Source organism: Phocoena sinus, chromosome 1 (genome assembly GCF_008692025.1).
Source record: "Phocoena sinus isolate mPhoSin1 chromosome 1, mPhoSin1.pri, whole genome shotgun sequence".
NCBI classification, from domain to species: Eukaryota; Metazoa; Chordata; class Mammalia; order Artiodactyla; family Phocoenidae; genus Phocoena; species Phocoena sinus.
In genome coordinates, this window is record NC_045763.1 from 24436082 (window position 1) to 24488680 (window position 52599).

Sequence of the window (52599 nt, forward strand, 5' to 3'; positions counted from 1 at the left end):
GTCCTTTCACCTCCTTATTTAAAACCCTTCCACAGCTTCACATCACACGGCAGATGAAGCCCCTGCCCAATCTGGTCTTGGACCTCCTTGCTGCTCCTGGCTGCTCCCTGCCACATAGAGCTGCATGCAGACCCTCGGAGGACCGCATGCATTCCTGCCTCAGGGCCCTTGCACGTGCTGCTCCCTCCACGTGACATGCTCTTCTCCACCACCCCCTCCCTTCACCTTCCTCTTAAACCAGCTTCAGATCCACGCTTAGGTCCACCTTCCAGGATGCCTCCCTACCTCTGCATGGCTTGATTACTGTCTGTTACAAGCCCCTGCGGCACACCCTTGATCAAACAAACTTTCACATATTGGGGTTTGGGGAAGTCATTCTGGCTTATCAAATATTGTACACCTGCTTTAATTATTAAAGAAAAGGGCGTGTTGACCAGAAGTAAAGGATGTCCATGTGAAAAGATCAAATGCCTCTCTTCCTGGGACCCCAGTGCCGGTCCTCCTTCGATGTTAAGACTCCTTTCCCGGATGCCAAGGCCACGCTGACTCGCTGAGGACATGCAGGTCTGTTTTTTTGAAACCTTGAAGGAATGTATCCCCAACTTGTTTAATGTTCTTTGTTCTAATAAGACATAAAACTGTGCTGAAAATCACGCTTCTCCAGAGCAGTTCCACAGAGTAATCTGAGAGGCTGTCTTCTGGGCTATAGTCCTCAGTTTGGCTCAAATAAAACTCTTTTCTATTCTTATTATGGATTGTTTACTGATTTTTTTTTGTCGACACCCAAATTCCTCCATCCTGTTATCACAGCCGAGCTCTCACTGCAGCTTTCTGTCCACTGTCTGTCTGCCCCACTAGACTGTAAGCATTTTGTCCCTAGTGCCTGGTGTATGTTCTGGCCTTTGGTGATGCTTAATAGACGTGGAAGGAAGGAAAGAAGATAGGGAAGGAGGGAGGAATCAGACCAGAACTGTCCCTGGAGCCTCACAGCCTGACTCACAGCTCCCTTCCCCGCCCCCAGCCACGTGCCCCTTTGCAGCTCCCTCCCCACACACCTCACTTTCCAGATTTCCCCTGCAGATCCAGCCCTCCAGCTCCCTGCAAATCCCTCTCCGCTGTCTCCTCCAGGGAGCCCTGTGGGGCTGGCCGCACTCATGCCACGCCCTCTGTCTGTCTAGGTGATCACCACTTCGAGGAGGGTGCTGTTGTCCCTTTACTGCTGAGGAAGCTGAGGTCAGAGGGCGAAGGAGTTTGTTCAAGGCAAGGGGGCCGTAGGGGACTCATACCAGGGCTGTGTGGCTCCAGAGACAAGGCTGCTCACCCCTCTGCTCTCAACTCCCCGTGGGAAATTTCCTGGAAACTCGAGGCCGATGCTTGGTCTCTGCTAGGCCAGACAGGCGCCCCCGGGCACTTGGCTACCTTTGTTTCTTTGAGTTCATCAAAGAAGTGTCGACAGCTTTTGATCTTTGAGGGCACACCACACACTTTTTTGGAGGTTTCTCCTCAGTTACTCCTTGTTTCTGGATCATCTCTCCATCTAACAGATGAAGAACTAAGGCCAGCAGGGAGGTGGGATGACTTTCCCAGGCTCACAGAGAAAGAAATACGTGAGGCTGGAATGTGAGCCCATGAACACAGGGAGCTCGGTCTATTTTGTTCTCTCCTCCATCTCTAGTGCCCAGAAGAGGGCCTGGCATTGGTGCGGTACAAACGTTTGCCATGTGACCACGTGGTGGAGCTGGCTACTGTCCCCAGAGGTCTGCAGGCTTGTATACCCTTCCTGCCGTGCCTCCTGAGCCCTGGCACTCGGGCTGGCGCTGCTCGAAGCAGAGGGAAGGCTGTCCTCATCTTGGTCTCCTGGAGGGGCCAGGGGATGGGCACCTGTTATCATGACACAGGGCAGCTGAGCTCCCTGCTGAGGAGCAGAAGGCTTACAGGGGGCTGTGGTACACCCTCTGGGGTGGCCTCCCAGCAGGTAACAGGTGTCCCAGGTGGTACAGCCACTGGATGCCAGGTGGCTGCAGTATCTCGAGGGACACCAGTACCAGATGGGAGCAAAGGAGGTGTTGAGGAACTGACAGGTGTGGGTGTCTCCCTGAGGCCAGGAAACCATCCCCCAGATGGCACCAGTGATGCCAGCTCCACTCTGGACACAAAGTGTGGGTGAGCGCTGTGCTGAGTGCTTCCCATTCGCTCCTCAGTCACCCCCTGCAACCCCCCTTGGGGCGGGGCCAGTAGTTTTTTTCCAGGCATGCAGCCTGCGGGACTCAGGTGAAAGGCCCTGCCAAGTCACCAGGCAGCTGAGGAGTTAGAAGCCAGGATGTTCCAGCCACTTCCCAGAATTGAAAGCTGAGAACCAGGACACCAAGCCCACACATGGGTGGGGAAAAATACAGGTAAGGGGACAGCCAAGTAAGTGCTTTTTTTTTTTTTTTTTTTTTGCGGTATGCGGGCCTCTCACCACTGCGGCCTCTCCCGCTGCGGAGCACAGGCTCCAGACGCGCAGGCCCAGCGGCCATGGCTCACGGGCCCAGCCGCTCTACGGCATGTGGGATCCTCCCGGACTGGGGCACGAACCCGTGTCCCCTGCATGGGCAGGCAGACTCTCAACCACTGCACCACCAGGGAAGCCCCAAGTCAGTGCTTTTGAATTGCCTGAAACAGAAACTGACTTGACCGTGTTTAACGTTGCTGAGGTTTCCTGGGTGTCTCATGCATGGCCAGGCAGGGAATGTAGCCAGGCCCAGGGGGACCAGAGAGTGACCCCAGGTGGTACATTAAAGATGGCCACAAATTCCTTGTTACTCTCCCCTCATGGAGGAGAGGTGAAGTTTATCTCCCATCCCTTGAATCTGAGCTGGGCTATAACTGCTTTGACCAACAAAATATGGTGAAAGACATGCAGCGCCAGTTTGGGGCCTCAGAAGCTTCTGGAAGCCCTGAGCTGCCATGTAAGAAGTCCAGTTCCCCTGCTGGAGACCCGCACATGGAGAAAGTAAGGCCCTGAGACTACACGGAGAGAGAGACAGAGATGGAGACAAAGTCAGGGACCCAGTCTGGCTAGTGTCTTCACCAAGGCAGCAGTCATGTGAGCAGGACACACTCTAGCCTGGTTGGGACCCAGACCACTGCAGCCCCAGCCAACACCAGTCAGAGCAGAAGAACCACCTGACTGAGCCTGGTCAACCATAGAATCGCACAATAACAGGTGGTTGTTTCAAGCCACTAAGTTTGGGGCTGGTTGGTTACACAGCAATGTCACTGAAACAGCCTTGGACTAGAAAGCCATCAGCACATCTGGAAGATGAGAGAGACCTCCCAGCTCCAGCACCAGCAGCCAGGTACCTAGGGTCCTCAGGTCCAAATTCCCAGAAGAGAGACACTGATTGGCCCAACTTGGGTCATGTGACCTCCTTTAACCAATCAGCTGAGTCCAAGAGGCAGGGTTACCCTGCACCCACATGGCCCTGATACCCCTCCCCCATGGAGGGGTAGGGTCGGGTAGGGGGCCAGTAGTGGGGATAATCTCAGAAGACAGGAAGTGTGGGCTGAGCAATTGTCACAGGGGCTGTGACAAGGTGCCTCTCTGGACAGCAGAAAAACCCCTCATCCAGGGCCTGGCACAGAGAAAGGGCTGGATGAAAGCTGTGCGTGGTTCTGTAACTTTTACGTTGCTCTTATGAGGTTGTGCTGTTTTACCAACTCCCAGGTTGGCTCCTGGGTGTTGCTGGTGGTGTTATTCTACCTCCTTGAACTGCCTCTAAGGAAGATCTTTCAGGACGGTCTGAGCTTCTTATAAAAGCCTTTTACGTGCTGTCAAGTGGGAATCTAGTTCTTACGCTAAAAATGCTCCATTAAACCAGAATGGGTTCCAAAAGTCAGCCAAGATCCCCCTCTGGGAGGCGCGGAATTGAGACTCCAGAGGGGCCTGGGACGGGGTCAGGGGAACATGGGGGTCAAAGACTTTCTTTGCACTGTCCCTGAGGCAGGGGCTGCAGCTGTCTGTGTTGGGGGTGGGACCGAGGCTGCTGACGCACCAGGAAGAAACAGAGGAGACTCCAAGGGGGTGAGGGGCCAGGCAGGGGGCGGTGGGCCAGCCGAGGCTCCTCACCAACCCCACCGTGAACGCACACACGCACTCACCCCAGGGCTCCTGGTACAATCCAAACCGCCTCTCTTTTCCTCCAGCTGGGTTGAGGGTGACAGGGCGCCCTGCTCAACTGAAGTCCCTTAGGAAACGGGAGAGTAGGGCTTCCCTGGTGCCACAGGGAAGCGTCAGTGGACTCTCAAGTGGTTGAGAGTCTGCCTGCCAATGCAGGGGACACAGGTTCGTACCCGGTCCAGGAAGATCCCACATGCGACGGAGCGGCTGGGCCCGTGAGCCACGGCCTCTGAGCCCGCGCATCCGGAGCCTGTACTCCGCAACGGGAGAGGCCACAACAGTGAGAGGCCCGCATACCGCAAAAAAAAAAAAAAAAACAAGAAAGGAGAGTATCTGTCCCATAGGCCACCATCTCCCCACCGCCTGACACAGGGCACGCGCTCTGTGTTTGCTGTCTGCATGAATGAATGAATGAATGAATGGTGGATGCCCCTATCTGGTGCCTTTTTCTTTTGATGTCACACAGTCCTGGATTCAAGCCCTGTCTTTCCAACTGACCCACTGCCGAGCAAGTCATCTTATCACTCAGGAACTCAGCTTTCCCATCTGTAAAATGGGGACAACTCAAGTCTGTTCTGGGTAAGGTTGCTGGGAGAATGAAATGAGACCTCACCAAGGAATTTGTAACTGAAAAGGCAGAACAAACGTGAGCCAGGTTGGGAGCAGTGGCCCTCATCCCCGTTACCACCACTATTGCCATCCTGCGACCATCCCCATCACCCACCACCCTCACGGTCCTTCTCCCTGTTCCCCAAATAACCACACTGCCACTGGCCCCATTCAGTGCTTAAGTTAAGTCACATTTAATGGTTTTTTGAAGGGGAATAGAGAAATCAGAAAAGAGATTACAGCACTCGCAGTCAAGAAAGGGTGAACTAAAAAATATGGGAATATATTAAGCTTTTGATTAAAAAAATGCAAGCGCAGTTCCTCCCACACTCACCCCTGTGTTCTCACTCACGCTCTCAGACACACACCCAGCCTCAGGCGCGCGCACACACGCACACTCACACGCACACTCCCAAACATGCACACGCTCCCTGCACACACACTCAAACACGCACTCCCCCCAGGCTCGCAGGGTGGGAGAGGGAGAGACCTGGTGCCGCCCCAGGGCCCCACCCTTCCCAAGCCTGCCTCGCTGAAATGGCAAAGCTAGACTAAACTCAGGCTCTAGGGGACACACACTGGGCTCTGTGAGCTGCACTGGGGGCAGGGAGATGGAGAGGTCGTGGGGGACAGGTAGCCTTAGACGATTCTGTTCTCCAGGATGGCCAGCCGCTTACTCACAGCTTCCAGTGGACTGGGAGTTAAGGAGATGTGCAGGTTGGCCAGAGCAGGGCAGTGACGGGGTGGCACCTGCACTCAGGGTCCCCCTTCCAGGACTTTCTCTCACTTCCCCCTCATAGCGTGTGTTCCCCCCAATGTCAAAACTTATCCATCCACAGCCCTCAGAATGGTGCTTTCCAAAAACAAGCAAGCAGTTACAGTGAGCCCGGAAAGCCCAGCCCTGTCCAGTTGCAGTTTTAGGCCTGCTGGGTCCCCACCTAGTCCTGCCTGAGCCAGGGGAGCTGTGAGGGGTCCAGCCCCATCTGAGTGGAGACTGGTGGGTAGTCACGTCACCGAGAGCTTGAGCAATGGAAGTCCTTGGGCACCATGTTTTCCTGAGTGTGTCCAGGACTCTGTGTGTGTCCAATCTAGAGCTTGGTTCCTGCCTTTGCTTTGGCAGGGTCAGTATCAAAGCAGGGGCCAGACTACCTGGCCAGGATCCAGCCTGTCTTCAGCAGGAGGCAGGCAAGGAGGAGCTTGCTCCGATCACACCACACAAGGGGCACGGCTTTCTCCTCTCCCGACAGGGACCTCCCCTCCCCTCCCCTCCCCTCCCCCTCCCTCTCTCTGCAGCAGCCTCTGGAAAAGGATATGCTTCCTGGTCAGGGCCTGCAGCAGCCCCTCTACTTTGGTCCGGAATTTCACGATGGACTCGCAGGCACACAGGTCTTCCTCTGGGGTGGACAGAAAGTAGGGAAAGAGAAAGAGGATGGTGAGCGGTTGCCTGCCAGAAAGGCGGGTGGTCACTGCCCAGGGCCAGGACTAGGGTGTCTTGGGGGAGTGTGGGGCCTAGGAGATGCGAGAAGGCAGAGAGACATGTGAAATTCTTAAGACAGAGCTCCTAGGAATGATGGAGGGGGGACGACCCCTGAATGTCTTCCTGCTCCCTCAAAGCCCTGATAAAGAACTCCAATATTAGCTTCCCCATGCTGGTCACCTACTATGCAAAGGACACTGTCATCAGGGGCCTCTAGGTCATCATGGTGACTCCTCACCCCGATTCTTTGGGGTTGAAGTCATTAACCCCACTTTACAAATGAAGAACTTGAGAAGGAAAACAACTTGCCCTATGGCCAACAGCTAGTTAGTGTCAACAAACATGCAAACCCAGGCGTGTCTGGCTCTGGAATCCATACTCTTTACTACTGGGAACCAGCTGGCAAGGTCACCGGGGAGGATCAGGGGAGGAAGCACGGTTCAAATCCTGGCTCCTCCAGTTATTAAGTGGTTCCACCCCTCTGACCTTGGTTTTCCTGTCTGTAAAATGGAGATAACAATATTCCTACCAAATAGGATTAAATGATTCATATGTGGAGTGCACTGAGAAGAGTGCCACATGTGTAAGAGCATTCGATATACAGCTGCTGGTTGTTAAAGTCTGACTGATCAGCCTTCCTCCTGATTCTGCCAACTCATGATGCCACCCCAGCTCCCGTCTTCCCCACCCACATCCAGTCCAGGATGGTTACACACACACACACACACACACACACACCCCTCCCAGAGCCCCACCTGCTCCTCCCATCAACACAACTTCTGGCCTCACTCACCCACGCAGATCTTCTTCTGCAACTTCTTGCCAATCTGGTTGATGGTCTTGAAGTCAGCCGTGTAGAAATAGTGCTCTGCCACAGGCTCCGAGGCAATTTCCCTCAGCTCATCCTCCACAGCGTTGCCCACACCCACAGCAAACATCTTAAAGCCTGCCAAGAGGAACAAGATGAGTAGCATGGGGACAGGCAGCCATAGCTGAGCCTCCCGGGGAATCCCCAGGCAATCAATAGCAGACACCTCCTGGTGGCAGATGCTGGAATTGCAGGTACAATGGTTGAGGAAATCAACATCTGCTGAGCTTCTACCATATATCAGACTTGTACTGACTGTACTGGGAACTTTGCAATCTCATGTAACCCTCATAACCATCCATCTGGTGGTTATTATTATTCTCATTTAATAGGTGATAAAACTCAGGCTTGTCCCAAAGTGGGGTTGCCTGCCAACAGTTGGTATGTTCTTGGGAACATTCAACTATAAAAGTACCAAGCCTCACCTACCAAAGGACCATCAAGCCAGCCACTTACTTTTCTGGGACCTCAGTTTTCTCATTAGTATGAAAAAGAGCTGGACAAACCAATCCCTCCTCATTCACACTGAATCTGGGTTTAGGGCACTCATCAGAACAGACATAAGATAAACTATAGTTGAGCTGTTCCATGTGTACCCCTGGCCACTGGTGGTGTTCAGGGTTCAGACAGCACCTACCAAGGTCCTTGGCTTTCTTGGCAGCATCATTAATGTAGTCCTGGCTCCGACCGTCAGTGAAGACAATGCCCACCTTCTGGGCACCAGGCCTGGCCCCGCTGGACACACTGAAGGAATTGTCGATGAGGTACTTGAGGGCAGCCCCGGTCATGGTGCCCTTCTCCATGTAGGACATGTTCCGCACAGCTGCCTTGATGTCCTTCTTGGTGTGGAAGCGGCCCAGAGGGAACTCCTGGCGCACAGAGCTTGAGTACTGTACCAGCCCCACTTGGGCCAGCTTGTCCGACACATCCAGCGTGTCCACAATCTGGTTGATGAACTTCTTCACCAGCTCAAAGTTCTCTGGCCGCACACTCTTGGATCCATCAATTAGGAAAACCAGGTCAGTAGCTGAACTGCCACCTCCACCGCTGCAGCCTGCGGGGTGGGGGGGGGGCAGGATAGGAAGGCAGGGGAGTGATGCTCAAGTTCATAGTCATTCATCACAGCCACTGGCTGGGTACGCACCACACCCAAGATCTGTACGGAGGATCATCCCATTTGGTCCTCAAAACTTCCTCTGTGAAGCCTAAGTTCCTGGCCCCCATGTTACAGCATTGAAACCCGAAGCTCTAAAAGCTGTTAAATCACACAGCTCAGAAGTAGTGGCACCAAGATGTGAACTCAAGACTATGTAACTCCTTCCACCTATTAAACCTACCACCCACTGTGACAGAAGGAGGGACAGTAGTGAGAAGAGAACTTCTGCTGACACCAAACTCTAGAAGGCATCTATTACAGATTGGTCCAGAGGCCAAGTACAGAGAGGCTCAGGTGGGCTTCCTGGGGAGGGGCCAAGGCCCTGTCCCCTGCCCGCCACCTTCCCCAGGCTTGCCTGTGTCTGGCCCACTGACCATTGCAGGTCTTGCCATCACTGTTCAGGGTGAAGCCCTCGCGGCAGGCGCAGGTGTAGGAGCCCGGGGAGCTGAGGCACACCTGCTCGCAGTCATGGTCGCCTGTGGCGCACAGGTCTGACACCACTGTGGGGACAAGAGGAGACTCATAATCTCACGGTCACGGGGCCTCGGACATCTTGGCAAGGATGGCCCCTCAACACGCTCGGGGAAGCTGAGGCCCCCGACTGGATGGGGTCCCAGACCCTGAGCCCAGGGCCAGAATCACTGCAGCCGTGCTGACATCCCCGGAGAATGTGATATTGTGGATAATAAGCTAAAACTTCCCGCTAAAAATGTAGAGGCCAAAGAGGCGGGGCCTTTAATCCCCTTTGTTCACTTTTGTATTCCAAGTGTCTAGAACAACACATGCAGCAGTGAACACAGCACAAAGAAGATGCTCAACGAATACTTATTAGATACCACGTATTGAGCATTGTACTGTGCATGGAATTCTCACAGTCAGATTCATGCTCTTCCTAGGCCCGCCCCGTGCCAAAGACCCACCTCTCCTCTGCAAAAGACTCTGAACTTTCTCCTGCCCGATGCCCAGGCCCCTCAGACCCTTCCACATCACAGAAGACTCTGGCACCCCAAAACCCCACACCCCCCACACACCCCCACCCCCTCTACCCCCCGCTCCCCCACACACACACACACTCCCCCCCACCCCCACCCCCGTCCAAATAGCACAGGTTTTTTCAGGCCCTCCCCTTACTGGCTTCTGGCCCCTCCTTGGTCCCTGCCAGTACTCTACCACGAAAAGGACTTCTTTTTGGTATCGCATTTCCCCAACTCCCTTAACCCCAGGCAGGGGACAGCCCCCAGATCAGGCGGCTCTGAGTCCTGGCCCCGACCCCGAGGTTGGCTCTGTCTCAGTCCCTGCCCCCGTATAGGGCACCCCCAGCCCAGGCCCCACCCCCACGCTGTCGCTCTAAGCCACGCCCCTTTTCTGGCCCCGCCCAGACACCGGTACACACACACACACACACACACACCTCACTCCCCCAGCACCCCTCCCAGCCTGGTCCATCCCCCGCCCCACGCACAGCAGAAGGCCTCCTGGAACTTCTTGGACAGCTTCTCGATGACGCTGTAGCTCTCCACGTAGTCCACGTGCTCGTCCTGAGGCTCGCTGGCGATCTGCTGCAGCGTGGCCTTGTCCACACGGCCTACGCCGATGGCGAACAGCTCGATGCCACTGGCCCGGGCCCGCGCAGACACGTCCCGCACGCTGTCCTGGGGCCTCCCGTCCGTCACCACGATGACCACCTGCGATACACACGCGGGGCGTGTGTGAGGACCCGGCCTCCCTCCCCGCGCTGGGTGGGCCGCTTGGCCCTCCAGTAAACCCTTAGGATGGTTGACATAAGAGGAGGTTGACCCAGAAGGGCGGAGTGGCTAGCCCAGGTCACACAGCTAGTCGGCAGCAGGTAGATCTGGCCCCCCACCAACACCAGGATTTGGGCCTAGGGAAAAGAACCTGGAGAGCGGAGGAGGCAACAGGTTTTCTCTGACTGAGAGACGTGGCTGAGCTGTTCTCTCATCTGACTGTGGGCTCTGGTGTCTCCTCCCTCGGGCATGACCGCCTGAGGGCAGAGCCTCGTCTCCCCTGTCAAACGAGGGCCTCTGACAGCCAGGCCCAACCTGCGCTCAACACCGTACAGTTCTACCCTTTGGCCACCAGAGGGAGGCAGAGGCTACGGAATGGCAGTTTTTCCTCCGATCTGGACATTTTCTCCCGTAAGCCCTGGGAAGGAGGCTGTTCCCACATTGATGCCCAAGGAATGAAGGAAGATGCTGCCTTTTCTCCCTCCATTCCCCAAGATACTACCTGCCCTTTCCTAAGAGGAAAACACTTCCCCTCCCACAAGGCACCTGTGTGCCGCACCCCAGAAAGGGCAACAGGAGGGGACCCTGGTGCTGAGCCTGGCCCTCATCACCCCCTGCCAGAGCCTGCCCTGAAGTTGGGTCCTCACAGCTCTGCTGGAGTCTGAGACTCGGCATCCAGCCCCCTTAGCTGTTTTTCTCCTTCTGACCTGGGTCTGCTTCTGATTCCTGAGTCCCCACCCCTGGCCCAGATGCCCAACCCCTTGGATTGGGTCTTGGTGATCTGACAGGCCTGGGTTAGAAATGCAGCTCCATGAGGCACAGCTCACCTTCCTGAAACCCTGTTCTTTCATCTGGATAAGGGGGGTGTAGTGAGGCCCACATGAGACGATTCATGGTAAGAAGCCCGGAAGGGGCAGCATTATTTTTAATATCATTACTCTGGGGCCCCTGGGGAGCAGCCTTGCACAATCTCTTCCCCTCCAGAGGCCTAGGCTCCTGGCACTGAAAACCTAGCTCTTCACTGTCACCTGCTGCCATGTTCCCGTGAGTCCCCACCTTGCTGATGTCCGGTGAGCTGGGGCGACCGCCCTCAGCATCGCTTAAGGCCTTGGTGATGGCGAACTGGATGGCCAGGCCTGTCATGGTGCCTGTGGACAGCGGCTGGATGCGGCGCACGGCCTGAAGCAGCATGGCCTTGGAACCGTGGGCCCGCAGCGGGAACTCCTGCTTCACGGAGCTGGCGTAGTTGACCACGCCCACGCGGGTGGCATTGGGCCCCACGTCCAGTGACTCGATGACCTGGGACAGGAACACCTTCACCTTCTCAAACTCCACTGGCCGCACGCTGCGTGAGCTGTCGATGACGAACACCAGGTCTATGGGCCGGGTCCGGCAGAGGTGCCCTGGGAGGCGGCAAAGGTCAGGAGGATGGACCAGAGACACTCAAGACAAAGGAGCGGCACACCAGCAGCTACTTAGGTCTGGACGTGAGGCCTCAGGCAGAGTAGACCAGACATGAACCAGGCTGGCTGGGTCCTATCAGCGTGGGGACACTGGAGCAAACAACTTGCCAGAGGTTGCTCAGCCCGTGGGAAAGACAGAGGCTCAAATGGCGCCCTCACCTCTCTGAGCCTCAGTTTCCTTTCTGTACAATGAGCAGGTGGTCCCTTCCTTACAGGATCCTTTGAGGACAAGCAAAAAGGCACGTAGGGTGCCAGCACAGGGCTGGCATGCAGGGTGTTCAGGGGGCAGCAAAGGAGAAGACAGCCTTCATGTCTCAGGTTTCAGCCCAGAGTGGCTACCGCCAACAAGGGGCAGCTCTTTCCCCTGGCTGGGCAGGAGGGCCCTGAGGGTGGGCCCTCGGGCGGGCGTGGCCTTGAAGACCAACGCAGCACCTGTCAACATGGCCTCTTTCATCTGAGCATTAAAGCAAATCAGCAAAGCGGACCCAGTTTGCATCGATCTGCCAGCTGGTGTCCAAGAGCGGGAAAAAAGGCAGGAGCTCCCACTGGCCACCTTGGCAGCCTGACCAAGTGGGCCCCCAAGACACACCCCCAAGGAGCGATGTCTTCCCAGACAGCCTGGGAGGCAGCGCCATGTTCTGGGTGGTACACAGAGCCCGAGTGAGGTAGACAGGGGTCCGAAGCCCAGCTCAGCCATTCTGTGGCCCTGGGCAGATCATTGCATCTTTGAAGCTTCACTTTTCTCATCTGTCTGGAGGGAAGAATAGGCCTAATGCCTGATGTTATCACCGGCCTGGACCTGCAGCCTGGTGGGACTTAGTACAAAGGCCAGCCCCCTCCGTCCCACACTGAGTCTGAGCTGCTCCCAAACAGGGATGCAGGAAGAAGAATCAGGAAAGGCAAGGTGTGCGGGACTGTCCCAGCCCCCAGCCACAGTGCCCTAGGCCCGGGCATCAGAGGTCCTCCAGGGACCTCAGAAATCACCTTGCAGCTGGCTCCCCAGTCTCCACTAGCTGAGGCTACAAATGGGTAAACTGAGACCCAGAGAGGGTGAAGGAACTGGCAGTGGATCAGGAGCCCAGGGGCTGAGGCTTTCTCGCTCTGTGGTCTTAGATGGGTCCTCTCCTCTCTGGCCTCTTTTTCCCCATCTGTACAGGAGGAGTTAGGCATTCTAGGATTCTGTGTCCAAGGCTGAAACTCAGAGGGGTACAGCGCATGGGGAGGCCAATCGGGAATCTGCTGGAAGGGCTGGTGGAAGGGGGAACCCCTTCTTGGCCACCCCCACGTCTGCACTTATTGGAGAGCCGTGAACTCAGCCCTGGGCCTGGTGCAGCCCCAGATGTCAGCAGGCTCTCTGGGTAGCGTCTGCCCTTGGTGACGCAGAAGACCGAGGGCCCTGTAGTTTGCGTGGTCCCTGAGGACAGCCTGGGAGCTGCAAAGCCCAGAGGGAGGCTCAGAGAACCCCACTCATGTCCCTGGAAAGAACAGACAGGGTCACCCTGCCCTAGCCCTTGTGACTGTCACCATCTCTGTCTGCTCCTGGGTCAGCCTGCAGGCCACCCCTGCCTCCCTGCCCCTCTCCCTGTCCTGGATCCCACTTAGCCTCTGTCTGTCTCGGTGCCCGGTGTCCCCCACCTCACATGGGCCCGCTCACCTCTGGACAGGAGCGCAAGGCCAGGTACGCGTGGGACCTGCAGCAGCAGCAGGCCGCAGAGTACGAGACAGGGGCCACAGAGTACCCTCATGGTTCTGGCAGTGCAGGCAGTATCGGCACAGTGGTGGGGACCAGTGGGGGCCAGGTCTTATCAAGCTCGCTGCCTGCCCAGACGGCCCCCCACTGACGTGGGGCGGCCCCCTTCAGGGGGCGGGGCCGGGCTGAATGGAGGTGTGTGTGCCAGGGAGGGAGGGAGCCGCCCGGCCTGGGCTCCGGAGGCCCCTCTGACCACAAGGGCTCCTTTGCCTGCAGGAGCTGCAGCTGGAATCCAGGAAATCTCAGGTGGGTGGAGGGTGGCTCCTCCAGGGCCCAGAGCCTGCGCTGGCCCGAAGTTGCCACTCCAAGCCCAGGGAAACCTGAGTCCAGTGGCCTCGCTCCCCAGCCCTGCCCGCACCCTCATCCCGCAGCCGCGCTTTTCTCGCCCCCATACCGTTCCAACCCCAGTCTCCCCTTCGGCCTCCACTGCCTCTCCACACACGCCCTGCTCTCCAGCCGCGCCTGGATTCTGAGCTCTCCTCAAGCCTTTGTATACGCAGGACCATCTACCCATAATGCCCTTTCCTCCCGAACACTCTCTGCGTAACCATCTTCAAGGTCATATCGGGGCGAACATGTACCCGAGCCCCTAGTATGTGGGGGGCGGTAGGGAAGGTGGTTGAAAGCTCAGACTTAGGAGCCAAGTGACCTGGGTTGGCTTTGTACTGCCTGTGTGACTGTAGGCAGGTTACTTCACCTCTCTGTGCCTCAGATTCCTCATCTGGAAACGCCGGGAGGGGTTGAGTGGAAGAGCAGACTCATGTGAACCATCTCACTGAATTCTCTTGACAGCCCTGTGAGGCAACCGATATTATTACTCCCACTTCCCAGGTGAGGAACTGAAAAACAGTTTTGAAGTAACTTGTCTAAAGTGCCGCTCAGTGTCAGTGCCAGGAAAGGGCCCCAAACCAGTATTCTCAGCCACCCTGCTTGCACGGGTAAAGCTTAATGGAGGGGCCTTCTCCATGCCCACCTCTCCCCTGGCTCCCCTGGGGTTAGGACCCCCTCCCTGTGCTTCCGTGCCTTGACCATTTCATCCACGAGTGGGTAAGTGTCTGATTGATTCACCTCTGCATCTGCGACCAGCCCAGGGTCTGCACAGAGGAGGCAAAAATAAGGCTTGTAAGTAAAGGAGTATAATCAGGAAAGTTCCCCACCATTGCATCTGGGTCCAGTAGTTGATGGGATAGAGCAGAGAGAGCATGGGCTTGGCCATCTGAGAGAACCACGTTCAAATTCACTTCTGCTGCTCACCAGCTGGGTGACCTGAAGCTGGTGACTTAGCCTCTCTGAGCCTCAGCTTGTTGCCATACAAGATGATAAGGGAATGGTAGCTCTTGGCTTGCCTGCCTCACTGGAACCATGTGAGGAGTCGATGAGAGGACGGAAGTGGAGATTGGGGACTGAAAGATTATCATCTTTTGGGGGTTATAATCGCTAATACTTAAGGCCTGTGACTTCACTCTGTATAAATTATACCTCAATAAAAGGAAGTGTACAGATGCTTTTTTAAAAAGTGATTGCCGGGCACAGCTGATCCAACAAATATTGTCACAGTCTTCAGTGGTGATGATGATAACAACCCCTTCCACGTGTGACACGGCACAGTCACTCGCTCTATCACCCTGTCTCCTTTGTTCCCCCAAAAACCGGTGAGGTCAGCAGATCCAAATATATTGGCCCATTTGTCAGATGAGGAAACTGAGGCCCAGAGGGGTTCGTGACTTGCCTGAAGCCACCCAGCCTGTTTAGGGGCAGAGCCAAGCTTAGAAATCAGGTCTCATTCCCCTTTGCCCCTATTTAGAGAGCAAGGAAGTTAAAAGCATTTCCCTCTGAGTTTTCCCATTTTTGTTTCATTTTTTCACAATTCACAGTCCTCCCCAGTTCCAAAAACCAGTTGAAATGGATTTCTTTTCTTCTCTGCAACTTGAAAGTCTAATTCTCTTCTCCAGAGATGCCACAGGGTGTGGTCATTGTGGCCTTTATCACTTCCCCAAATTGTGTTATGAATGTGGTATCTGCCCCCCCGCTCAAACCCTTGCCCCAGAGGATGTCAGCTCCCTCCCAGCAGGGGGCTTGTCTGTCTCATCACCAGTAAACCCCCCAGACCCAGCTTGGTGACTATCACAGGGTATCTGGTGAGCAAATGAAGAAATGAATTAAAAGAAGGAAGTAATGATGAACTGGGTCCATTTCCATGTTAACCATCAAAGGTCAGGCTGGGCTTGGTGATGGTGACCAATGGCGAGAGAGGCACAGTGCCCGCCCCCCACTCCCCTGCTGAAGGTAGACGAGCAGAACGTGAGCTGGAGTCTCCTAGCCCACCACCCCTCTCCCCAGTGGACAGAGCTGTGTCCAGAGCTCAGGGTACAAAGCCCTCTTGGCCGGGGCAGCAGCTGGGCCCATGAAACAGCTCTTTCAGCTCTGTCTCTGAATGGCAGGTCTATGGGCTCCTCAGAGGAACAGAAGCGCCTTTTCTGTGTCACTTTGCTCATTAACAGAGCCACAGAAACATGCTACAGGTAAGTTTTCAGGAACAGAGATGGGTCCCCCCCAAAGGGGCAGCTTTAACATTCCATAGTGGGAGTGGGGGCTTGGTGGGGAGGAGACCTGGAAGTTGAGTATATACATTGAGGAAAGAAAATAAATATTTGTGTTTTTAAAATGTGAAACATTTTACCCCAGGAATCAAAATCGGGAACAGTGTGCCCAGTATTAGCCAAGGAGAAAAACCACGTTGAGGGGCCTCCATCGAGGCTGCTCCCGAGACAGACAGGCAGCCGTGAAGGGCTCCCCCTGTTCCCTCTCCTTGTTTTCACACACCTCGGGTTTCCAGAAACTTAAAGACTTTAGTGTTTTATCCAAGAGAGAGCTTTTGTGATCCATTGAGAGGCCCCTGGGCACAGTGTGGGTCAGGAGAAAGCACACAGGACTCCCCCTCCTGTGCCCCAAGCTCAGTTCTTTTCCTGAAGAGCAAACCTGGGTATCTCTCGATGCAGCGCAGTCCAGGGCTGCCTGTCCCCTAGACCTTCCAAACCATCTTCACCGTTTGCTGGATCCACATATACCTTTACTATTTTTTGAATTAATCTTTCTAACGTTAAACCAATTCACTTTTGGACAAAAATTTCTCCTCTTTCTTATTTCAAACAACAGCCGTGAAATCACTGGTTTGATGTACCGATTACATACTTATTCCAAAATGCCTTCAAATAAATTCAAAACTAATTAAACTTAACTTTTTCTTCCACGTATCACCGAAATTATCTTGCTTTCTGTCAGTGGTGCTCATGCCAGACATTGAGGAATCCTATGAAGTGAAAAAGTTTTGGAATCAGACAGAGCTGGGTTTGAGCCCCCGTTCTGTCACCTGCCAGCTGTGTTGACATCAGATGAATCCCCTCACTTTTCTGCTCTTCAGTTCTATGTCTATAAAGTGGGGATCTCAATGTAGATGTCAGAGGATGGTGGAGAACGAAAGGTATTGAGTGCCGCATCCGTGCTTACTGCTTTCCCAATGCCTTCTTGTATTAATCAGCATAGAATAGGCCAAGTTACTGCAACAAGCAAGCCCTCAGATCACAATGGCTCAACACAAGGGTCTGTTTCTCTCCTGTGACACAGCCCAGCGCTAGACAGGACCTCCCCAAAGCTGCCTTTCTCTTGGTAACCCATCATTTCCACATCCTTTGTCTCCAGACACATGGACAAGAGAGAGAAAAGGAGCACACATCACCTGGCTCCACCTGGGGATGGAATGACCCCAAGGGGTGGGATGTGGGTGTTTAGTGAGAAGGACGTGCTCTATCACGCTTCCCAAGGAAAAACAGCTTCTGTTGCCCTTATATCACCTCTAGATGAAAATTCAAATTTAGCTGGGCATTTAAGGTCCTTCAAAATCTGTTTCTTGACACCTTTTCCAGGCCGTTGCCAGTCTCTCTCCCTCCCCCCACCATCCCCCTCTCTTCTCTGCCACAGAATGAGTCACTCCCTCCTCCGTCTTCTCTCACTGCACATTTTTATTGGCTTTTATCCCTTCTCTGCCTCACTTCCCCGCTCACTCCACTTCCTGGGACCACCTCCCAAATAAACAACCTGTACCCAAGTTCATGTCTCAGGATCTGCTTTGGGGGGAACTTAAGCTAAGCGAAGGTAAAGCTTTGGGGTCCAAGATGAGGATGCCTTTGGGGCCGTCCTGGGGGTTGGGAATAACAGGACCCCAACAGGTGGGGAAGGGGAGGGTCAGGAATGGAGGTGCCCCTACAGGACCCCAAGGGCAGCTAGGATCTGCAGGGCACTAAGCAGAATCCTCATTCAGATACATCTGCAAGTCACTCTCTGTTTTATACTTCCTTCAGTTACCCACAAACTGTCGATAGTTTGGTTAAGGTGGTTCAAAAGAAAATGCAGATTCCCAGGACCCTTCCCAGACCCAGTGAATCTGTATTTCTAAGGTGCTTCTGATGTAACTAAACCACCAATCTCACCCAACCTCCCATATGAAACATAAAGTCTCTCTCTGGAAACCTGTTGTCCAGCCTATGGTTTTCAGCCTCTTGGACAGGGAGCTTGGTGCTTCTCAAAGTATTTTCCATCCAGCTCTGAGAGCGAGCCAGTCTCCCGGTATACCATGTTCAACAACCTGAAGATCATGGCCACACCCCCACTAAGCTGATTCTTCCCGAATGAAAACGTCCTCACATCCTACAACCATCCTTTACAACACATGGATTTCAGCCCATTACCAGTGGCATTTCAATTTGTCTCTCCCCCTCCTAAAACTGTGAGCTCTGAATTTAATATAATGCTCTGGCTCGCAGAACAGAATATATTTTCTCTCCCAATTTCTAAGGTACCTAACTTCCCTTTGTGTTGCCTGAAATCCCTGCTGTTGTCCCCTCAGCCTCAAAACAGAGCCGCTGGAGACCTGAGAAGACCACTTGAGGTTGTGAAAACAATGGCTGGCTTACCTGTTTCATCTTTCAAAACTCTGGATCTACACTGACCAAGACTTCAGACGTGCAGGATTGTCGGTGCTGCCGTCACTTAGATGTTGAAGGACGAAAAATACAATTTCCTCCAAATAGGGAAGGGGTGCTACATTCTTCTTCCATTGCTATGTAACAAATGACCACAAACTTAGCAACCTAAACAGCACAAATATAGCCCCTCATGGTTCCTGAAGGTCAGAAGTCTGGGTTCTCTGCTCAGTGCCTCGCAAGGCTGAAATCAAGCTGTAATCAAGGCTGGGCCTTGTTCTTTTCTGGAGCTGAGGATCCTCTTTCAAGCTAACACGGTGGTTGGAAGAATTCATTTCCTTGCGGTTGTCAGACTGAACTCCCTCCCCACCTCCGCTTGCAGACTGTGACCCAGGGGCCACTCAGCAACCAGGGGTCACCCGACAGTCCTTGTCATGTGCTCTCCCCCAAGGCCTCTCACGTGTCACATCTCTCCCATGCCAAACCTCCTCTTTCTGAAGAGCCCAGTCCCTTTTAAGGGATCAACTGATCAGGTCAGTTTCACCCAGAATAATCTCCCTTTCTCAAAGTCAACTTACCAGCTAACATAACCCAATCCCAGGAGTGACTGTCCCATCAGAGTCCCAGGCTCTGTCCACACTCGAGGGGAGAGAACTAGACAAGGTCATAGGTCATTGGAGGCTTCTTAGAATTCTACCCACCCGGTGGTATATATAGGCATAGAACAAGAGGAGGAAGGGAAGAGGACGGGGGATTGACAAGGAAATACAACATTTTTATAATACAAGTGAATCTACAAAGACAGAAACAGACTCACAGTCATAGAAAACAAACTTATGACTACCAAAGAGGAAGGGAAGGGGCGGGGGGAGGGATTAGGAGTATGCGATTAAAAGATACACACGACTATATATAAAATAGATAAACAACAACGATTTACCGTATAACACAGGGAATAATATTAACACAATATTGTAAATCAGATCTACTTCAAAAAAAATCTGATTCAAAAATGGACAGAGGCAGTAAATACACATTTTTTCAAAGAAGACACCCAAATGGCCAACAGATACCTGAAAAGATGCTCAACATCACTATCAGAGAAATGCAAATCAAACCACAAGACATCTCCTCACACTTGTTAAAATGGCCATCATTGGGCTTCCCTGGTAGCGCAGTGGTTGGGAGTCCGCCTGCCAATGCAGGGGACGTGGGTTCGTGTCCCCGTCCGGGAGGATCCCACGTGCCGCGGAGCGGTTGGGCCCGTGGGCCATGGCCGCTGGGCCAGCGCGTCCGGAGCCTGTTCTCCACGACGGGAGAGGCCACAGCAGTGAGAGGCCCGCGTACCACAAAAAAAAAAAAATGGCCATCATTAAAAAGACAAAGTAAAACAAGCATGGGTGAGAACGTGGAGAAAAGGGAATCCTTGTTCCCTGTTTGCCTGTTGGGGGAAATGTAAATCATTTCAGCCACTACGTAAACAGGATGACGGTTTCTCAAAAAATTAAAAATCGATTTGGAACTTTATGCTACAACAAGGCCACTTCTAGACATATATCTAAAAAGATAAAAACTGGATCTTGGGGCTTCCCTGGTGGCGCAGTGGTTGAGAGTCCACCTGCCGATGCAGGGGACACAGGTTCGTGCCCCGGTCCAGGAAGACCCCACATGCCGTGGAGCGGCTGGGCCCGTGAGCCGTGGCCACTGAGCCTGCACGTCTGGAGCCTGTGCTCCGCGACGGGAGAGGCCACGGCAGTGAGAGGCCCGCGTACCATCAAAAATAAAAAACTGGATCTCAAAAAGGAAGAAAGAAAGAAATACAGCATTTTTCAGTTCAGGAAAAGTTGCTTCAGGGTCAGTAGGGGGAGGACTAGGTGATAATTACACCAAAACTACGCTTGGTGGTTACTGAGTCTGTAGGTCCTTCCGCCTGCAGTGCCTTCAGCGACGGAGGGTGCTGGGGTCTGACCACCTGAGAGCACAGTCTGGCCCTGTTCTCACTCGCAGAGTGACCATGGGCAACCGAGGGATGTTACAGTGTCAAGGTTGTCCCACCTACAGCCTCCATAAGGACACCCAAAACCAGGAACATCTAGATCTTTCCTTCTCACACTCTCCCTACGACAACTGCCGTCACCTCTCAGGGCAGAGGAGCTGGGAAGGTGCACGGTGATGTCCCTGGCAGGTTCCTGTTCCTTCCACTGTCCCACCTGAAGCCCCTTAGAACACCTTGGCTTTTCCCCAAACCCTCTGACAGGAACTCAGCTCCACCTACATGTAAAATTTCAGCAACTTGGCCCTGGCAAGGTCAAGGCTGAAAGAATTATGGTGTTGTAAGCTGTGAGTTATCAGAGGGGAGACTCCCAGGCTGGAGTCACCCTCTGGCCTGTGGTCGCGTCTCCAGGCCTTTGCCAAGGTTGCCTCCCTGCCTGGACTGTCCCCCCGGCACGTGGAACAGAGGAAGCTGCAAGGTCAGTGTCCTGCTTAACCACCTGGGCCGGGGAGATGGCAGCAAAACTGTTTACCAGATGGACTCTGTTTGTTTAAGGCTGCGGCTCCCAGCTCCCTCGTGCTGGCCGCTCCCTGCCAAGCCCACTGCCTATTGAAATGCCCTTGTGGCTAATGAGGCCCGCTTCCTCCAGGAGTCCCAGGGGAGAGGCTGGAATATGAGCGCCAGCTCCGAGACAGCCCATCCAGGTGGGCAGTGGGAGCATCCAGGTGGGCAGTGGGAGGGGCCTGTGGCCGTAGAGACCCACAGGAGCAGCTTCTCACACCCAGCGTAGGTGTTCTCACACCCCCCGGGCCCAGCTTCCTTTAACCTGGGACTTAAAACTTGAGTATTTAAGACTTAAAACTATTTCATTGCAAATTGGAGATTTTATTGCCTGATTGGACATGAATCCCTGGTCTCCCCAAAGTCAGCAGAGGCCTCACAAAATGGAGAATTTGCCCATAAATCCAGGGCAAGTCTTCTTCATCCGCCATGTGGGTATCATCCCCACCGCCCGCGGGGCTGTTGCAGTGTAGCTGCGCTGTCCTTCAGATTTATGGCCCCTTCAGGCCACAGCCTCTGTGTATGTGAACCACTCTCTCTCACGGGCCGTCAGACCTCACACATGCTGTCTTGGTTTCAGTCCCTACAAGCAGTCAGGCGGGCTGGAAGCCAGAGGCTGGACAGGGCAAGGAGACGTGTGCTTTCACGTGAGGGCGTGCCCTGGGAGGCCATGGGCCAGTATCACGTCCTGCTATTGGGTTAACGCCTCCGTGAACCCAACCGCTTGGTGACACGCCATCCACATGACATCCCACCCACGTGTCCACAGATGGCACTCACATCTCAACCTCCCTCCTTCCTCACTCTCCTGACTCCAGACCTATAGACACAGCTGCCTCCTGAGTAACTCCCATCATGTGGTCCCCAGGGTAGCTCAAATGCAAGCTTAGTGCATCTTCTTTTGTCCCCCATCCTATATCCTCAGCTCAGAGCTAGGCACCACCATCACAAAGACTCTCCAAACCTGGGCACCAGTCTCATGAACCTCCTCTTCCTCACTTCTGCCCTGCAGGTCCTGCTTCCCTAATGCCTCGTGAATCTACCCAGCCCCATGTCCACTGCCCGAGTTTGTGCCCCCAACATACCTCACCTGGACCACTTCCCCTGTCAGCTTCTGTCTGGGTCCTGCACCCACAACGGATGCCTCCTCTACCGCAAGCAGCGTAGGGCTCTAGAGCCAGGCCTCTAACGTCCTCGGTGCCGGGACGTTCAATGATAATTATGCCTCGGTCCCCATCTTCAAGGGGCTCTTCAAGTTTCAGAATCATGTCATCACTCTGTTCACCTGCAAGGTGCCTGAGGTGGGCCAGGAAGGACCAGAGGGAGAAGCTCGGGCTCCATCAGGCCTGTCGGAGTCAAAGCCCAGCTCTGCCCCTTAACCAATTGTGACTCTGGGCAAGTGGCTTGCCCACCCTGAGCCCCAGGAAGCTTCCTTGCATGGCACCTGCACGTGGGGCAGGTGGGAGAGTCACACAGACGACACACTGAAGTGCCCACTCAGTGACCGTTCCTGCTACCATCACAGCCTTGAGAAACTGGGGTGCGCCCTCCCGCTCAGCCACAAGGGCTTGATTTTGTCGACTCTCCTTCCCTCCAAGAGACAGCCCGTCCGGACGGCGCTCACCTGCCTGGCCTGCACGAATTCCCTCTTTCCTGGGGCCAGCCCCTTTCCAGGCATCTGGTTCAAACAGGCCCTCTCAGTGGGTCCGACCTGCCCCGTCAAAGGACCCCTGCATGAGCCTCAAATGGGGCATTGATAGGGCCGTGGTGAGGGCTGCCCAGCAATGGTGGGCTGTCTTGGCTTGGCGCGGGCCACGTGACTTCCCCAAACACAGCTATTTCCTGTTCCTCGGGCCAGCCCCCTCCCAGCCGCCTGGCCACAGGACACAATTCCACTATACAACTCTGCCCGTTCTTTGGCTTCGAGCCAGGGTTGGGGTGGGAATGAGGATGGGGGTATCACCTCAGCTGGTCCTCAGGACACACGGCCATGGCCCCTCGGCATCTTCTTGATGAGGATGCAAGTCTGGAGGAAAGGCTAGTCCCCTCCTCCTGTGACCTCTGCCCCCAATCCCCATTTGATGGGGGCTTCTGGGGGGCCTCTTCATATGGATCTTCACGAGAAACAAGAACTCACACAGACTGTGGCCCCAGCCCTTTTAGCCTCCACTTAAAGTAGAATGAAAAGGCACTTAGTCTAACCCCTGACTGCTGTGTGGCCTCAGGAAAGTCACTTGATGTCTCTGGGCCTCAATTACCTCATGTGTGAAAGGGAGGTCGCTGTCCATCTCTATTAGAGCCCCACTTTATCAGTCAGTTGTTTGGGGATCTGATAAATAGCAGATAAAACCCATGAAGAAATCTGCTGTCCCCAAGAAAAGCTGACAACTCCAGAAGGTTGACAATTCCTCTCAAGTCCCCTTCTCTCCTCCACAGGAGGACTTCACCAGCCTTCTTATGGGTCCCTGACTTTGGTCTCTTCCTTTCTAAAGCCCAAGCCCGATCCTGTAACTCCCCTGCCCCCAAACCCTCAAAGACTCCCCCTGTCCCAGGATGAGCCCATGCTCCAGGGCACAGCATTCAAGGCTCTGTTAGGTCTCATTTGGTCCTGGGGATGGAGCCTAACTCAGACTGCCTCGTGCTCTCTGCCAGCTTCACTCTCAGGCAGCTCAGCCCAGGAGGAAGAAGGCAAGAGGTGGAGAAAGAGAGAAAGAGGTGACTGAAGAATTTGATTCCTGGGTCCAGCCACGCCTGACCAGATTCCCTGGATTTTTCATTTATGTGAGCCAAGAAACATCACGACCACCCTTCAGTTGTTGTTGTCATTGTTTTCAATAAACTTGGTTCACTAAGGTTCCTGTTACTTGCAAGCATCTCCTTCTTGTAAATGCCCTTCTTGGCTGAAGTTAGCCAGGGTGGGCTTGCAGCCAAAGAACCCTGATGTACACAAAGGCTCTTTGTGATCCAGGCCCCCAGACCCTGGCAGCCTCCTCTCCCTCCCCTCCCCACTTGCAGCCACACTAGGCTACCTCTCCAGCTCCTCTCCCCACTTCCACATCCTGCCACTTCAGCCCAAAACATCCTCCCCCAGTTTGCTCACTGCTGCCCCTTCATCCTTCAAACTCAGCTCGGTGAAACCTCCTCCATGAAGCCTCCTCTGGCCGTCCTAGGTCCCTCAGACTTTCCCCGTGACGGTGTTATAATCATTACAGGCCATGATAATCATTTACATATCTGTCTTCCCCTTCCCCAGATGGGGGGTAACTGGAGGCTAGTCTGACCTATTGTGGTCACCCCAGTGCCCAGTGTAGGACCTGGCTCCAGGTGGGTGCTGTCCAAGTGAGTGGAGTCCATGCCTTATCAGGGAGACATCAGGGTGCTTAGAGGGCCCATGATTTGTGATCAGAAACAGTGCCAGGTCATGACACTCCCTAGCTGGACGTGGCCTCTGAGAGTTTCTGGACTGAATCAACTGTCGTGTGTGTGTGTGTGTGTGTGTGTGTGTGTGTGTGTTGAGGTCATGGAGGTTGTGTTCCCAGGCCTGGCCATACACCATATTTTAGGAACCCCATCAGCCAGAGAGAAGCGTGTTGCTGCTTTATTGAAACTTCTTCTCCGTCACACAAAGCAATGACACAGGGATGTGGTGGGGAGCCCCTTGCACAGCCCTCGCCCTCTGCACCCCCCTCGCAGACCCCAGAGAACCCGCCTCTGTGGCCTTATCTCCGCCTTTGGGTCAGCGACCTCGGGAATCCCAACCCCCAGGGAAGCAGGCAAAAGAGGAGGTGCAGGGACCAAAACCTCCCCTATGGCCCCACCAACACGAACCCCCCGGGCGGGGACTGTGCCCACAAAGGGTTTGCCTGTTTTGACTGAACTAACCTGTGGATTTAGTCCAACAAGTAGGTTTGCCTGATTTCAGCACCGAATTTCTGCTTTGACCACAAGTGTCGGGCAGAATTGGGTGGCCTACAACCTATCTGGCAACGGATGGGCTGTGGGTCAGGACTCACAAGTACTGAATTGACCACAGGGGGCAGCCGGTTATTGGACTAGATTGAATTGAATGGTTTGGGGGGCTAAGTTGATTTTTTTATTACTGGATTTTATCACTATTCTAAATTAACTGAGGGTTGGCTGACTTAATAATTGCTTAAGGAACTATTGGAAGAAAACGGATGTATGTATTTGGTGGGGAGGACTAACTGATGAACTGCTCTGTGAATTGACAACTATTTACAAGCTGACACAATGGACTCTTCATTGTTTTCACTGAAATGACAGGTGTGCTTTTGATTTGTCAGCCACTTGGTAAAACTGGTCAAGTTGAGAGGTATTTAACCAAACTCACTGACTTTAGAAAGACCAATCGTTTAAACCAACGTCAGAGCTGATCAAGAGAAGCTGAGTGCTGTTGGACTGAATTTTTGAGACCCGATCATTCAGCCTAAAGGGGTTGACCCAGTTGTGAGCATCTCCCAGGCCCCGCAGGAAAAGCAGGCCAGCGAGCGGGACACAAGCGGATTGTCCTGAAGTCAGCCAGGTGGTTCACCCAGGCCACAGGGGCCACCTAAGCAAAGAAGCGGATTGCGAGGTAGCTCCGCCCCTCCCAGCACCAGGGCTGGGGCCTGATGAATGTCACGCCTCTGAGTATGGGGGTGGTGCTGGGCCCCCCTCCGGAATCTTGTATGGCAGAGACACGGCTTCCTCATAGGATGGCAGGACCACCTGGGAGAAACAGAGAGATAAGGGCTGAGAACTGACCAGATGGGACCACTACCCCAACCTGGGGTTAAGGGGCTCCAACCCCCACCCCTGGCAAAATGATGTCGATGATGATGATGGCTAGCATGCCTTGGGCACTTACTATGTGCTAGGCATGGCATGCGTAAGACAGGTACAGTTTCTGTTCCTGTAATGCACAGGCTTGCCTCTGCCTGTTCCGCATCAAGCCCCCTTGTTCTGATAACAACACACTGTTTTCCCGGGGAAAACATTCTCAGTCCATGTGCTTTCAGAAGAATTGATCCGCCCCCTGATCTGGGGGAGTGGACATGAGACCTCATGTCTGATGGGGTGGTCACTCAAAGTAGAATCTCATCCCCCTGGCAATCGTCACTGGTTTGGCGATAGGCTTGTAACCCAAGCTGGACCAATCAGACATGCTTCTGGGATGTCTTTCTTACTGCTGGGGTTGCTGAGAGGGTGGGATGACAGCCTAGGGATTTCGGCAACCATTTTACTACCATGAGGAAAGGGCTGCCTTTCATCCTGAAAATAAGATCATGTCTGGACATCAGACTTCAGCCGTGCCTGAGCCAGACCTACATTGGACTTTCAAGTTCTATAAGGTAATAAATTCATTTTATTTTTTACATAAGTGAGGGAGTGTTGGGTTTCTGACACTTGGAACCCAAAAAATCCTTGACTAATACAATCCCCATTTTACAGTTGAGGAAAGTGAGCCTCCAGTCATTTAAACCAGCTGCACTTTTCCCATCACTTTTCCAATCAGCTGCTTCTAAGCGTACTTAATCCCTCTGCCTGGAAGGCCCCTTCCCCTTTCCCAGCTAACTTGTACCTGCTGACAGTCTAAGACTTGATCAAGTGTCACCTCCTCCAGGAAGCCTTCCCTGACACCCCAGGTGAAACCAGGTGCCTCCTCCGTGCTCCCATTGCCCCTGTGCTTCACACCAAGTTGTAATTGGATCTCTGTGTCTAGATTCACTCTGGACTATACTCTCCCCCAGGACAGGGTGGCATCTTAGTTTTCTCTGCATCCAAAGGGTTGGATATGAGTCCAGGAAAGAGTAAGAAGCATAAAATGTTTAATGCATGAATGAATGAATAGAATCCTAGACAATCAGAGTGGAAAGAGATCTTCGCATTTCTTCTGGTCCAACCCTCATCTTACGAGTGGAGAAACTGAGGCCGAGCAAGGCAGAGAGACCTGCCCTAAATGATACAGTGAGTGGCAGAGCTAGGACTTGACCCCCCCAGCAGGCTCACCTTCTGCAGCATCTTGGAGCTGCTCCTCTCCTCGGCCGAGTTCATGTACTTCATGAATCTGTAGCATCTCCACACACACTTGAACATGTAGACCTAGAAAAAAGGCCCAGGTCAGGCTGTGCTTTGTGACCCTCCTTCTCACCACCCCAGCAGACCCAGGACAGTTGCTGGGCGCTTCCTGGAGACCCCCAGCTTACCCTGAAAGGTCAGACCCCTCTTCTGGTTGGAGGGGCCCTCACCTGCCCGTCTCAGGTGTTCCAGGTGTTTCCCTTTTCACTGCCCCACAGACTCATCACAGAAAGGAGCTTTTTAGAGGCCTCTGCACCACCCTCCAGCCTCCCTGGCAATAATCCTGCAGATCCTGCTTCTCCGCCCCTGAGGACTGAAGCTTACCATCTCCTGAGGGGGCCCCGCCCATCCTGAGACAGAGCTGACAGTGGGAAATGTTGTCTTCAAAACTGCTTACGATATGTTGTTGTTGTTGTTTTTGCGGTACGCGGGCCTCTCACTGTTGTGGCCTCTCCCGCTGCGGAGCACAGCGGAGCACAGCGGACGTGCGGGTCCAGCGGCCAAGGCTCACGGGCCCAGCCGCTCCGCGGCATGTGGGATCTTCCCAGACCGGGGCACGAACCCGCGTCCCCTGCATCGGCAGGCGGACTCTCAACCACTGCACCACCAGGGAAGCCCGATATGTTGTTTTTTTAAAGCAGATTATCCAACGGTGTATGCAGTAGTATCCCACGTTTATAAATACAGAAAAATTATATGTATGGATGTATATATCTGTCAGATAATGTGAGCAATGGCTTTCTCTTAGCCACTGTTGTAAGAATTGGGGAGAAGGGTTCCAGGGTGGGGCGTGAAGTCCCCAGGGGTGTGTTCAAGGAACAATAGCCAATAAGTCTCTCTCTGCCCCCAAAGGAAGGAGAGCAGGTCTTGGCATCTAGAAGGTCCCTTGTTTTATGGAGCCCCATGATAGGGACTTAAAAGGAGCAGAAATAAATAAAATGAATTATGAAGTACGAAGGGCCAGGGCAAAGCAAGTAGGTGAAGGGTAGCCAGTGAGGCAGGGTTGGGAGTCGGGGTACAGAGAGAACTCCCACTGGATGAAGATAAAGAAGAGGAGAGGAGTGGGGAGGGATGGAGGTGTGCAGTGGGGTTTGGGCAGTTTCTCTCTAGCGGAGTATCTGACGTAAACCTCCACGTTGGTCCCCACAAGCCTTCAGGAATGTTCTCATGTGCATCACTAAGGCGCTTGTGCTAGGTCAGTCCTTTGAGGAAAGGTTAAAAGGAGCGAAGTTGTTACCAGTTTGGCACTGGGTGAGAGCAGAGACTGCTCAGGGCCTGGGATGTAAGGAGGCAGTGATGTCTGGCTACACCACCCACATAAAAAGAGGGGGCGGAAATGCGCCCAGATATCAGAGGTGCTGCTCTCCGAGTGGCGGTGGTTGGTGGGCTGATCGTCTTCTTTCTGCTCATCTGTAGTTTCTAAATTTCTACAGTGATCCTATGTTACTTTCACAATCAGAAAAGAACACTTTTAAAAGCCCTTCCTTTTCTTGAGTCGACATCAGCCTCCCTGTGGCTTCCGGCCACAGGGCCCCACTGTGGCCTCTAGAATCCCCATGAGAGTCCTTTGGGTACTTGGAGGCTGCGATCAGGTCCCCCTTGAGTCATTTCTTTCCCAAGCTGAACTGCCCTGGTTTCCTTGACTCCCGAAGACGGCAGCGTTTTCTTGCCTCTTCACCCTCCTGTTGTGCTGCTATTTTTTTTTTAATATAAATTTTTAAATTTATTTTTGGCTGCGTTGGGTCTTCATTGCTGCACACGGGCTTTTCTCTAGTTACGTCGAGAGGGGGCTACTCTTCGTTGCGGTGCACGGGCTTCTCATTGTGGTGGCTTCTCTTGTTGCGGAACACAGGCTCTAGGCACGTGGGCTTCAGTAGCTGTGGCACGTGGGCTCAGTAGTTGTGGCTCGTGGGCTCTAGAGCACAGGCTCAGTAGTTGTGGCATACAGGCTTAGTTGTGGCACACGGGCTCCGGGCATGTGGGATCTTCCCGGACCAGGTATCGAACCCGTGTCCCCTGCATTGGCAGGCGGATTCTTAACCACTGTGCCACCAGGGAAGTCCTGTGGTGCTGCTATTAATGCACTCCTGTTGTCACCATTTCTCCAAGAACTGGGACCTGAAACAGGACTCTATCCTCTGGGCCTGACTACCCATGAGAAGAATAAAATCAATCCCCTCCATCCTTCTCATCACCAAACCTCTAGTAATATGACCTCAGGGCTCATCTACATTTTGGTGCCTGAATCACGTAAAGCTGTTAACATGGGCAAAGCAAGACTTAGGGTGTCCCTTTCACAGGTGAGACCCAAGACCCAGAGAGAAGTGACTTGAAAACCAACAACACAGCTAGTGAGGGGAGAGCTGGGATTCAGACCCAGCACTTCCTGAATCTAATTCCAGACAAAATAGCTCCTCCTTCCCCTGGATCAGTTCTCTCTGAGTCACACATTAAGTCCCCGACCCTTGAACACAGGTGGGTCTTCACAGATCCACTTGCTCTAAAGGGGGCGTCCCCGAGGATCCCACATGTGGGCACAGGGGCTGGTGTGGGGAGGGCTAGAGTTAGGAGCCAAAAGCAGGGGGGGCGGTGGTGGAAGACACACTTCCCTGCCTCCTAGCAGTCTGGCATGGGTGGGCCCGGGGCAGCTCAGCCTCTCCACCCCTCCCTGAGCCGTGGGGCAGGGGCCGCTCACCTTCAGGATGAGGACAGTGATGAAGGCGATGGAGAAGATGAACATCATCTTGATGAACTGGTTGTGAGCCATACCTTCCTGGCTGGGGAGGTAATTCTGCAACAGATGTGGGGGCCACGTCAGTGTCTCTGGCCATAAGGAACTCTAACAGTACCCACACATAGAGGAATAAAAGCCAGCTCTCCACGCACACAGGAACGTGCAGTGGCACAGCCATTATCCTGGCCCAGCCCTTCAAGGGCCCTAGGAGGCCACCTACCATCAGCCTCATCTGACAGGTGGGCAAATCCAGGGAGACAGATGCAGCTGATGCCCATCCAGGTGACCCTTATCTGGCTGCTGCCCCATCCCCCAGCTGGTGGGCCACACCCATGTCCTTCTCTGGAGGATAGTCTTGGTTGACGGAACCACCTAATCCTGAAATACCTGGGAGGTATGCCTCGTCCCCTAGGGGCACCTCACAAGCAGGACTGGTTGATGGAAGGTTCCTGCTCTGGTGGGACAACTGCTGTGGCGTTTGCAAACATGTGCACACATCCTCTGACATTCTTCCCTCGAGTGTGGGCTAGATCTAGAGACTCACTTCTCACAAATAGTAGGATGTGGCAGAGGCGAGTGTGATCTCCAAGACCACAGGGCCGTTTCCTCCTTGCTCTCTCTCAGATATTCACCGGGGGTGGGGGGGTGGGGGGAACCAGCAGCCATGACATGAGGATGCTCAAGCAACCTCATCAAAGGCGCACACGGTGGGGAACCGAGCCAAAGATCCCACAGCCACGCCAGTAAGCCAGCCTGGGAGTGGATCCTTCAGACCTAGTCAAGCCCTTGGCGTCCACAGCCCCATCCTCATCTCAGGTGCAACCTCAAGATAGACCCTGAGTCTGAACAGCCCAGCTAAGCCACTCCCACATTCCTGATCCTCAGAAACTATGTGAGGTAACAACTGTTTATTGTTTTAAATCGCTATGTTTGGGGATCATTTCTTAGACAGCAATGAAAACACCAATACCATTTCTGCGCTGCAGTCCATACTCCAGGGCACCCTCTGGGATCCAGCAGCACTACTTCTAAAGCCACATGTCTGCGTGGCTTCTTCCTTTTGTCTAACTTGCTTCCCTCATTCCTTTCAAGTTTCTTCCTGAGAGCTCTCCTTCAGGAAATCACTCGCACAAGAAGCCCTCTCCAAGCTCCACTTTTAGAGAACCCAACCTAAGCACTGAGGCACAGAGAGGGAAAGCAACTTGCTCAAGGCCACAGAGCCAGTGATAGGAGCAGACCCCCAGCCCAGACTCACCATGTGGTTCATGGACTTGAAGTTGAGATAGGTGGGCACTTCCATGTAGGAGCTACAGAGAGTCAGAATGCTCAGGCAGAAATCCAAGAGCTGCAGGGTCATCAGTGGGACCTTGGAGGGGCCCTTTGGAGGAAGAAGACAGACCAGCAAGTCAGCCCCAACCCAGAGGCCCAGGTACCACGGGGCACACAGTGGGCCCTCAGCTTGAGAGACTGTCAGCCAGAGACATCGATGACTCCCTGGTCCACAGTACCCAGAAAGAAATGGAGGTCCATTTCTCAGACGTTCACACCATAGGCTGGTGCAAACACAGGACTAGATCCAGGGTCTCCTGACTCCCAGCCCAGGGCCTTATAATGTAGCTTCTCAGCCTCCTCAAGGACCACAGTCAGGGGAAGTGTGAAAAGCAACTCTGGGGAACTGCGTCTGTGATTGGCACCAGGCGTCGCGGGCATTCCCACCAAGGATGCTCACCATCCTTACCTTCCTTTCTTCAACGTGGTCACAAAGGAGGGACAAAACAGGGGCTGGGGAGGGAAACGGGGCATGTCCCGGTTCCTATGGTGTAAATTCACACGTGGTTGGCATTTTTTCCGTTCTTACCACATGCTGAGCACCCTGTGCACGCTTTCCTCATGTAATGCTCATAAGACATATTGATGAGACATGATCTCAAGACACATTTTACAGGGAGAAACGTGGGGTGAGGGACTTCCCTGGTGGTGCAGGTTAAGAACCCATCTGCCAATGCAGGGGACACGGGTTCAAGCCCTGGGCCGGGAAGATCCCACATGCCGCGGAGCAGCTAAGCCCGTGTGCCACAACTACTGAGCCTGTGCTCTAGAGCCCACGAGCCACAACTACTGAGCCTGCATGCCTGGAGCCCATGCTCCGCAACAAGAGGAGCCACTGCAATGAGAAGCCCGCGCAACGCAATGAAGAGTAGCCCACCCCCACCGCAACTAGAGAAAGCCCACGTGCAGCAACAAAGACCCAACGCAGCCAAAAATAAATTAAAAAAAAAATAAGAAGAAGCGTGGGGTGACTTGGAAGAGCTCAGGGACTTGCTCAAGCTCACCGACTAGAAAGGGCCCTGGGGGCTCCCACGCTCGCTGGCCTGGGCTCCTGCACCTCCCCCGCTGGCCAGCTATGGGACATGGGACATACTCACCGCCCGGCTTCTGCTCCGGGAGACAAACTTGAGGTAGGCGGGCAGCTCGATGTAAGAGCCCAGCAGGGTGAGCAGGCACAGGAGGAAGTCCATGATTTGCAGGGACAGGAAGGGCAACAGGTACTTCTCCCGGTTCTGAAAGGCAGGCCCGGCGTGGTCAGGGGTCCCTTGCACAAGGCTCTTCCATGCAGCCTGATGGCTCCACGGGCCCCCTGGCCCACAGTTCCCTTCCATCCCGGGGAACTCGGTGCTCTCCTGAATCACCTGTGGATCTTGACTGAGGTCACCCCATGGGGATCCACATGCCTTCCTCTGAGTGAGGCTCTGGGCATGGGGAGAAGGTAAGGCCCAGGCCCTCAGGGTGAGCAGTCTCAGCGTCCCAGGAGGAACCGGGAATAGTTCCCATCTACAGAGATAAGCGCTTGGGGGCTCCAGGACCAGGGTCTGCCTCAACTCGCTCTTAAGAACCCAGTGACGAAAGACTTTGTGTCCATTTGACAAATGAGAAGGGATCAGAGAAGACTTCCTGGAAGTGGGGGCACCAGGGCTAGAGCTGGAAAGAAGCAGGAGGGAAGGGGAGGGTATTGGTGGCAGAAGGGCTGTCCTGAGCCAAGGCCCAGAGGTGAAAAAACTTGTGCTGCTTTAACAGTGGGTCTTGCCTCTGTGTAGGCCACCCCCGGGGATGTTCAGTCATAGTAAGGGACCCTGGGAGGCTGAGGCTGAAGTCCCTCTCCTTCAACTGAAAGCAAGTGACCACTATGACCAGTATAAATGTGCAGCAACCCACAGCTGGGGACAAAAATCACAGAAAAGGTGGTTTCGTGGTTTCTCACGTGGTTGTCTAAAATCACTCAGGAGGCAGCCGAAACAGCCCAGACTGAAGCTCAGAGGCTTCAGGGATGACCTGATCCATTTTCCTAGCTGGACAATTTGTGTTTCTGCATGGACCACCAGGAACCAAGGTGAAATCACTCCCTGTGGTGTAGGGCTCCCGAGAGAGTAGCGTTAGCTAGGGAGTGAACAATGGCATTTCAGGCAAATGGAGACATTCCAAACTAGCACCAAATCTCCACCCCATCCTGCTGGCCCTGGGAGTGCCAGTCCACCACTGTCTGTCCAGGAAGTATTCTCTTTCCGAGGTCTGCTCTCATGGCTATGTGGCGGGGCCCTGGCTTCCTGCCCTGCTGGGGGCCAAGGGACAGACAGGTTCCTTTCTGCAGGAGGCTGAGTCACAGCCCGCCTCTCCCTCTCAATCGCTAGCTGGATGGCACTGAGCTGGACGCATCTACACCCTCCCCTCTGCTCCTCTCACTGATTTCAAAACCCACTGCTTTCTCCCCTCTACCTAGGCCTCAAAATGACCCTTCTTTTCTTCTCTACCAAATTCCCTGCCACCATTTGCAATTCAAAAGGATGTGGGTTGCCAGCTAGTTCAGCCAAAGTGTCAATGATCAGCAGTGGCCGCAGCCGGCTGTGCACACCCTCGTGCGTGGAGGGTGTATTTTCACAGGGAACTGAGGCCTCCAACCTGACGGATCTGGTGTGAAAAGGGGGGTTTCCAAAAAGTAAGTGTGAAGATTTCTAGGGTGCAGTTTGGACCTCCTCCAAATACCCACCTCCCACCTACCAGCATCCAGTGCTGTCCACACAGTGGGTGTGAATAGGAGGGAGCCAGGAGGGCAGCTGGGCCTTCTTGCCAGCCCGCAGATCCTGGCTCCCCTTCCCCTCCCTGACCAGGCACTCACCTTGACCACGCCGATCAGCAGGCTCAAGCTGATGATAAACAGCATGGTGATGAGCAGGAAGCTGGAGATCAATTCCGCTGAAAGGCAAAGAGAGCAGTGAGGGGCCCGGAAGTGCCCCCAGGAACCCACACCTGGGGTTCCAAGGACCATACTTTGGGAACCACTGGTGTGGGCACTATGCCAGTGAACCAGAAAGCCCAGGCCCTGCCCTCCTGCAGTTCTCAGTCTTGAGGGGCACACAGAACATTTCAGGTAACACAGGACAGTATAACACAGGGTGCAGGGTGGGAAGGAGGCCTGGGGTCTGCTTTTACAAGGATGAGGTGGGGGAAGGCCTCTGCGGAGGTGGCCTGTGGGCCGAGTGGCCAGGAGTCCAGATAGGGACCCCAAGACAGGGCCCAGCTTGGTGGGGTCAGCGCAGCTGGAGCGTGGGGAGTGAGGGGGAGCGTGGACGGAGCTACGAGGTGTGGGAATGTGGCCAGGGAGGTCAGCAGGGGCTGGAGCCCCCATGAGGAGTTGCGATTTTATTCTGGGTGACGGGCTGCTATCGAGCAGGAGAGTCCCGCCGTCACCGTTCTAAGCTGATTTGGTTTGCAAAGCGCCATCCTATCTGCTCTCACACCCGGAGACTTCAGCGTGAACAAGTGGAATTTCTCCATTTGCAGACATCAAAAAGGACAAGTGGCAGAGCCTCAACTCCACCCCAGCCGGTGCCCATCCCCCTGCCACCCCACCCCACTCTGGCTTCCCCTGGACCTACCGATCCTGAGGTAGCCTGTCTTCGAGAACTTGCAGGAGGCCTTGCCGTGGGCCACCTCCACTGAGTGCTCAATGAACAGCAATACGCTCATGATCTGGGGACAGAACAGAGCATCAGTGAGCCGGGGCCCGCACAGCTCCGCCACCAACCCCCCCACCCCGAAGGCGTGCAGTCAGGGCCTGTGAGGAGGGGTCCTGGAGGAGATGGAATGCGGGTCAGTGCGGCACCCCAGGTAAAGTGTGGCCCGTACAGATAGACAGCTCAAGCTCGTAGTTCCTCCTTCTTCCTCTTCCTAGCTATGTGAGCTTGGGCAAGTTACTTGACCTCTCTATGCCTCAGTTTCCCCATCTGTACAATGAGAATAATACTGATAGCTACCTAAGGAGGCAGATGGGAGGAGTAAATGAGAACATCCCAAGAGGGCACTTAGAACCACACCCAGTTATCCGTAAAGTGATAACTGTGACCTCTGAAGGTCAGGCTTGAGGAAGTGGGGGAGACTGAGGGCTCTCACCAGTGACTGGGCCCCTGCTCTGCACCCTCTTTTATAATGACAAACTCTGAGCATCATGGGATCTTAGTCACAGCATCTGAGCATCACAGAACTTCAAGTTCTTGGGATCATCAACACAGGCCTGGGAGCAACTGACCTGTGGATCCCAGCCCCCATGGCCCCTCAATCCCCATAGGCAAAATGGAGATAATAACAACTGTCTCATAAGGTTGTAGTGGGGCAAGATGGGCTAATTCACTTAGAGTACCTGACAAATAGTAAGCGCTCAATCTGTGCTATTATTATTGTTATTATTCCCTCTAGACTATAGGTTCTAGGTAGGGAAGGACTGTGTCTCTCTTGTTCACTGCTCTAGCTGTTGTAGATAAATGAACAGAAGGATGGACGGAGGGATGGATGCATGAACGAGTAAACCCTATTCCCTCAGGGGCACCTTGCTAAGAATGACAGAGAAGGGGCAAATCTAATGGGCATGAGTGTTGCCATGACCCTGGCAATAACTGAAGTCCAGCCACAAAACTGCAGATTGAAAGAACCTTGGAGGTCACCTTACCCCTGCCCTCCATCTTCTAAGGCAAGGATTCTGTGCCATGCAGCCTCTACTTAAATGCTTCCAACCACGGGGAACTCACAATCTTCTGTGTGTCCATGTTCTTACAGCAAGGCTTTCCCCCCACCATACACACACACTTCTCCAGATGCCATCTGCCCACTCTGTCAACAAGATGTCTCCTCCCTTGTAGTGGATGTCCTACCTCTATTAATATGGCCTAAGTTTACACTGGCTTTCTAGGCGGCCCTCCACTAGTAACTGACGCTCGGCTGACAAGCAAATAGACACCCACCATCTGTTTCCCCCTAGCTGATTGTGTGGGTTTTTTTAGCTCAGACATAGGTTTCGATTTGTCTTCCTACCATATTACATCTTGTTCAGGGGACAGAAAGGGACAGCAGAGAAGACTGATGAGGAACTGGGCTCCAGAGCCAGTCAGAGGTGGATTAGTATCCAGGTCATTATGTGACCTTGGGCAAGTCACTTTACCTCTCTGAATTCCCTCATCTGGAAACTGGCAATCACCGGATTTAATAAGGAACAAATTGCATTGTATTTGCAAAGCACTGAGCTTGGAGGCTGACAGCCGGTGCTCAGCAAGTATAATCTGCTTTTGGCTGGTGTGAGCTTACGTGGGGCAGTCTAGCAGTACCGTGAGGAGAGTGCCAGGGGGCTGACAGTGAGCTTGCTCTAGCTGCCCCCTCTACGTGGTGTGGGGTGAACCAGAAAGGCTTTGTTTCATCAGGAGAGTGGAAAACAGCTCAGAGCGGAAAGCAGACGTGGCGGGGACTGTGGCTGGTACCCACAGGAAACAGCTCGGAGAGAGAAATGTGGCTTCCTCATCCCCTAAAGCCTGGAGCTCCAGCCCCTCTTCTCCCAGTTTCCCCTGTAATGAGGGAGAGAGAAAAGGAGGCAGATGACAGTTCAGTCCAGGACAGAACAGGGCACCCTGAAAGACTGGGAGCTCTGGGGCTCCTGCGGTGTGCCAGCAGAGCACAAATGAGTCACCACAGCTGGGCTTAGAAGGGCACTAGCTTTCATCAGCCGTGGCACAAGAAGGCTTTTGAAGTCCCAAGAGTACAGGATTGTCTGAGATCTAGATAGAAGCTCAGAATCAGACAACCCCAACGTCCAATCACTGGAGAGAGCCTCTGCCCACTTATTTTATAAGTTCCTTCTAGTTGTTTTCTAAGCTCAGAGAGGTTAGGTGGCTCGCCCTAGGACACACAGCAAGTTGGGGCAAAGTGGAGATCGGAGTCCCAGTGTCCCAGTGCTGTCCTGATGCCTTCCCACACACCCCACTCCTCGAGTCACCTCAGAGCCCTGCTAGCCCCGACCCCAGAGGGCTCAGATATTTTGATCATGTGCCTGTGTCAGCAAAACCTTTTGCACACACTGCTCTCTATTTCTTGATTTCCAAATTATATGCATGTGCTCCTGTCTTGATTTATAATGAACATCATAAAACACACATACCAGAAGAATCCAGAAATGAATAAAGAACATGATTTACAAATTTAGAAATTCTAATATTGTCGTTCTGAGGCCCCAGTGGTCACCTTGGGCACCACCCCACTTTGCAGACCAGTGCTAACCCACAAACCACTCCCCAGATCCTCAGTTCTGGCCCCAACATCTCCCACAGCCCGGCCACCACGTCTGCAATCCTGCCATTAGCGTCCCAGCCGCCCCTCTCCAACCACGCCTCCTGAATATCCTGGGACCCCAGGAAGGGGAAGGAAGAGGAGGGACATTCGTACAGCCCGACTCCGTGCCAGCTTTGCCACCCACACCATCCCAGCGATCCTCCCAAACCCAGCCAAGAGACTGTTCTTAATGCTCCCACCCCCATATCACAGATGAGGAAAGCGAGGCTCAGAAAGGTCCAGTAATTTGTCCAAAGCCTCCCAGCTGATCATCTGTAGGGCCGCGATTCAAACCCAAGCCAGTGGGCCCTGGATCTGATTCTCTTCCCCCCTCCACTGTCCTCCCAGCATCTCCCAGCCTCCTAGCTCTGCCTGAGGCCTGCCCTCCTCGCCCACTCCCATGTGGGTGCCCAGCAGAGTCAGCAGGGCACCCACCTCCTCTTCCCTCTGCCGTCTCCTCCACCTCCCACAGCTTGTGCAAGAAGCAGCAGCAGACACCAGAAGCATTTCTACTTTTGCAAAAACCACCTGTGTTTAAAACCAACCTCATCCTTTACTCCATTTCACCTTCTCAACCATCCTGTAGAGAGAGGGAGATAATTCTGTCCCCATTTGCCAGACAGAACCCTGAGTCTCACCGAAGGCAGGAACTAGCCCCAGGTCACAGAGCAGGGCAACCTCAGAGTCCGACTCAGACCCTCCGCTGGCCCCTAACCTTCAATGGAAGACACCAGTCCCTGATCCAGGAGAAAGATAGGCGTCTCAGCTCCCTAGGAGATAGGGTGGAGAGGAATTGACATTTCTTGTGCACCTACTGTGTGCTTGGACCTGTACACACAGGCTTGCACCACCATCTCCCAAAACCCTGCAAGAGAGGCAACATTTTCCCCATGGTATAGATGAGGAATAGAGGCTCAGCAAGGAAAATTCACACGCCCTGTGTCACATGGCCAGGCTGGGATGTGAACCCTGTTGCCTGGGTTCCCAGGGTCCAGGCTCCACTCAAGGCTGAGTGGTTGCTCTGGGGCCCAGCCCTGGTCTCACCACCCATCTGTCCACTCTCCCCTGGCAGCTGACCCCCATCCTTGGACACCCGCAGCTCAGAGGACAGCAGCTGGAACTTGAGGCCGCTCCCACTGCCTCACGGCTGTGTAACCCTGGCCAGGTCCTGGCTCCTCCGTGGTCTCAGTTTACCTCCTCCAATCAACGTGGAGAGTTACCCCTATTCGCACTGGAATGATTGAACACCTGCCAACTGCAGCACGTCACACCTAGGCTGCCCAGGGTCTCCCACCCCAGAGCTGCACCCCACTCATCAGAAGGCCCTCACTGCTCCACCCAAGTCCCCAACCAAGAGCTGTCTGTAATTCCAGAAAGTGCCTGGCTTACCTATAGCATAAGCTGGGAGAGGCCAGGAAACTCCAAGATTCAAGATTTCCCAGGCCACCTGGCCCTCCCCTTCCCCCCACGCCCCTGGTTTCCACCTGGACACAGAGCTGCCCTCTCCCTGATCTCTGAGGACCTGCCTGGGCCATGACTCATGCCCTCCTGCTACAAGAACGGGGCTTCTCTCCGCCCACAGTGCCCAGGCAGATGGCATTCACTCGCCCACTTTTCCTCCATAATAGCATCTTCTCACTCACTGTACCTTAATTCCACATGGTGAGATCACGTGGTTAAGAGCCAGGCGCTGGAATCAAGTGGCCAGGGCCCCAACCCCAGCTCTGTGGCCTTGAGCAAGCCACTAACCTCTATGATCCTCAGTCTCCTCATCTGGGAAATGGGGATAATAACTGGACCTGCCTCGTAGGGCTGCTATCAGGTCAAATGACGTGCCAGCACCAAGCCTGGCATACAGCAAGTGCTCCATCAGTGCACACTGCTGGCCAGGTATACACTTGCTCCCTCATTTTTTCATTCAGTAAACACTCTCTGAGCACATACTGCCTCCAGGCCCTGTCTGGGAAAACCACAGACCCCGGCCTGCAAGTGTCACAGTCCCCAGGGGAACCCAACAGGTGACCAGTGTGTTTAGAATCACGACATGGGACATGCAGGGTACTCAGAGTCCCTGATGAGGGAGTGATCACAGCTGTTTGGAAGGCTCTGGGAGGGTTTCACAAACAGGAAAAGCTTGACCATGGCAGAGAGGAGAGAAAAGCATTCCAGACGGAGTGATCATCGTGTGTAAAGGCCCAGAGCCAGCAGTACAGGCCCAGCAAAATTCGGGGGCAGGGAAGGCCTCTTCCCTGAAAGAGGGGATGTCACTGGTGGGAAAGTGAAGCCCAGAGAGAGGCAGTAGTCAGCCCAAGGCCGCACAGCAAGCGTGTTGCAGAGTCAGAATCAGCCTCAGTCCTCCTGACGCCACGCCAGGGCTCGGGCTGCATGACTGAATCAGTCCTGGCCACGCTCAGCACGCCCAATGCCACCTCCACTCTCCATTCCCCTTTCTCACCTCTTCCCTTGGCTTCTCCCTGGTTTCAGTTCTCATTTTCATCCCCTCCCCGACTCTTCTTTCTCAATAACAAACACAACTTCCCTAAGCTGAGCGAAGGAGGAAGTGGCTGGGAGGCCAGGAGAATTTCTATTTGTTTTCCTGGTGGCTCTGAGAAGCAACCAACAGCCTGAGCTGAAATGAAGGGGGCAGCAGTTGTAGGAGGAGAGGAAGAATCAGGGAGGGTGGAGGGATGAGAGCGCTACTGAACATGGCCGTGGCCATAACGGTGGTGACACCACAGCTGAACGGAATAGAGATGAGGCTCAGGCGGGACTGACGATGCTGACGTGCTGGGAGGCAGAACTGGCTGTCCTGTGGCTGCATTTGGCATGCCGGTGACAGTTACGATCCTCTGGGCAGTGATAATAGAGGTGGCGGTGGATGCTGCAGGGGTGCTGGTGATAGAGGTAACCACAGGGCTGCTGGGAAGTGGTAATTAACTGCAGTGACCGTCAGGCCATGCTGTTGCTGCTGCCGTTGAAGGCAGAGGTGAGAGCATGTTAGGATGGTGGTGACACCAGATCCCCTGGCTCTGGGGATCAAACACCAGTTCCCGGTCCGAGAACATGGGCACACCCTCTCGGACCTCCTGGGGGGCTTAGGACACACACTCTCATAAGCAGGCAGGCAGAAACCCATCCTCTGAGCTTCCGGGGGATAAAATTTACAGGGACACCCAACGCTCAGTGAGCATTTACTATGTGCCAGCCGGTGTGTGGACACTTTCCTGTCTGTTAACTCCACTTCTCCTCACAAGTCTGTGAGGTCAGGACTGTTTACCCACTTACATCCAAGGAGAACAGGGACTGTGGGTGCCTCGGCCGAAGCGGCACAAGGAGTCCGGCCTGGGCTTGTCCTCAACCCTTCCCAACAGAGATAACGCCATTTGCACAATGGGAAACCGGTCCCAAGTGCACAGCCCTTCCTGCCTCTCTCCCCTTCCAGGGCTGCTCCACCCTGACCCTACATCCTCCAGCTCTGGCGGCTCCTGACACTCAGGGGCTCCTGACACTCAGACTATTATTATTATCACTGTCGTCCTCTTCGTCCTCAGCAGCAGCAGCATTGCCCCCACCCTGAAGCTCAGTCCCCTCTACCTCACCCACCCACCCTGTTTTCCCTGGGGGTCCCCTGGGGCTGTCTGGCGAGAGGATGGGAGCAAAGAACCAGATGTGTCAGCGTCAAGAGGAAGCTCCCCTCCCCCAACCCCACCCCATACTTCCTGTCACAGCTTATCGGGGGCGACTGCGTGGGGATCATTCCCCCACCCCTGCAGCACTAGCTCCCCAGCCGCCTCCCCAGCTGGCCCAGATAAACATCACGATGTGCGCCCCCCGCACCCTGCCAAAGCCAAGGCTCGGCTGCTGCCCCAGCCGGGCAAACTGCGCCTCCCTGGGAGCCTGGTTCCTCTGGAGGCTGCGGCTCTGCTGTCCACCCTCCCATCCCCGCCCCCTCCTACTATTAATTGTCCCCCCACAACCCCGCCTGGCCCCTTTACTCCTCTGTGCCTCAGTTTCCTCATCTGTAGAACAGAGAGAAGGCTCCACCCACTAGCAAAGCTGTAGTGAGGAAGGAGCACATGAGGTGACATATGTCTGCTACCAAAGATGACGATTCAGAAAGATCGAGTGACCAGTAGAAGCATTTGGTGTGGACTCCAAGCCACAAGGTCCCCGTGGCCATTGTAATAGCCCACCCTGGAAACAACCCCAATGTCCTCCCCGAGTACAACAGGCCAAATACATTGTGATATATTCATGCAGTGAAATACTATACAGCAAGGGGGAAATGAGCTGGATACACACGGCCACGCGGAGGAAGGTCACAAATGCGATGCTGAGAGAAAGAGAGAGCCCATGCTGTGTAATCGCATCCCTGGCTACTTCTAGAACTACGTGTGTTGGAAGAAGTCAGTGGGGTCCGCGTAGTGATGAGGTGGGGACACCAGGGGCCCTTGGGGGCTGGTCCCATCCTATTTCTCAATCTGGGTAGAGGTTACCTGGCTGTTCACTTTGAAAAAGGTCACCAAGATATGCACTTATATAAATTATGCATCAATAAAAGGTTTGCAAAAGTAAAATAAAATCGAGATTGGTTGCCACCGGGTCAGACCCTGGGGATTACAGAGATGGATCAGGCTGGGCCAAGCCCTGGATGAGCCTCCGGGCCTCCAGGGCAGACCACATGACCCCCAGGACCCCAGCAGGTGGGGGTGGGAGCTGCCCTGGGATGGAGGGAAACGCTGGGAGCTCAGGGTCCAGGAGTTGGGGCTCCAGGAAGGCTTCTGAGAGGCAGTGAGTCTTAAAAGAAGATTTCTCCCAAAGGGCAGTGGGAAGGGTGTTCCAGGCAGAGGAAAAAGCAGGGGCGAAAGCAAAAGAGAGTGAGACGCATTTAGGAAACTGCAAGCTTCTCTTGGGGAACTGTGACTTGGGCTTACCATGTGCCGGGTACAGAGGAGGCCCCCAGGAAATGGCAGCTTCTGGGTGGCTGGGCCAGTGGAGGGATGCAGGAGATGCTAGGGGGACATGTGGTTTTACAGGGATATGACTTTGGGGTCAGCAGGGGTGGGAGAAGGAGCACCCAGGGCAGAGGGGACAGCTTGTACAAAGGCCGGGAGCTGGCAGAGAACACAGTTCAGATGGCGTGTGCCAAGGTTCATCACCCTGCAGGGTGGGAAGTGCCAGGACGGGAGCAGCTTGCTCTGGCTCCACATCCAGGAAAGCCAGCGTGTCATCCTCTGAGCCCTGTCCCTTGCCTGTGCCCTGTGTGTGACAGCCCAGCAAGACCTGTCCTCTGCTCTCTGCCCTTTGACCTTTCAGACCTGCCCCCATGAAAGAAGACAGGATGGCAAGCCTTCCCCTGAAGGAGCAGGCACTAAGGGCAAAATTTCTGGCCCAGTGAATCCCAGTGGCTTCTGCCATTCTTGGTAGGGGGGGCAGTGGTCATCCTTTATGGGCACCCATTTGGGAGCTCAGAGTCAGCCTCCAGGCTTGGTCCACACCCCCATCCTCCTCCACTTCTTGAGTATCTAGAGAAGTACCCTGCACCCACCAAACAATCCCCATAAAACATCAATTCCTTATTTACCTTCAGGACAAAGGTCCCCACGTGACAGTAAATGTTACTATTACTGGAGCGTTTAGGAGAGGCCAGGTCCTCTGAACACTGACACACACTCATTCATTCGTCTTCGCCTCAGCCTTATGAGGCAACTTCAATTATTATTCCCATTTTCCCCCCGTTTTGCAGGTGCCATTGAGACTGCATCTTTGCATGTGGGCTCCGTGTTTCTAAGAACGAGGTTCGCCGGATATTACGGTTGAACCCCACCCCATTGCTGCCAAGAAGCCTGCCCCTCCCCCACCGCGGTCTGGAGCAGCAGCAGGGGAGCCTGGGCCCCGAGCAGGACACCCGGGCTCTTGTTCTTTATCTACCCCGGGCTGCAAAGTCGCTTGGCCTGTCCAAGCCTCAGTTTCCTCTTCTGTCAAATGGGGGCTCCAGGGGTAGCTACAATGTGTGGGGCACTCGCTGGGTGCTAGGTGTGTCTCCCACCTGGTTTCCTTTGAGTCTCTGACCTTGCAGGTCATAGTTATTGGCCCCCAATTGACAGGGGAGGAAACTGAGGCTCGGGGAGGGGGAGGGACACGCTGGGCCTGCAGCAGGGCTGAGGGGTGGAAGGCGGGAGCCAGTGCCTCACTCTGTACAGCTCCCTGCTCAGCTTCCTGCCTCATTAGAGGTTCTGTGCACCCTCCCCTTCCCCTGGTGGGGTGCGGGTCCCCTGGGAGACCAATGCAGGCCTCATAGTGAGCTCAGAGTGAAGTCCTGGTTCCAGGCCACTGCCCTGGGCTCAAAATAAAAGCCTCACTTCCTGGGAGGCTCTGGACTAGGGTGGTGACCAGAACCTCAGCCCACCCAGGCTCTGCCTTCCAGAGTGGGGCCCCAGCCCCTGCACCAGCCCCTGCACCAGCCCCTGGACCCTCCCCCAGGTTGGTGCCTCTCCCAGCTATGGCCCTCTGACAGCAGTAGGTCCCTCTGACCAAGGTGATGCCCGATGTCTGGAACCACCATTCCCTACCCCCCATTCCCAGAAACCCCTTATTTCCCTTCCCTTCCCTTCCCTTGGGCCTGAGAACCAGGAAGTAGGGAGGGGATAAGGCCCAGCCTGGGGTCTGGCCTGTCCTGGCCCACCTCACACAGATGACCGGTCACCATCACTTGGCCCACCAGGCCTGGTGCAGGAAGAGACCAACTTTGCTCCCAGAAGGCCCTGCGTGTCACCCCGCTTTGGCCCAGGGGGCCCAGTGGTCCTCTCGATGGCTCCAACATTTTATAAGCTAGAAGGCAGAGTGCACACCCCAGAGATGGGGAGCACAACTGAGTTCCCACCAGGGCCCCTTGGCCAGGGCACTGGGGAGGGGCCACGACTCCCACTCTACCGCACATGGGAGCATCAGGCGTGAAGGCAGAGGTTCTAACAGACGACCTAACAGTTGGGACCTATTTTTAGGCCCCAAACAGATGAGCTCTCGAAAGGGGAGTGGCCTCTGGTCACGTCCCACAGCCCACACTGGGCACTCGCCTGCCAGCCCTCCTCTCCAGTAGGGTCACATCAGCTCAATACCTCAAAGCAGTCACCCTGAGACAGGGACCACTGGCCCCATTTAACAGAAGAGAAAATTGAGGCTCAGACAGCAAAGGCACCTGCCTGCTCAAAGTCACATCATGAGTGAGTGATAGAGACAGGTCTGTGATCTTTTCCATCCCAGAGAGAGAAGAGCCACTGGAATTCTGAGGAGGACAAGCAGGAGGGCCTCCTGGAGAAGGAGGCTTCCCATGAGCTGGACCATAAAGAAGAAATGAAGACTGGGTGACAGAAGGGTCTCTCAGAGAGACAGACCACCCCTGGGCCGTGGGCCAGGTAAAGAATTCATTTGTTCACTTGCTGGCTCATCCCACACACCTGGGTGCTGGTAGCTGAGGCCTTGGAGCAAGACCTTCCCCTACCTCCCTGTGTGACCTGGAGCAAGTCAGGGACCCTCCTGGGCCTCTGTTCACTCATCTGTTAAATGAGAGAGCTGGGTCAAACAGAGATCCATCCTTCTACCATGAAGCCTGAAAGAAGACAGGCATTTGGTCCAGTCTTAACCCTGCTGACCTCTGTAGCCTCCCCCACCACACCTCACGACCATCCTGCCCTTGACCCCAGCTCTGTGAGCTTCTCCATGCTCCCAGAGCATCATCTGGCCTTTCCTACCTCCCCGCCTTTGCTCCCTGCTCCCTCCACAAGCATATGCCCTTTTCCCCCCAACATTCCCAAGCAAAGTCCCACTCATCCTTATCACTCCGGCCTCCTCCCAAAAGCCCTCGCTGAATCCCCAGCGTCCACCCCAGGGCTGGGCTAAGGCCTCTCATCTGTGCCCCCGTAAGAGCCAGCACTGTCATCCATCAACGCCATTATCACAGTTTTTCCTTGGCGGGTTGGAATCCCTAGAGGGCAGAGGCCAGGAGTGAGTCAGGCGCATGTGCTGGCCTGGGGCTGGGCACCAAAAAGAAAGACATGTTTGAGAACAGATCTGCATTCACTAGAGGCTCCTTTAAATAATGGAGGTTAAGTGCTTTATTATTAGCAGTGCCTCAGACGCGGAGCCTGTTGGCAGCACAGCTGTGAGTCAAGTGGCCGGACCCCAGAGCACCGGTAGAGAAAGTCACTTCACAGTAGAGAAGCCTGACAAACGCGACCTCAGCCAGGTGATCAAGGTCAACATCAAGCGATAAGACACGCGGAAGCACACACCCTTGATACGACGTGCGGAGAAGGGCTCTTTACCTCTGTGGTCATCCTCCCAAAACACATTGCCCAAGTCTAACCATGAGAAAAGCACCAGGCAAGTCCCATTTGATGAATATTTGACAGAATACGTGACTAGTACTCTTCAAAACTGTCAAGGTCTTCAAAAACAAGGAGAATCTGAAAACTCTCACAGCCAAGAGAAATCTAAAGAGGTGTCATGACTATATACAACGTGGGATCCTGGAAGAGAAAAAGGACATTAGGGAAAAGCTGAAGAAATCTGAATAAAGTATGGACAGTAGTTAATAATAGTATATCAATATTGACTCATCAATTGTGACAAATGTGCCATATTAATATAAGATGCTAACAATCGTGGAGCCCAGATGCGGGGTATACAGGAACTCTGTACTATACAATTTTTCTGTAAATCCAAAACTGTTCTAAAATAAAACGTTTATTTTAAAACGTAATACATGTTCATTGTACCAAATACAGAGAATACAGAAAAGTAGCAAAAAATTAGAGCTTTCACAATCTATAACCCAGAGACAAGCCATGGCCAGCATCAGTCTCATTTCCTCCTGGCCCTGTTTTGGTGTATCCTGTTGCTACAGGGTTGAAATCGCCACAGCTTTAAGCTTTTTATCAGACAACAAAAGTTTAATGGACTTCCAGGTGCCTTGGAGAGGAGAGGTTAGGGAGGGAGATATTTCTAGGCAAAAAGGTCTTCTGGGTCCCTATCTCCCGCCATTAACTTGGGACAGACATGCTTTGGGTTGCCAGGCAAACCAGAACCAAAGAGGCCAATTTACAAACGTTCTCTAACTCCTCTGTGTGTGCAAGTTGGAGTCAGAAAACGTTCGTGAACCAGGGAATCCTCTACACAAACCCAGTGAAATGCTGAGGAAGGTCCTCCAGCCATTGGACACGGAGGTCCTCCAGTAATAACGCCCCGATGACTCAGTAAAGTGGGGCATTGTCTCAGGATGCCAAGAGCCCGATTTAACCCTCCCCAGAGGGGTCCAGTCCACGAATAGCTCTCCGTGTGCAGGGCCGTCGCCCATGACTGGCTCCAGACGACGACCAATCTGGGTGATCAACACATCTGGATGGCAGCTTCTCTTTTTCCATCCAGATGTTCGAGGCCCTGACAGCACACCTGCCACCCAACTGCCAGGCCACAGAGAAAGCCCCCAGGCCCTGCCCTTTCTGGGAAGGAGCAGAGGCCTCTTACAGAGGAAGCAGGCGGATGATCCTCCACTGGAATCAGTCAAGGACCCCAGCCCAGAGAAGACCTCCCGGGGCCAGCGGTACAGCTTCCAGACTTTTCTTCTGTTCTCCTGCCTTCGGGTCTAGAACATCCCATGGCTCCCCATGACCCACATTAAAGACAGTGGTTCTCAGCTGGGAGTGATTTCACCCCCAGGAGACATTTGCAGTATCTGTAGATATTTGGGGTTATCACAGCTGGCGGTGTGCTACTGGCATCTTGTAGATAAAGTCCTGGGATGCTGCTAAACATCTTACAATGTACTGTTCAGTCCCCACAACAAAGAATTCTCCAGTCCCAAATATCAATAGTGCCCTATAGTGAAGGCCCAGCCTCCAGCCTGTCCCTCCAAATCCCTCCCACCTCTTGCTGCCCAACCTAAAGCCCCCAGGTTAGTCTCTGTAGGGTCCCCTGCACAAGCCACTGTCCTCAGCCTCCACACCTCTGCACACCTATCCCTCCCCCATCCATACTCCCCACAACCAAACTCTACACCTCTGCCAGTGACACCTCCTCCAAGAAGCCTTCCTTGATCACTTGCCCACACGTTCTCCAGCTCTTTGGGCAGGAACTGATGTCACTTAACTGTGTACAGGTGAGGACCTCGGACGGCATGATCAAAAAGAAACCGCAGGAGTTACAAAACCCAGGGTTTGCAAGTCAGACTCAGGTCCCAGCAGCCTGAAAATGGATTTGACTTGGTCTGCACAGGGATTTCTTTTTTACCTTAAATCAGTCATCAACATGGAAACAGCAGAAATTGTGACATAAAAGCCTCTGTTTCCTGTTTCTCCAAATGTCAAAAGAGCGGCTGCTGGGGCCCACATTCCTCCATGGCAACAATCAGCGGAAACAGAGAGCTGCCGCCAGAATAGACCCAGAACAGGCTCCCCAGGTCACTGCAAGGTCCGTCTGCCCCACTACGCTCACTTACAGGAGCTGCCTGGCCCCTGGAGGCATTGGAGTTTGAGACCTCTGAGCTGGTCCATACCCTCTTGTCCATCATCTTATAAAGGAAAAACTGGGAGCAGCTTGTCCAAGGTCACATAGCCAGGCAGAGCAGGGGTAGGGACCCAGGGGCCTGCTTCCCACGGCGACACCCCTGCTTACTACACTGTGTTTCCAAGAATGTTGCACAATCTCAGAGCTTGAAGAGGCCCTAAGGACTTGGTCTGGGGACAGTCAAGAGCCATTCACTCCTCTCAGGAGCACTCTTGCGTTGGAGAAGCTAGGCAGAGCAACCACTGAGCCCCGCCCAAAGTCAGTGTTCTGGGGTCTGACTGCTTGACTTACAGGTGTGCTGGCAGCAGGCTCCGTGTCTGAGGCACTGCTAATAATAAAGCACTCAAACACCTGTCAAGCACTGCTCTGTGCCTTGTAGATATTTACTCCCTTGATCCTGAGAACAACCCTAACAGAGAAGTATTATTATTCTCGTGCCCATTTTTTAGACGAGGAAACGGACATTCAGAGAGGTTAAGTAAGTGGCCTGAGGCTGCACAGCTAGGAAGTGATGAGGCCAAGATTTGCACACAGGAGTCTGGGTCCAGAGGCTGCACACCCAACACTGAAGAGCACCAGCCCTCCGAAGCATTGGGCTCTTGCCAACAGCCCTGCCTGCTCTGTGTGCAGCAGGAAGCAGATGCAGCCAGGTCTGAGAAGTTTACAGCGGCCCACCACAGTGTGCCAGATTTAGGCTAATTTTGAGGAAGACCTTCCAGGCTCATAAAAGAACTGTTAACCACAGGCCCTGAGTCACCCTGGGAGGAAGGTCCCCGGGTCTGGGGGAGCTGAGTGTGGCTTGGAGCTGTGGGCTGACGGGATAGTTCTGGACAGGGCAGAACAGAGACCCCAACCTTCAGCCACCAAGACAGAGGGGGAGCCTCTGGCCCCAGGGGCTGTGACTTACCCAGAGTCACTCTGAGTTAATAAGAGACAAGACTCCGTAGCCGGCTGCACACCAGCCTCCAAAGGGGAACCTCTGGGCCCGTTCCTCCTCAGCTGGGCCCACAGGCGCTCAGGCCAGGCCAGGCACCCTGCTCTTATGTAAGCTAAGAGGATACAGCCCCCTCCCTCCCCTCTGGAAGCACAAAGGGGAGATTCGCAGTTCTCATCCCCTCCAGTGGCCCAGGCCCCATGCCTCTGACCTGACCCCATTTCCTGACAATGATCCCAGCTCACATTTCTCTCAAGATTCCTGGCTTCCAAAGCACTTTCACATCTGCTGCTCCGTTTGTACCTGGATGAACTTGTGGCTGCTAAAGGTCCCATTTCACAGAGGCAGAAACTGAGCCTCAGAGAGAATGTGAGGTACGTTTGCTTAGAAAAAGGACCCCGCCTCCCACTCCTGCCACTGCTGCAGGGTCCCCTCTCCCGCTTTGGACAGAGAAGGAGCCCAAGGCCCGGAGCAGGACAGGGACTTGTCCAGGGTTCCAAGAGGAGGTGGTGAGCAACAGTCCTCCCGTTCAAGGGGTCTCCATAGATCGGGGCCGCCCTCACACACACACACACGCACACACAGTGTCCCAGGCCGCCTGCACACTCACCACATGGTAGACGGCCAGGGCAGTGGTGGCGATGCGAACGTTGAAGCAGCAGCAGGTTTGGCGGATGACGGCCGCACGGGGGGCCATGGTGTTGCCTCCCCTCCTCCGAGGCACTGACAGGGAAGGAGCCAGGAGCCTGGAGCAGAGAAGGAGCCAGGAGCCTGAAACAGGGCAGAAAAGGGAAAGCTGCGGGCACCCTCCTCACTTCCTTCCTGCCCCTCAGACAGGCAGGGGTAAGGGCGTCACAACTGGGGCGGGGCAGCTGGGAAGGGCCCCAGCTTTCCTCAGAGCACGGCAGCAGGCCCCTGCCACTCCCAGGAGGGGCTTCCCTTACACCGTCGGTACCTGCCCTTTGCCAGGCCTGGAGTTTAAGCAGTTTCACCCATGCCTTGCTTAGAGGATGCTCACCACCACACTTGGAAGCAAGGACTGTTAGCAATCCCATTTCCAGATACAGACACAGAGGTCCGGAGAAGTCAAGGCATTCAGCCAAATCACACAGTAGTCAGTGCTGGTGGCAGGATTCAAACCCAGGTCTGTCCAGCTACAAAAACAGCTATTGTCTAGTATTTCCTACATGTTCTAAGCATCGTCCTGGATTCTCACCTTTAATCCTCTAACCACCCCTTTAATCCTCTCCTCAACCCTTTGAGAGAGATACTATTATTATCCCTACTTTACAAATGAAGAAACTGGGGCACAGAGAGGGGAAGTGATTTGTCCGAGGTTACACAGTTAGCCCGTGGAGGAGTGGGGATTTGAACTAAGGCTTGACTGGTTCTAGAAGCTGTCCCCTCGGAGCTGGTGTTCTCTTCACTCTACTCCGAGCCTAGAGAGAAGCATGTCTTCCTGAACTCTGTCCAAACCAGGACAAGAATAATTACTAAACAAGTCCATCAACGTGCGTCAGGCCCTGGGCTAGGCTCTTCCCACAGCTGGGTCATTAATGCATCACAGCAATCTGGGAGACCTGCCATCAAGCCCCGCTTTGTGAGCCTCAAGGCCCCCTGATGCTCCCAGGCGATCAGGGATTTCCCCCCCACCTCATTCCTGGGAAAAGTTGGAATTAATCTACCATGACTATTAAGCAAGCTACACTGGGATCTATACTCCCTTCTCAGATGATAAATTATCCATCCATAGTGTAATAAAGGAAGGGAATATGAGGCATTTGCAGAATTCCTGTAAGAAGTCTGCTCTGCCCAGACACTGAGCTCACTATGTGAATCTTCCAGTGGAGAACACAGCAGGACCTGCCGTGAAGTCCCACCCTCTTGTGAGATCTCAGATTTAGGATTGGTCACTACAGCTGCCCATCATTTTTACACCAGGAGAGGTTATAAAAGGTCTCTTAGCTCCTCCGCCTTGGCAGGAGTTGCTCTATTGGACCTACAAAACTTGGCTGGAGGACTTGATCAAGCCTTTCTCTTTGCCAATGAGACCAAGGGGGGCTCTACAAGCTTGGGGCTCCTGGGTGACCCAGCCAATCCCGTCACTACTTCATTTTCAGGCCTGTCTTTCCTGTGTTATAGGCGTTGCTGAGACCAGCCATCGTAGAAAGGTGGTATGGTGTAGTGATTATCAGCTTGGCTCTAAGGCTCGTGCCTGGGTTCAAACCCCGGCACCTCCTAGCTGGGTAGCCAATGAAGCAAGAAAAGCCCCGTTTTGCCCAGGAGCAGCAAGGCCAGACTGGCTAGAGATGAGGACAGCAGAGGCCAGTAGAGCCCTGAGGCCAGGCTAAGGAGTCTGGATTTAATGGTGCTGGGAAGACATTTGAAAATTTAATACTGTAATAAACGATAGCCATTAATAGTATTATGATTTGGTGAAACCAGAGCAGGTGTGTGAAACCAGAACCAGTTCCCAGAGAGAGGGCCAAATCTACTAATGGAGAAGAGATCATTTTACATGGTAAAAGGATGAATACTTTTCATTTTTATGATGATAAATTCATTTTAATGTGCATTATAAAATATATATATAACTAGCCCATGAATTCTGTGATTTTCCATTTGGGGAGTAATATAAAGTCTCATTTTAAAACAGGTGCATTTGGGCTTCCCTGGTGGCGCAGTGGTTGAGAGTCCGCCTGCCGATGCAGGGGATGCGGGTTCGTGCCCCAGTCCGGGAGGATCCCACATGCCGCGGAGCGGCTGGGCCCGTGGGCCATGGGCGCTGGGCCTGCGCGTCCGGAGCCTGTGCTCCGCGACGGGAGAGGCCGCAGTGGTGAGAGGCCCGCGTACCTCAAAAAAAGAAAAAAAAAGAAAAAGAACAAGAAAAAAAAGGTAAAACAGGTGCATTTAACTAAAAAAGCAGTAAGTCGATTTAAAGAAAACTATCAAGGCAGCCACAGCCCAGGAGGCAGGCAGATGTGGCAGACAGCCATGGAGGCGGTGTGGGCGTCACCGGTTTGGGAATGCTGGCACATGGGAAATCCCACCGTGGTGTGTGGCCTCAGACTCGGCACTTGATCTCTCTGAGCTGTTCTTTCCACATCCGCAAAATGGAGGCAGAAGCTCCACCTCAGTGAAGATGAAATGAGGTCATGTGCACAGCATCTTGTTTGTTTCCTCCCTTTCCGGCCCACCCTACTCCCCCATCTCAACCACATCCAGCCTTCTGGGAGGAGGCAGAGCTGGGATTTGAACTCTGATCTGTCTGATGCTGAGTCCTGGGGCACGCCTCTAGGAGGGGAGGGGCCAGTGACTGCAAGGGACAGCCGCTTTGTGGGCAGGTGACATCCCCCAAGCACTGTCTCCCTCCCAGAAGCACCAGGGTTCTGAGGGATCTTCTGTTCCTCACTGGGTGGCCAGCCTCCAGTGCACGCTGGTCCCTGCGGGCTGGAAGCCTGACCCTCTTTATTTTCATCCCCTCTAACTTCCTAGGGAAAGGATAGCTGTTATCCCAGATGCTAGGTCCCTTGGCCGAGATCGCCGTGGTAGGCAGAATAAAGGTCGTCCCGGGAACTCCCTGGCGGTCCAGTAGTTAGGACTCTGAGCTTCCACTGCAGGGGGCACAGGTTCGATCCCTGGTCAGGGAACTAAGATCCCGCATGCCACATGGCGCTGCAAAAAAAAAAAGGCCCTCCGAGCGTCACATCCTAATCCCCAGAATCGGCAAATATATGTTACCTTACAGGGCAAAGGGAACTGGCAGATATGATTAAGTTAGGGATCTTGAGATTATCTTGGATTATCCACATGGGCCCAATGTAATCAAAAGAGACCCCATTAGTGAAAGAGGGAGGTAGAAATGTCAGAGTCAGACAGAGAC

General features: G+C 53.9%; 2 protein-coding genes across 2 annotated transcripts; both read right to left on the reverse strand.

Annotated features, from left to right (window-relative positions):
• Positions 1-5410: 5410 nt before the first annotated feature.
• MATN1 (matrilin 1) lies at positions 5411-13268 on the reverse strand. Its single transcript, XM_032650220.1, has 8 exons — positions 13135-13268; positions 11074-11420; positions 9735-9957; positions 8647-8772; positions 7754-8170; positions 7042-7194; positions 6085-6165; positions 5411-5460 (listed from the first exon to the last, which is right to left on the reverse strand). Exons 1-8 carry the CDS (start codon positions 13223-13225, stop codon positions 5411-5413), a joined length of 1488 nt encoding a protein of 495 aa, XP_032506111.1. The 5' UTR covers positions 13226-13268.
• Positions 13269-24337: 11069 nt separating this feature from the next.
• On the reverse strand, positions 24338-49539 carry LAPTM5 (lysosomal protein transmembrane 5). The gene is made up of 8 exons (XM_032639514.1): positions 49327-49539; positions 34507-34600; positions 33747-33823; positions 32002-32136; positions 30831-30953; positions 29537-29632; positions 26773-26865; positions 24338-25491 (listed from the first exon to the last, which is right to left on the reverse strand). Exons 1-8 carry the CDS (start codon positions 49411-49413, stop codon positions 25402-25404), a joined length of 795 nt encoding a protein of 264 aa, XP_032495405.1. The 5' UTR covers positions 49414-49539; the 3' UTR covers positions 24338-25401.
• Between the last annotated feature and the right edge of the window lie 3060 nt (positions 49540-52599).

Coding starts and splice junctions, on each gene's coding strand:
- MATN1 (XM_032650220.1), bottom strand. CDS start 13,225: ATGAGGGTACTCTGTGGCCCCTGTCTCGTACTCTGCGGCCTGCTGCTG. Junction 9,958..11,073: donor GCTCACCGGACATCAGCAAG/GTGGGGACTCAC, acceptor TGTGTATCGCAG/GTGGTCATCGTGGTGACGGA. Junction 6,166..7,041: donor GCAGAAGAAGATCTGCGTGG/GTGAGTGAGGCC, acceptor TGTCCACCCCAG/AGGAAGACCTGTGTGCCTGC.
- LAPTM5 (XM_032639514.1), bottom strand. CDS start 49,413: ATGGCCCCCCGTGCGGCCGTCATCCGCCAAACCTGCTGCTGCTTCAAC. Junction 30,954..32,001: donor CCCGGAGCAGAAGCCGGGCG/GTGAGTATGTCC, acceptor CTTCCTCCAAAG/GGCCCCTCCAAGGTCCCACT. Junction 29,633..30,830: donor TCAAGTCCATGAACCACATG/GTGAGTCTGGGC, acceptor CATCTGTTGCAG/AATTACCTCCCCAGCCAGGA.